Below are 51398 nucleotides of genomic sequence, written 5' to 3'. Positions count from 1 at the left end.
GGGGGTCCAGGGGCATGCTCCCCGGGAGGATATTTTTTTTAAATATGGAAGTTAAAAGCATCAATCTGCACTTCCGGAAGATTGCGACGTGAGTAGCAACACTATCTTCTACCTCTCGCAAGTTGAACAAAATAAACCCTCATAAATGCTCAACTCGATACCTAAAACCAGGAAATGAGGAGAGGGATCAGACGAAGTAGCCGAACAAATAACAGAAAACGAGAAACAGCGAAAGATCAACCAGGAGTGACAGAAAACTCGAAGCAAGAAAACAACGGACACAAGGACGAAGAAGCTAAAATGACGGAGACGGGCCATTCCGAGACACTGCGAGCCGGGCTGGCAACTATCTCCAAAGAAATAAAAGAACTCAAACAGGAGCTGCGACAAGACCTAACACATTTTAAAGACAAACTAAAAAGTGAAATGAAGGAGGAAATCGCTAATCTTCGGGAGGAAATAGAGCGAAAGTTTACAGAGAATAATGGTGAACTACAGACACAGAAAACACACATGACCGAGGCGCGCATAGCAGAGCTAGAGGAGTGGCAGTCAGAGGCGAAAGAAACAATGATTGAAATGTCGAATCAGACGCACCAGATACAGGAAAAAAGGGTAGACCTTGAAGGAAGATCAAGGAGGAATAATATCCGAATATTCTGGGTGCCAGAGGAAACAGAGGGGGAGTCGGTTACCAAATACGTGGAGCAACTCCTAAGCACTGAGCTGGAGCTACAGGAGGGTAACGTTATTAATCTCAAAATTCAAAGAGCGCACAGAGCCCTCGCTCAAAAGCCACCTCCGACCGCTACCCTCAGGTCAATAGTGGCCAATTTCCTGCAATTCGACACGAAATAAGTCATTCTTAAGAAAGCATGGCAGAAGAAAATTTGTGTATGGGGCAAACGCATATTCTTTGACCACGACTATGCAACCGCAGTGGTCCAGAAAAGAAAGTCATATCTGGGCATCAAGAAGGTATTGAAGGACAAAGGAATACGTTTCCAGATACCACTCGCTAAAATACGCATTTATTGGGAAGGCGAAGTGACGACGCCATATATATATGACGAAGCCATAGACGCCGCCAGGGACATGAGGGAGAGGAGACTCAAGATGGAAGTACCAGGCGGAGCCACCGCACCTGTGGAGGGCGCAACCGGTCTGGCAACGAGTCAGGGGAAAGGAAGGAAGACACGACTCAGCGTGCCGAGCGAGAGAAATGCTGCAAAAATGGAAAGTGTAGGACTGTTTTGCTTGAATAACTTTCAATGAGGATTGAAGAAATATACAGGCTTTTTTTTGTATTGTATTGGATACCAACGGAGAGAGGTAGGCCAGTGTTAATGTTGGACATGCAGCACGTAACCCCACGAATTGGGTATAGTCTCAAGTCTAGAGATTGGCCCTCTTACAAGAGGATTTCCCCTGCACCCACCAATGGGGAATTGGGGATGTTAGAACTCCATGGAAGCCTTTTTTGTTTTATGTTTATGTATGTTTTGTTAACGACTGTTTAGCCCAGAGCTTCGAGGGAGCATACCAGAAGAATAACCTACCAATACACATAAATGGTTAAGGTTAACACTAAGATACTGTCGCTAAATGTGAATGGTCTTAACATACCAAAGAAGAGAGAAAAGGTTATGACAAAGTTGAAAAAGGAAAATGTGCAAATTATATTCCTCCAAGAGACTCATTTAACATGTTTGGAACATGTGAAATTAAAGAGATATGGTTATAGACACTCATATTACAGCTCCTATAAAGAAGGTCACAGAAGGGGAGTTGCAACGTTAATATCAAACAAAATCCAATTTGATTATGATAAGGAAATCAGGGACAAGGAAGGAAGGAAGAAAGGTACATTATAGTGAAGGGCAGAATAGAAAATGAGCCTATAACATTGATAAATGTTTATGCCCCTCCTGAAAGCGATAAATATTTTTTTAAATCTTTGTTTGATATTATAGCTGCTGAGTCGGAGGGAATCTTAATCTCTGGGTGAGATTTTAATGTGGTCTTGAACCATAATATAGACACGGCTAGTCTCAAAAGAACCAAATCACAGTTATCTAGATGTGTAAACTTGTTATTAGGTGAGATGGGGATGATTGACATATGGAGAGAGTTACACCTACAGGAAAGGGATTACACTCATTACTCAGAAGCACATAAAGTCCATATAAGGATAGATTACTTTCTTATGAATAAGACTGATATATACAGAGTGAAGGAATGTAGGATAGGAGGGGCAGACCTGTCAGACCATAATCCATTATATTTAGAAATGTGTCTTAATAGTAGGAGACTAAATACAGCCTGGAGACTTAATGTAGGACTATTAAACTGTGAACAGAGAAAGATTAGGATTAAGGCAGAAATTCAGAGATATGTAGAAGAGAACGACAAAGGATCAGTCGACCCAACAATATTTTGGGATGCCATGAAGGTGGTCATTAGGGGGAGGTTGATAGCGGAAACAGCATATGTGAGAAAGGTTAAATCAGATACATTTGGAAAGTGTACGGAAAAACTAAGAGAATTGGAGAGGGAACATCAGACTACGGAGGATGCAATGGTATTGGATCAAATAGAGTTGGTGAAGGCAGAGATAAATGATCTATTACTGGATGAAGTCGAGAAAAGGAACAGATATATGAAACAAAGCTATTATGAAACAGGCCTGAGGTCCACTAAATTATTGGCAAAACGAATATGCAAACAGCAAGCAATTCGTCATATACATAAAATTAGAGACCCTTATACAAACGATTTATCATGCATACCAGAAAATATAGAGAACATATTTCTGGGATACTACAAAGATTTATATTCACAGCCTCCATCTGCAAAAGAAGAAGAAATTAGAACCTTTCTAAATTCAATGGATTTACCATCAAGTGGCAGTTTACAAAATGATACATTAACAGCTGATATTACATCAATAGATGCAATAAATATGTTAAAAAATAACAAGTCTCCAGGTAGCGATGGATACCCTCCAGAATGGTATAAGCTGTTTAGAGATGAAATGGCACCGTTACTCCTGGCATCCTTCAATTGGACTCTCCAAAATAATAGGATGCCGCCATCATGGACTGAAGCAATCATATCAGTCATTCCAAAACCGGGAAGGGATAAGGAATTCTGTGGGAACTATAGGCCTATTTCGATATTAAATGTAGACTACAAAATCTATACAACCATTATTTCTAAACAATTGAGTACCTTCATAGACGATTTAATAGAAGAAGACCAAACAGGATTTATGAGGGAAAGCCAGAACCAGGACAATATCAGGAGGACACTGCATAGTAGAACAAGCAAAAAGGACAAAACAAGATTTTACTTTATTGGTAAGCATACAGTAGACGCAGAAAAAGCATTCGATCGGGTGAATTGGTCTTTTTTGTATACAGTGTTAGAACGACTAGGATTCAATAATAAATCAATACAATGCATAAAAACACTGTATCAATGACCTACTGCTAGAATTAAAATAAATAGAAACTTATCTGATAGATTTGGCTTACAGATATCGACTAGACAAGGTTGCTGCCTGTCACCAGCTCTGTTTGCCCCATTCATTGAGCCTCTAGCTCAAGCAATCCACCAAAAAGAGGGAATTACAGGAGTGATGGTGAATGGTAGTGAACACAAGGTGGGGCTATTTGCTGATGACGTAGTGGCATTCCTCGAGCAACCAAATACATCACTCCCAGTACTGATGAGGCTACTTGAATCATATGGTCATCTCTCAGGGTATAAGATTAATGTCTCAAAAACACAGGAACTTGCTATTAACTATACTCCATCAACAGAGATCAAAGAATTGTTTAATTTTAATTGGAATCTAAAGAAAATCAAATATTTGGGGATTTACATCATTAAAGGTACATCTAAATTATTCAAAGCAAATTATGGCAAGATCAATGAGGAGATTCAAAAAGATATAGACAGATGGTCTACTCTACCACTGGATTTTAGTTCAAGAACTGAGACAGTCAGGATGAATATATTACCCAAGCTTCTATACCTATTCCAGTCCCTACCAATAAATGTTGCTCAAAATCAATTCACAAATTGGGATAGGATAATATCTAGGTTCATTTTGGGAGGTAAAAAACCCAAAGTCAGATATTAAACCCTCCAACTCCCAAAGGATAAAGGGGGTATGGGCCTCCCGAATCTGAAAGAATGCTTCTATGCTGCCCAGTAGAGATACATAGTTTGCTGGTGTAAACCAGATTATACAGCTAAGTGGAAAGAAATGGAAAGAGCATTTGGAGAATACCCTATTCAGAGTATTATAGGAAATAAGGACACGTACAAAAAATAAAAAATCATATGGATTCAATTACATTATTCACACTGGAGTTATGGTTTAAAATAGTAAAAAATTCACAAAATACAAGAAGACATAAATATATTGAAATGGGTAGCATTTGACAGTAACTTTGTACCAGCAAGACAAGACGAATGTTTCAAACGGTGGGTGACCAAGGGAATAACAGCATGGTGCACTTTGGAGAAGAAAGGGGAACTAGAGAGTTTTCAGGATATGAAAGATAAATACGATGTAGGGAAACATGACTTCTTTAGATATCTACAACTAAGGGATTATTATAGAAGACACATCAGGGGAACACCCTCCAAGGACGTGAATGAATTGATTCAGACTTTAATCAATTTGTATGGAGGAAAACAAATTAGGAATATATCTGTACTATACCAAGCACTAACAATGAACAATTATTCAACCACATATATAAAAGAAAAATGGGAATCAGAATTCAACACGAAAATTGAAAATAATGAATGGCAAAACATGTGGAGAATACACCAATCATTCACTAGTTCGCGGATATAGAGGGAGTTCTCTTGGAAAAATCTGATCCGTTTTTTTATAACACCCAGGGTTAAAAACAGATACTCAAATGTAAAGTTACCATGCTGGAGGGAATGTGGAACAGCAGAAGCAGATCATTCACATGTATTTTGGAAATGTCACAAAATAACAACGTTTTGGGGAATGGTTCATAAAGTAGTACAAAATATAATCGGATATGATTTCCCCAAGAGTTTTATGATTCTTTATTTGGGTAATTTTACGGAAAATGATATACAACCAAGAGATAGATGCTTAGTTAAAGTGTTGTTGATAGCCGGCAAGAAAGCCATCACAAGGAAATGGGGGCAAGAGGATATCCCTACCCAAGGACAATGGATGGAGATAGTAGAGGAAATCTACATAATGGAAAAACTGACACATCGGTTGAGACTAAGTCTACCAAAAATGGAAGACCAGTGGAAAGGATGGACATTATATAGAGAAGAAGACAAACACATGGGACAAGATAATCCAGGAAACCATTGAGATTTAAACTCCCGACAAGGGCTCGTTTTTTTTTTTCATTTTTATTTCATTTTTGAAAATAAACAACATGTGGATGCAAATTGAAATTGTATTTTTAAATGTCAAAGTTAAATGACAGTACATAGGTTTGGAATTCAGTGCAATTATTTTCAATAAAAACAAACTATAAAAAAAAAGCATCAATCTGGTGCACTTTGAGAGCAACATGAAGAGATCTATGGATACATCTCTCAACTACCATATGAAACAGAACCGGAAACAGATTTTTCTTTATGGATATTTTACAAATCACTCCCCTTTTAAACTGTATTCTTGTTTTGTCATAGGCCTATATAATTTCATAACTGTTTTTTATTTATTCTCTCGGCTGTCCATCTCATAATGTTTTGCGGCACTTGCGGTACCGAGGTGGACCTGTCGGATAAGTCACTAGCACCCCCCGTTGACAATTTACTAGCGGTATTTACTAGCGGTATTTACTAGCGGTACCGAGGTGGGCCGGCGGTACCTAAGTGGGCCGGTCGAGAGTCCCGGGCTGATTTTTAGTCCCAGTCCGTCCCTGACTGTAAGCTTAGCTTCATGTCGAACAGTAAGTCAACATTTCCCAGAGATCTTTCGTTGAAATTACCAGGTAACGCTAAAAAACATTACATTTAGATTGTAGGACAAAGTGTTTATTTAATATATCTGGCTAGCTACTTGCTAATGGTTTAGCTTACGCCCGCGATTCAAAGTAAGGTCAACGTAGCTGTAATTTATGCTTTGCTTACATGTTCGCATAACTTGGAAGTTTACTGACATTTACACAACTTGTTCACCTGGCTCAAGTGGTGGCTCTGGGGTTGTTGTGTATGGGATTAGTTTTGTATCATAAAGATAAAGCAACACTTTTTCAGAATAAAGCAAAACTATGAGTTTAAAAGAAAAAAAAACTGAGTCAAGCAAAATAAAATAAAATTCAAAAATAAAACTATAAGTTGCAAACAAATCATTTGTGTAATCATGTAAACTGTAAAATCATGTAAGTCTTTTTTCTTTGTTTGAACATGGGTTTTTGTTTGCAGTTCTTTTTTCTTCTTTCTCAATGATCAGATTTTTGCTCTCGCTGCAGCTTTCTCTTTTGCGCTCCTTCATTTTTTGTTTGAGATTTTGACACAAACCTCCCAGGTGGGCGGGACTTTCAGGGGTGCGTCCCCATTGGCTACTCAGTTTTTTAATGGATGCGGAAGCTTTAACGTTCTTCTTGTAATACATCCATGAGCTTTTCGCGATCGGGAAGGAGCTTGCTGGAACCGTCTTTCTTTGTAGCGCTTTGAAAGTGAACACATGTGTAAGTGTTGCTCCTTTATGTGTGGTTTGTTCTGTACTATACATTGTGTTCCATGGTTGTGTTAAGTTAGAACTCAAGCAAAGCTTAGCCATGCAAGTTGCTTTCGCTAAGTAGCCTAATTGTTAGCATACTGTGTGTGAGTGTGTGTGTGTGTGTGTGTGTGTGTGTGTGTGTGTGTGTGTGTGTGTGTGTGTGTGTGTGTGTGTGTGTGTGTGTGTGTGTGTGTGTGTGTGTGTGTGTGTGTGTGTGTGTGTGTGTGTGTGTGTGTGTGTGTGTGTGTGTGTGTGTGTGTGTGTGTGTGTGTGTGTGTGTGTGTGTGTGTGTGTGTGTGTGTGTGTGTGTGTGTGACATAACTTTGTGTGTGTGATATAACTATTTGCATGGTTCATATAGGCAAGAATACGCCATAATTGCTGTTGTTTAATAGTGTGCTCACTTGATATGATAATCAGTAGCTAGGATGAGTGAGGCTATACCTTAAGGGGCTGTCCCATTGTATTTCAATTCATCTTCTCCCCTTTGTAACAGTGTGGAAAACCTACCATGCAGTCCCAGGTAAGCCAGTTTATGATTTTTTTCCTCAAAAAAACAGCCAACGGCTCACAATCTCTCTAACTTTGTATAATGTCAGTTAAGAAATTAACTAAAGGTAGTAAAATAAAGGTATGATTTGCATTATTGGGTGGTTTGTGTAATTTGTTTGTCCAAGCTACCACATTTAGTATTATTTCAAACATAATTGGTGTCTTTGCTTATACAACATTCAGAAATATATTACAGTAAATAATAATAAACTACAAAATGTTTTGGTTGTTATTGATCTGATAATACATAATGCTTTATAAGGTTAATAGATAATGTGTCTTATTCAAAAGCTGTGGATGTAATCTCTCTATAAAGGTTGACACCTACGATGCAATTTTAGCAGTGCTAAACTGGTTCATCTTCACTCTCCAGCCAGGTACTACCCCTGCTGCTGTGTCTGCCAAAGCAGCTGTGCAGAATATTCTCTCCATAATTAATGAATCTCTGGCCACGTCCACCAGCTCAGAACAAGGTCAGGGACAGAGTTTGGGGCGACGCCCAGGGATACAGCAAGAGATGGCCAGGTCTAACATTTGAAATCATGATGAACAAACACTACATATTTATCACCAAAGACTCCAAAGTACAATATTGTAGTAGTTCTCCAAAGAAATCCAATATTCTTTTTTTAAATAATACTTCTCATTACTGGTTTATACTGTAAAGTTTTATTTATTTACTAAAAGTATTTTATTGCAGGTCTTTCCCTAGATTTTTTAGGCGCGGGAACAGAGGCAAAGCTGGCTTTAATAGGCCAGCAAAGGTTGCAAAACAGTGGTCCACCTTTAGTTTCACGATCTTCCTTGTGCATAAACATGTGGAAAGAACACCCACTCCTGTTGAGGACCTCCAACATATGCAGGCTGGACTTGGAAAGAGAATGCTGTCCATGCCTTCAGACATGAACCATGCAGAGGTGATCTATCTTTCTTTCTCTAACACTGCCTCCAATCAATCAACTTTTTTCTATCAAATTAAATTAAAGAAACGGTAAAATTCACAATATAAACTTGTTTTTTAGGTCTGCAGCTTGTTTGAAAGGGCTTACCCAAAGCTCATCCCTATAACAGGAGGATGGCTTCTTTACAAGGCTTCCGGTATATATGAAAAAAACTCAGACACATTGCGGAATTATAGTTTGAACCAGCTGCAACATCAAAAAAATAAAAACTATTTCTTCCAACAAGTGGAAATGGAAGACGCAACCTATCAGTTGTACCCCCAGATGCAGAAGGGTACACTGGTAGTCCCATCAGATGTGCCTCTGGAGGGGGGAAAACGATGATCTACATTCTCCCTCTCCAGGAAGAATTTGATCTGACACCCCTTCCCCACGAAGCTGAAGAGTTTATGCAAATGCCAAAGGCAGAATGCAAAACGTGCCACAAGGTCATGCCCTTGCAGCTCTTGGCACTCCATGTGTAAGATTGTGAGGCCCTGTCGAGTTCGGATCCAGAGGTAAAAATAAGTTTGCTTGTTCGTAACTGCATTCTGGAAACATGGATGACGAGCAACTAATTTAAAATGTATCTTCCCTGTCTATGTTTAGATAACTGAGGTACTCTCTTACAAGGAGAAAGTAAGTTGTTTCCACATCTGGGGTAAAAAAAAAAAACTCCACACTGAACATCGTGGAACGTGGAAAGATGCTGTGGCAGCGTCAAAAGCACAGCTCCCCACTCAACCCCTTGAAGTTGACATTCTTGGAAGAGGCTGGGGTTGACACTGGTGCTTTGCGGAAAGAATTCCTGACAGGTCAGTAACATTACATTTTTACATAACCCGCAGACAGTATTGAATGTAATTCATAAGTTTTCTTTAGTGTATTCCAATTTGAAGTGGCTTTGCAGATGGTGCAGCAATTTTGCCTAAAAAGGTATTACTTCATCAGAGATGATCGCTGGCATAGAGATTTGGCTGTTTGAGGGAGAGGATGGCAAGGGAAAAATGCCAAAATACTCTCTAAATGACCTTGACAATGGCCTCTTCAGGTGCGTTTTTAAAATCAAATGAATTTCTCAGTTGCATGAATGACATACTTGCTCTGTAGTTGTACTGTAATAAATATGCATTGTCAGTTTTTGCTCATTCCTTTATTCCCTGTCATTTCAGAGTTGCTGGGGAAATATTTGCTGTAAGCCTCGCGCAGGGTGGCCCAGCACCCACATTTCTCCAAGAATGGTGCTACAACTTCCTCTTGACTGGAAACCTTGAAAACATTACCAGAGATGATGTTCATGACCAGGAGTTTTCCTCATTGATTAAGATGGTATGTTGGTTGAACAACCTAGTATTATATCCTCAAAGCAATGGTCACGGATATTAAGGATTTACTCAATTTAGCACTGCAGAACATGGCTATAAAAATGTTTGCTGTGCAATTTAATAAATGAGAGAAATAATTCTGTTGACTTTGATGAACTCATGACCATTATATCCAGATGATAATATTTCATTTGTGTTATGCTTTTTGCAAAGATCTGTAACATTAATGAGATGTTCCATAGTGAAACAATAATTACATAAAATCAACCAAAAATGGCTAAAACTGAAAAAAACAGTTGTAAATTAAATGGGGAAAGGTTCAAAGTTGATGTTAATCATTCACAAGACATTTTGATATTCAAGATGTCATTTCAATGTGGTGGAACCAATTCTCAACTGTGGCTACACAGGACCTATCAACGAGGACAACAAAGATGAAATAACAAGGTTTCTATTGTATTGGTATACTCTTTACCATAATTTAGTGAGCAAGTGTAAATTAAATATTGGTTTTTGATTTATCCTTGTGAAGAGCAATTCTGCTACACTCAGCTGCAAGACGAACTGTCATGCTAAGGCAAATTCGCGAAGGACTACAACTTTACGGCCTAATAGCTGTCATGGAAAAGAACAGAGCACTGTGCCGTGACCTCTTTGTGGCTCGAGGTGTGGATAAGGTAAGCTCAGTTACTCTCCTGGATCTGAGGCATGTTGTGTGTGTGTATATATGTATATATATATATATATATATATATATATATATATATATATATTAGAAACGCACTTGAAATATATAATTGAATGTTCTACAGGAATAATGAGGGTGAAACGTGGAGTATTTGATAAATGTAATGTTGGACTTATATCTTCCCCTTTCCTTGATGGATTTTTCAGGTGGACTCCTACTACATTGTGTCACACTTGGCTCCATCAATGAGCGAAATCGGCACTCAGAAGCGTGCAAAAGAGGCACAAATCCTAGATAACTTCCAGGATTTCCTGCTCGAGCTTGAGGGTAGGTTTTATTTGCACCATAAGGTAAACTGGGAGATAAATATGTTAAGACTCATACAATAATCTTTATGAAGTACATTATAAGATTGAAAACGTTGGTGTTTTGAGAAAGTGTGCACTATAATTGTCTTACAGTATCTACTGCTGCTACTTCTCCATAAACAAATTGCTTTAGCTTCAAATTATGAAGAATGAAAACAAGTATTGCCTTTCTAATAAAGTCCTATTTTTACAAGCATGCCCACACAGTACTAAAATGTAAGCTTTTCAAGTTTATAATAGTAACCGAGCAGGATGTTGCAATTTTGCAGATCCAAAATATCACAGAGCAGAGTAATATCAATATGTCTTTGGTCCAATTGTATGAAGTTATTTTGAAATTGTCTCATTTTCATTCCCGCAGATGGAACTACTCAGGATGAGGTTGCCCTTTCTGTCCCAGAAGTTCTGCAATGGCTGACTGGACAGTCACACAGGCACCTTCTTCTTTCGGAGAGGGAAGCCTTCAGAATCACTGTTTACTTCGAACATACATGTGTGGAACGAATGCCAAACCACACATTGTGTTATCCGGTTGTAAGTGCATGCACTCAAACTATAACATTTCCCACAGCATATTGTGTGAACTACAATGAATTCAGGGAAAATGTTGCAACAGCGATAAAATGTGGGGCAGGCTTTTATAGGGTGTAAAGAACTAAATGGACCAATGGAAGCTTGTAATGTGTGAAGTTAAAGATAATTAATACGTTTGATTAGTTGTGATGTAACTTGAGAATGTGACCTCTGCGTGTTCTAGAGTAGTGGTTCACAAAGTGGGGGTCGCGAGATGATTACAAAATAAAAATGGAAAATAAAAAAAAATTGATCAATTTTTTTTCAATTAAAAAAAAAAAAAATTATTATTAATAATAACGTTTGCATAGACATTTCCAGGGGCGGACTAGCCATCTGTATAATTTCCCCGCAACGAGGCTCCCCCTTTGACAATCCACTAGCCCAGTTTTTCCTCAAACTTTTTCATACCAAGGACCACTTAACCAATAAAAAACACCAAAAAATAGGGAAATATCCAAAAACAATAGGCCTGCTTACCCATTCCAACAGTACATAACAAATTACAGCCTAATAATGACAGCTTAACCTTCTCTATATCGCCTCGTTCACACATTAAATCAACAATACAAATACAGATTGTATAAGCATTTAGTTCAAATGCGATTTAAAATCCTCACAGGTTTTACACCTCTTATGAAATGTAGACTACATTTATTATGTAGAATTATTTTAAACACGAGTTTATGTCCGAGCCAACAGACTCACAGATTGTTGGCTACTGAGAGATATGCAAAATACACCGCATGTAGTACGACACAAACCTCCGCTGTGGATTTTCAAAACAAAATACAATAAAACTATGGTCGCAGGCCCAAGTTTAACTCTCTGAGGCCTGCATGGTCTGTCTACAAAACAAAAATAAAAAAACGTTTATGCAGCCCCAACAACAGCCTCTGATCATCAACAGACTTCATGCAATGCTTCATCAGATGCAAATATTAGATAATAATCTCTATCTCACTCCTAACACATCTAAATCTACTTTCAGCATGGATAAATGTTCATAAAATACATCCATTGTTTTTGCTATATGCTTCTTGAAATCCTAAAAAACACATCGTTTTTCTAGAACAGATTACAAATCGCCTGAAAATGGTACAAACAATCCGGCGGCAGAAATACGTCTCTGGGCGGGCATTTGATTTTCCAGGGCGGGCCCACCCCGAAACTTACATTTCCCGGGAAATCTGAATTGTCAACGGGGGGGGGAGGGGCTGTTAGACGCTCGAGATTTGTCAACGGGGTGAGGGAGGCGCTCGTGAATTGTTTTTACGGAAACAGAGGGGTTTCAACTTTTAGGTTGCCATAAGGCTGTTGACGGTCTTATTATAGGCTGCATCCATTGGTTGGTTTTGTGGCACATCATTTGTAACGCTGTGTCAACTTGGGCAAGCATGCAGGCAAACTTGAGGAGCAGGGTGGAGGGTTATGGCTAGAAAGGATCCGTCTTGTGTACAAATCTAGCGAGAGTTTGGCTGAATGTCACGTGGCTGAATGTTTACGTTTGGCAGGCAGCCTTTCAGTTACGATCGTTAACATCAGTGGGCCACAGCAAATGATGGTGAGAAGCTAAACTATCTATTAATTATGTCAATTACAGGGAGTGTGATTGTTGAAATAGGGTGTTAGCGGTCTTGTTCAAAGAAGAATGACAACACTGTAGATCACCAACATTATGGTTTATTTTTTATTCACAGGCAAGTCAACGTTGTCGCAGTAAAAGTCCCAAGATAGCTCCTGGTGCAATAAAATGTTCCCTTGCAGTGTTTTACTATTAAGTCTGATGTTTCTCTATTAATATTGCTGCTGCATTAATGTGTATGTTGCATCATGTTACTGCTGTAGATGTGTTTCCGAGCCGCTCCGATTACAACGAGAGTTACAACGAGAACGTGACGTCATATTTACACTAGACGGATCCTTTCTAGCCATAACCAAGAAGAACGGTAAAGCTTCCGCACCCATTAAAAAACTGAGTAGCCAATGGGGACGCACCTGAAAATCCCACCCACCCACCTGGGAGGTTTGTGTCAAAATCTCAAACAAAAAATGAAGGAGCGCAAAAGAGAAAGCTGCAGCGAGAGCAAAAATCTGATCATTGAGAAAGAAGAAAAAAGAACTGCAATCAAAAACCTATGTTCAAACAAAGAAAAAAGACTTACATGATTTTACAGTTTACATGATTACACAAATGATTTGTTTGCAACTTATAGTTTTATTTTTGAAATTTATTTTATTTTGCTTGACTCAGTTTTTTTTTCTTTTAAACTCATAGTTTTGCTTTATTCTGAAAAAGTGTTGCTTTATCTTTATGATACAAAACTAATCCCATACACAACAACCCCAGAGCCACCACTTGAGAATTGTTGTCTTTTTTAAGAAAATATTTTCTTATGTCCATCTTCAAAAACTCTGAGTCCGACTAACAGTTGATTTTAAAAATTGTCAAAACTCACAGGATAGGTACCTGTCAGCCAATAAGAAAGATGTTTATTTCCATTCAACTCTCTGGTTTGTCTGGTGCCTTGCCTCTGTTGCATTCACTGTACACGGGAAATTACAATTATGCTGTCCTCTCTAGTGTCATGATGAGGTTCAGGTAAAGCACGGTTAATGTATTATATGATTGACTCAATGATATAATACATGACTTTGAGAGTAGGCAATCTAGGCATATTAACAACATTAATTTTGTTAATTTGTTTATTGTTATTTATTTTTATTTTTATTTATTTTTTGCTAGGGGGCCCTTAGTGGCTGCGGGGCCCTAAGCGGCCGCTTATTTCGCTTAATGGGTCGGGCCGGCTCTTGTGCTAAGTGTGTTATCAAAAAAGAACTGAATTAATAAAGTAGCAATAGTAGTAGCGTAATAGTATATTGAAGAAGTGTTTTAATTGAACTAATTAGCCTTTATATGATTTATACAAGACAATCAAATTTCAGCACATACCAAAAAATAAAAAATATATCTGATGATTTTTAGTAGTGTAATTAATACTGCTAAAACAACTTTATCATTCAGTTGTCATCTTATTTAATGTATACATAGAAAATATATTTGTATACATGTGACTGCTGCAGCTTAACAATGGGCAGTTATATAATTGTATATAACCTTCAATTACTTTAAAAGTCTGTCATACTTTCTCACTTGTTACTAACTGCTACTGATACATCTGTTTATATCAAAATCTGTAAGTCGTATCCTCCTGGGACCCAGCCCATTGAAAATGTCCACTGTAGTGGACATTTTGTTAACATGCATCTCCTTTTACTCTTTTAAGCTACTCTATCAATCCCTGATGTACTGTACAGAGGACATCCTGGTCTTTCCAGTGATATGTCATTGGTTAAAATTGCATGCTGGGAAGTAAATCTTTCTTTTCATCCAAAATGGCTGCCATACCAAAAACAAGATTTTATAGAAGCAGGAGGAGAAGTCAAATATTGTTGAATAATTGTGATTTTTACCATGAAAATCATTATATTCTTGATTATTAATATGTGAGGAACTATATAATTAGTTCTGAAAGCAATTAAATGATTGAAGTTTTCAAATAACACCATCTTCCTGGACTTAATGACTCAATATTGTTGCAGGAGACAGAACTGAAGCAGACATTTTCTGTACCAGATAGTTAATGGAGATTCAGATTTTGAGCTCTCTGATGATGAGAGAGATGAGGCGTTCACACCTGGGATAGAAGAGGCTCAAGAAGAAGGGGGGGAAAGATGCATGAGGCTCCATGGGCGCACAGATACAGACAGAGAGACAGATAGGGACGAGCTGGAAAGACTTGGCCCTCTGTGGGCCAAGAGTAGCCCGTATGTCTTATTGTTGTTTTTATTTTAATTGGAGACATGAACAATGAGAATTGCCTCAGGAATGCAAGCTTTGTTTCTATGAGCATGGTCAAATGGAGACCACATCCATACAACTAGTCAAGATGACCCTGTAGCCCGTGCAGACTGGAGTCAATTAGGTACTTTTCCCAGTCCATTGACAACAAAGTCTTTGAAGATCTGGAAAGATTCACAAAAACCAAACTAGTTTTTTAGTCACCAAATAAACAGCAATGTTCAGATCAATTACTTATTTATGTTTTAAATAAAGGTGAATGTATTATTGTATTAATATCACTCTATAACCATAATATGTTACATAGTCTATCTGTTAATTTTGGCTGTCTTTCAAGCTAATATGGTCCGGACGTAAAATAAAATTAAAAAGTCTAAATTGCAAGATGTTTTTTCAACCCTAAATAGGTAGGAAATCACAAAAAAAAAGAAATTAGAAGACTGTTTTTCCTCGGGTCCCAGGAATATAAATCATTCATAAGGGATCAGCCTGTCTTCCAGATTTTGACCAATAATTCTTTAAAAAGTATGTGGAACTAAAGAGAGGGCATTGTTTCTCAACCATTAGACCACATTTTTTCTAAAAGAACTGTTTTAAATGCTGAATAAGAGATAAATGACCTATAATATAAAATGGTGCCTTCACACTGGGTCAGCAGCTCAATGACTTCACTGTACTGATCTGTGCATATATACAGTAGTACAGTGTGGCCACAGGGGGGCATCCCATGTCTAGAAATACTAGAACATAGTGACTGGCAACTCCGTTTCAACTCACTTTCACAAATCTGAAAAGCAAAGTACATTTATTTTTACAAAAGTTACAATAATAACATAATCCCAAACTTTTATATATAGCAAACAGTGTCAGGACATTTCACTCTACATTTATATTTAACACCCACAGTGCACTCCCATGACACCCCTCACTAACAAAGATTCTGTTGTGAAAGTTGTGAAAGTACACATTTGTGTTTATATATAGGAAATGTTTGTGGTTATAATATGAAAAATATAATCATGTATTTGCATCAATGCTTATGACTTACAGAAACAATGAAAGTACCCTATGTATCTCTCTGGAAATAAAAATATCAAAACACACTTTACACTGCTATTGCTGAACATCGTTAACACGAGCAGCAGACAGACAGTTAGCATTTAGCAGGTGAATATAAAGCAGCCAGATGTTTTTCCACGGAGTTGGTGGAGAACAAACCAGAGCTAAACATACATTAGAGGTCACTACAGTGGACAGACATTCAAAAAGATGTTTTCTTGTATATGCATGGGTTTTGATGGCATAGGGTCCTTCTCAGGTCGATTAAATGGAATCCTTGCGTCCCTCACTTGCGTCGTTTCCCTGAGTTTAGTCCCTCCCACCAGGGAAGCATGGAGAGACACTAGGGCCCTTTCTCATTTCTTTGACTCCCCTCCTCGACTCCTATCCTCTAGACTTAGTCCCGCCCACAGGAGATGCGAGCGGAGGAGCCGAGGAGGGGAGCCGAGGAGAGAGGAGGGGAAGCAGCAGGCGGTTAGAGAAATGAGAATTCCTCTCCTCTGAGCGGTCATTTTAAAGAGACGTCCATTAATGATGACAGGAGGCACAGCAGCCCCCTGTCTGATGGACAGATGTGTTCGTGATGACTTTTATATTTACTTTTAATTCATTCACAATGTGGTATAATGCGACAATAGCAGGCTACAGATGCCGACACACACACACACACACACACACACACACACACACACACACACACACACACACACACACACACACACACACACACACACACATATACATATAAATATAAATATATATAAATATATACAATTTCAGAATCAAACAGAGCACTCTCATAATAACGTCACACTATCAGAGACTGGATATATCGCCCCCCCTCTCTGGTCGCTACAATGAGGGAAATAAATTATGGGCCAAAAGTTTTATTTACAAGTATTACAAGTAAGCAGAGGACACCAAACCAACTGAGACCTGTCTGTCTGCTGCATCTACGCACACACTGTACCACACACACCTACACACTGTAGCCTACCACACGCACCTACAGCTCCTAACACAGGCTACAGCCGTAGTGTATTTTATTATGTGAAGCACTAAATGGTTTTAGAAAAATATCGACTCTTTGTTTGTAGATATCTACTAAACTAAAGCAAATAAAGAGAGTAGGCCTGTTATACTGAGTGATATATATTTTACACACTGCTCTGCTTTCTGCACGGACCTCACAGCTGTTCTCACTGTAAACATCGCGACACGATGAAAGCAGTTAATAAAATAATATCCAGGGGATGCATGCAGAGCTGTCATTGGCTGAGATAAGGACGGCCGTACGTCACGACTCTTTGAAACATCTCTGTTCCCGGAAATGCATCCGCGAAGGAGCCGTGGAGGACCGTGGAGGACCCATCAGTGTATCCTCGGTTATAGCTCCTCCAGAGAGCCTCCTCGACGCTCGATCCTCGGTCCTCGAAGTGCATTTAGAGAAATTAGATGTCCTTCAACATGGCGCGCTGAAATTCATATACGGGTCACTACCGGAGGACCGAGGAGTCGAGGAGGGGGATTTGATGAAATGAGAAAGGGCCAAGGACACCACGAGAAGCAGTGAAATGAGTTTTGATAGCAATGGGACGTCCTTTCCTCCGGAGCGTCACGTGAAGCGACGTCCGTTTGTGATGACGCCGCACAGCTGTTCGTCTGACAGCAGCAAGCTCTGTCCCCGTTATTTTCACAAACACCTCCGCCTCTGTTAGTACACATTTGCTGACACAAACATTTGTGTCATCAGTTGTAGACCCAAATACATTAAATAAAATAAGAGCTCATTCTTAAAATGTATAAACGAAAAAAGCGATCATGAAAATGTTTCCAATAAATGAATAAAATAATGTTTGACCACTTTGTTGTTCAGACATATCACATATTTGTAACTAAATTATACATGAATTGAAACAAAACACAGTATAAACTGAGGATTGACTCTCGTGAGTGTCATGTATTTTCTTCACTCCGCTGGGGTACTGCTCTCATGTCAAGAAGCATCAGATCAGTGCATGCCCTGCATCGTCCAATCAGTGAGCGATACACAGTAAGGGGGCGGGGCGAGTTTCTGTGGATTTCATCGGAGGATGGTCTGGTGATTCCTTGGTTATCGCTCCTCCATTATCGCTCCTCCATTATCGCTCCTCGATTGTCGGTCCTCCGGCAGAAATAAGCGCCATGGGACGATACTCAAGATGGCACAGACAAATCAACTTCCGGTGATACCGAGGATCGAGGAGCGAGGAAATGAAAATAATCAACCTGAGAAGGACCCATAGTTGCACATTAGCCATTACATAGGACCCTATTGCATCATCCCATACACTGCCAAAGTCAGTGTAAGTGAATGATACATTTCTCTAAACCAAGATGGACGAAGCCACATGGACCAAGTCACTCGTCGCCATACTTGCCAACCTTGAGACCTCAGAAATCGGGAGCATTTATAAATGCAAAATAGGGGAGGGGGGGGGGGGGGTGCTAGTGGATCGCCGGAGCTGTTAGATTAACATTAAAATGCTTATTGTAGTTGTAAGTGCAATGCCTTGCGGCCTTTAGTACCATCCTCGATGGAGCATATTTGTGGGCTGGAACTGTATTTTACAGGAAAGGAGTGAGCAGAGAGTAGAGTAGTTGTCGATTCTTGTTCTGTTTTCTGTGACTATCTGCCTCACCCTCTCAGATGCGCGTGCTACTAAAGAGACGTGTTACCATGGAAACCAAACAATGGTGTAGCTGTATTAAAGTCCGAGTGGAAACAGTCCTGAGTAAATCTGATTTTGTCAGAAATCGGGAGAAATGCGGGACAAATATGACCCCGGGAGGAAACCGGGAGAGGGCAATGAAATCGGGAGTCTCCCGCGAAAATCGGGAGGGTTGACAAGTATGCTCGTCGCTATCTTGCCAATCCTTTTATGGAAAACGCTCCCTGCAAGTATAACAATGTTGGTGACATCAAGTAACAACTAAGGAATCATATGATTCATAAATTAGCGAAGTATTGATTTTATGTTTGCAGGAAATTATGATTAATCACCTGTCCACTAAAGTGGACGTCATGCATCACTGTATTTCAACTACAATTCATACTATTACTGCTAATGTTGTTCTTGAAAATACTTCATCTGCAATATCTTTTTGGGCCGTAAATCAATATACTTATGTTATTATAATGTAATTTTAGGTTTGCACATCTTTATTTATAATTTTTTCAAAATGTGCATCTCTTCAGTTCAAAATGTAAACGCAAATGAAAAAACTAAATTTCAAATATTGTTTTTCATGCCCCATGAGCAATACAAACACTTGACAAAAAAGTCTTGACTGAGGTTTTCATAATTCATGCATGAAAGGGTTAACATACAAACATCTCTTCATGGTGGTAATGTTGCTTTGTGCCGCTGGATGGGCAATTGATGGAAAACATATTCATCGTATCAACTTTGTGAAGCTGCATTCACATGGTACGAGATTTGCTCTTTGCGAACTCCGAGGTTTGGCGCAAGGCCTTGCCATAAAAACAATCAGTTAAGTTTTGTATCTATGGTTACCTTGCCTGCTGACTTGCAGTGAGTCATCTGATTGGTTGCTTGAACGAAGGTCACTGGTAAAGGAGGTCTAAGTTGAAATAATGTGAACTTTGAACGCAGTGCTTTGCGACCATTTTGAGCGATGCGACGCCGAGGGTAGTGGTTCTTCGTAGTCGGGCAGCAATGCTTTCTCCATAGAAACACAACTTTTTACCGCGAATCATGTGAATGCAGCTTAATAAGATGAAAATATGTGAACTTTGCGATTTACTACCTGTTCACAGAAGTCAATTATTGTAGATTCAAAGAAATACAAATGAAAAATCTGATTTCTCTACGAATAATTGTTTTTGAATTGACAAACATTTTGATCATCTCTTTTTATATGATTTTTTTTTAAATAACTTTGACCAAGATATTTGTCTGTTGCAAATGATCAGGAACATATCTTTGACCTTTCTCACTGACATGTGCTGCCAGATATCCTTTGACCCAGGTTAGTGGCATGGCTGGTAATGTGGGCCATGCCTGTGTAAGGACCAGGCACTGGTTGTTATAAACAGACCTACACGACACAATATGACAAGCCCCCTCATGCAGCTACACCTCCTCAGTGGTGGAGGTGCTGGGCATCCGCTGAGACTCGGAGGGAGCAGAATCCTCGAAGACGTCGTCCTCCATGCCTTCTTCTATGGGCTTCATCTTTTTGGAAGCCTTGGTGCCAGGAGATTTTTCTAAAAAGAAAAAAAAATATATCAATTTGAACTCAATCAATGATAAATATGCAACAACCTTTTTTAAATATTGTGAACAAATCCATTTGAAATCAGACGACATTTTTATTCAACAGCTGAAAGATATTTCTTTTGGATAAGCTTTTAATTAACGACATCTCCCTTTAATCTTTCTTTTATTATTTATTATTATATATACTTTTTAATATATTTATTTATTTAATATTTGTTAATATTGTATTGTAATTCTTCATTGTGTCATATAATAATAATAAACAAGCTGTATTTATATAGCACTTTTCATACAGCACGTGCAGCTCAAAGTGCTTTACAAAATGATACATCACAAGTTAGAAATAGACAACAAGAACTCCCCCTCAGATCAGATGTTAAGACTTTTGCAGATAAATGCAGCACAATATAACATTTTAACAGTTTAAGAGACAAAAGGAGGTAAAAGGTATGATAATACAAATACAATAAAATAAATAATGATTTCTCTCGGAAAGATTAGACAGAAGACAACCAAATAGATGCAAAAATATAAAACCCTATAAAATAAAGTGAACATATAGGTTCAACAGAAATAAAAAATAAAAAGATAATAGTAATAAAAACGTCACAATTCTAATAAAGGTTAAACGATTAACATATTTCAAAACAAACGCAAAAAGAAATGTTGCTATTAAAACTGTTCAATAAATAATATAAGATACAACCCTTTAAGACCTATAAAATAAATAAAACAATATAAAAGTAGGTAAATAATAAAGACAAAAATACCATTTAAAGTGGGGGTTTGCTAATATAAAGCTAATCTAAAAAGATTTGTCTTTAGCTGGCGTTTAAAAATGTCCAGTGATCTGGCCTCTCTGATATTTCTTGATAGTGTGTTCCATGAGTGGGTTATATGTTGTACATTTTTAGATTTTTCTCTTACTTATTCTACCTGCATTTCCTCAAAACGTATATATCCTCAGCATATGCTGAATGTGTGCAAAATAGTTTTAACGATTGACCTGAATTACATTTCTTGTTTTCTCTCTACAGTATATTATGGTGTATGCCATATTGCTCGGCACTTTGAGCTTAGTTTAAATAATGTTGTTATCTATTTAAAAAAAAGAAACACTAAACGGAAGCTATATTAGTATTGTAGCCACATTTTTTATAAAACATTAGTATGATTCTTTGCTACATACAAGTGGTTGCTCACTGTCTATAAGAGCTTTTTGCTCATATGCACTCAGAAATGGAAAATCCTGACTCAATGACCAACAGAAGTGGTCACACACACACACACACACACACACACACACACACACACACACACACACACACACACACACACACACACACACACACACACACACACACACACACACACACACACACACACACACACACACACACACACACACACACACACACACACACACACACACACACACACACACACACACACACACACACACACACACACACACACACAATGTGTTTCCATTACCACTGACAGCATTAGAACTAAGAGCCCTGCGGAAAAGAGAAGCTGCTCTTCAGTTCAGGACTAAAAGCATTTTGAAGAGTAACACTACTGCATGTGGTTTGAATCTGTTTCCAGGCTACTATATATACAAATATTCTTGGGGGAATATTAATGATTGATGTCACTTGGGTTTAACAAAAACTGTTTGTAGAATGAGGAAACGGACACCTTGAGATAAAAGCTGTCAAGAGCTCGTGCCAAGATGAAGTAGCTTGCAATTCAGTAAATATCTCATGTACATTCACGTCTATTCCCACTGGCAGCACATAGACTGGTTTCATTTAAGCGGGCTACTTCAGCACTGCAGCATTGCTCTTCCATTAAGGTTTGGGTAATCGAAAGGGACAGCATGAAAAATAAAGCAGCAGGAGTGAGGATATGCTGAGCTCTATACATCTTCCTGATACATTTCCATGTTTCCATATGCACCACTACTGATTGTGCTTCATCCTTTCTGTGATAAATATGTAATCTTCAACCCAATATGAAGTTATCAGGTGTAGTTCATCAGACTTGCCAGAGCCCAGGTCCCCTTTGAAATATATGCTTGATAACATATTGTTCCCTTAATATCAGAGGCAGACTATATGTGTGATATGCCATCTTATGCTACACTCCCAGGTGTACATCTGCCCCTTAAACACAATGATCCACTCTTTACTGACTGAACCGATAAGCATAATATACATTCATATTTGCATATGGGTATCTGGTTCTTGGCATTTTGGATTTGCTTCTAACATGTAACTTTTTTTGTCAGACAGTTTATTGATTTTTTATCTTCACGTTCATCTGTATATTTTTCTTACTCTCTAATGCTGGTTTATTTTTATTTCTATTTTGAGATGTTTCTATTTTAGAATTGTTTATTTCAACTCTTTTAATTTGTTATTATGTGCAATGCCTTGTTTTGTTTTATGCTGCTGATACGAAAACATTTTCCCAAATTGGGATGAATAAATTATATCTTATTTTAACTGAGATTTGGTTCCCAATGCTAAAGCAGAGTTTGCTACAGGGTGTGGCTACTTTGTACGATACGATATGATCAGACAAATATTAATTGTGATTGACAGATCAATACCACATCTTTGGTTGTACTAAAAGATATTAACATTGGTGGGTTTTTTTATCCATTAAGAGCATTTTGTTTAAATTATGTGTTTTGATGGCCAGAATTATCAGCCCAATTAATATCATAGCTAGCTAGCATGATATATTTGAAAGCACCTAGCTAACCAAGGTACAACACACGTTAGACGTACACACGTTGTGCCTCTCTACCTCTGTTTCTGACTTCTTCCTTCATTCTAAGGGAGCGCATTGACGTACACACGTTGTGCCTCTCCACCTCTGTCCTCTATCCCGAGGGTCAACAATTCATAATGGCCCAGGACTCCTTCGACCGATTTGCGCCGGCCCGTGACTTGGACTTCTAAACAACTGCTCGGGTCTTGATAGATTGAGTGAGGAAGTTCAGGAGATTTTCCCTAAAACACACCTCACCCCAATTCTGGCCTCATTGCACTGGCTTCCAGTTCGATTCAGAATAGATTTTAAAATCCTTTTATTTGTTTTCAAAGCCCTAAATGGGCTGGCTCCGGCCTATGTAGCCGAACTCCTCCATCACTACACCCCAGCCAGAGCCTTAAGGTCTGCTGACCAGCTGCTGCTGATAGTGCCTAAGACCAGGCTCAAAACCCAAGGGTACCGAGCATTCGCAGCAGCGGGCCCCAGGCTCTGGAACATTTTGCCCCTCCATGTGAGGTCGGCCCAGACCCTGGGGTTTTTTAAATCAACACTTAAAACTCACTTTTTCTCTCTGGCCTTCTAGGCCTCTCTTATCAAGAATAACTTTTATCCAAGAACTTTTCCCTCTCTAACCTCTCGAGGTTTTATTAGAGGGAAACGGTTTGCAGAGTGGCTTAGACAGGCCGGGGAGTGTTACGATTCGTAGACACAGCGTACCTCCCTATCTCTCATCAATTTCCAACTAAGGCTCCAGTGGGGACCTTGTTCCCTGAGTGTGCCTCTCCACCTATGTTTCTTATTCTCTTACTTGCTACCCTTTGCCCTCAACCTATTCTAAGGGAGTGCTTGTTCTTCTGTCTGTCTGTCTGTGTCTGTGTATTCTCTTGTTCCGATTAACCCAGCCACATTTGTTCTTGTTTTGTGTCTATATCTACGCAGGGATCCAGAGTCGAGGCTGATCTACTTGCTGTGGTCCTGTGTCCTGGATCCTCTATCCTGAGTTCTGGATTAAGTCGTGGACTTCGGGTCGTTGCTAAACCAGCCTCTGCGGTCCTGCCTGGGTCTCGTCATGCTGCTTCCCTGAAGGCTCCCACAGGATTGTAGTTGACATCTTTGTAGATTAATCTTCTTATTACAGACACATGCATTTCCTAACATTTGGTCTCCCTACGCTGTAAAATGTATTATCTCTTCGATTTACACACGGCATCTATTGCACGTCTGTCCATCCTGGGAGAGGGATCCCTCCTCTGTTGCTCTCCCTGAGGTTTCTCCCATTTCCCCCTTTAAACTGTGGGTTTTCTCTGGAAGTTTTTCCTTGTACGATGTGAGGGTCTAAGGACAGAGGGTGTCGTTTTTCTCCTACTGATATTCTGAACAATCTGTGCTATTGTATTTGCTGTAAAGTGTCTCTACTGTAGGCTATTTGTATTATATGTACAGCACTTTGGCTTGACCAAAAATTGTTTATAAATGTGCTATATAAATAAAACTTGATTTGATTTGATTAGCTGGTAAATTCTCCAGCTCCCCCTCTCGTCCAAGTACGGTCACCTCTGGTTCCAAAAGCTAGATGGCTGGGCCAAAATGCTGAAATCTAGGCTTCAGAATGGCCCAAAAACCAATGGTTGATGTCACTGTGACAACATACACCTCTTTTATACAGTCTATGGTTAACAGGAAGTCCGCCAAACGTTGAAGACATTTTCTTTTTTCAGGCCAAACTGTTGTACAACTACCTTGCCCATCTGTAACGTCAGTTGGGCCCAAAAATACTTTCCCCATTGACTTACGTACATTAGGAATGAGACATCTGTAAATCATCATACTATTTTTATGAAGGCGAGTCAACTACAGAGTACAATCAATTGAAAAGCCACAATATATATCATTGAGGCATAAAAGTTATTTTCCCTATCCATTCATTTGATTTGGACGGAGAATGGAGGCAGGCAGGACCCAGTTCTCTTTATACATCCATGTTTTCAAAAGGGAAATCAATCAATGGAATTATTTACTGTAAACTGGTGTGCTGCAACAGAGTATTGGGTAACGGTCACATGGAAAGACAAAAAAACATGCTGTATGATAATGTGACTTACGTGATGATCCTGCAGATCCTCTTTGAAGAATCTGGTTCAGAACATCTTCAGTGTCGCTGGTGCTCGCCATACTGTTCCTCATCTGCATCATAGACAGCTGAGAGCATAGGCTGGGCTGACGGTCCATCTTCTTCAACGCCTGGGACCCACCATCATCATCATCATCATCACCATCATCATCATCAACACCACCGTCATCACAATCATCATCATTATCGATACATAGTGTGTAAAAAAGTGGAAGTGGACCCACCTTGTCACTGAGTGTGGGGTCGTTCAGAGAGTACAGTTTGTTGGTGATATCTTTGCCAATGAGGTACCTGAACACCTCATTGAGGAAGGTGTCTGACTCCAGAAAGAAGGTGAGCCTCTCTCGAGACCAACACAGGTACTTACAGTTCTCCTCTGCCACGATGGTCACCTGTTCATCAGACACAGAAACATCTGAAACTAGAATTGGATGAGCTCTCCAATCAGTAGAGAAACTTCTGATCTATTATTCTTTTTACCACTGCAATCATTAACCTGTTGAGCCCTGAGCCTGTTTTTAATGTCTCAGGCTCGAAAAATGACATTCCCAGAACAATATCTTCCCTTCTAAAAGGGGGAAATTAATAATCTTTTTTCTAAAAGCAATGATAAACCTGTGAGTTGGATGTAGAAAAGTCAGAATCAATATAGATTTTTTTTATTTTAAAGGAAATTCAGATTGAACATAGTAAAATTTTTTAAATTATAGTGTCCGTCCAAAAAGAAAACATCCCTTGAATGATAGGATAGTAGACTAAAAGCTTTAGGAATCCAAACTATAACATATAATAAGTACCCTGTATCAAGATTGATGCAAAACAAGTGACATTTGACCTTTTTAGAGAGGTTTAGAAAAAGAAACCCACATCTGGGGTCATTTGGGTGGATTTTCCATATCTCTGGAACCCATCGGTCGATTTTGATGATTGACATCTCTTTTGAACCGTTAGAGCCAATAGAATAGAGGGGAAGTTCCTAAATCCATCTAAACATTAAGCATTAGTGAATATAATGATGCGCAGCCAGAATGCCCAAAACCGGAAGCTGTCATACACTCTCGTAGCTATCTAGTAGCTATATATGAAAACTCAGTTTTTTCCATAAATATGAGGATGGATTATCAGTAATCATTTCAAAGTGACACAGACACATTGGATTAACCTTCAGCAGCGTTTTTATCGTTGTAATGCCATTGAACACAACTTTTGATCAGAACAACAGCAAAGGTAAGACAATGTCCCGTTTTTGCTCCGTAAAGCTAAGTGGGAATGACACATTAATAGGTGTTTAAATGTTAGGAAGCCCTGAGACACAGTTTCCTGAAAGAAAACTGTGTCTCAGCCCCCGCAGGTTAAGGTGTAGATTGTTTTCCTTTATCCAAATGATGTTATTCATACCTGAAACTTCTCTCCTCTGTGCATCTCAGTGGACCTGAACTCTGGAGAGTCAATGAATGCATTTGTATAGATGTTGTGCAGGAAGTGGCTCCTGTATGTTACCTTCATCCTGTCACGATGAAAAAATATAGTCAAATTTACAAAAAAGATATTCCATGCACATTTTATTCCAGAGAAAACGTTCACTTCAAATCCATTTTGTGGAATTAGGGTTAGGGTTGGGGTTACTGTGAAATCTCGTAGATATAGAGGCAAACAAACTTGACATACTTTCCCTTGAGGAGAACGCTGAGGCGTTCGTCCACAGAGGTCTTGTCCTCTGCAGCGTAGGCCTGGCCCTTCTTCAGAGTCTGGATGGTGCAGAACTGTCCTGTGAGCCTCTGGAACAGAGCCTCCTTCACATGCAGTGGCTCAAACATCCGCTTGTAGACCGACCGAAGCTCCCGGTCGATCTTGATCTGACAGAGCAAAGACACAGCCTTTACGCATCTTTCTTTTGAGAAGTTAACATAAAAAGCAAACTTCAATAAATGTTGAGGAGGTGTCTACCTCAGCGACTGGTGGCAGTATAATGAAGAATCAAGTACAACTACCAATATCTGAGGCTAATATATTTGGGCTATGTTGTATCCAGCAGATATCCAGGCCAACACTTTTTCTTCTGTCACTTGCTAATTGTTTCTGATTAGCACATTGACATGTAAGAATTTACTTGGGGATGAGAGATCACTACATCTACAATTGTTTCACAAGCAGTCGTTGACAAGTTCATTTTAGCAAATAAAAAATCACTGGTCTACCATGCTGTGTGAATCAGGTCCTTCCTACATTCAGGACAGGGTGGTTAAATCATACACTCCAGCTAAGAGTGGGACCCAAGGTACCCCTCAACCGAAACACACATGTTCGTTATCCTGGCTCCAAAATGATTGAATGTCTACACATCTTCTATCACAGAATAAAAACCCTGCTGTTAAAACTGCACCTTCGCCAAAAATAAATGCGCTTTACTGTATGTTAAACTTACTGTTGAAAGGTTTGACTTATTAAACACTTTATGTAGTTGCAGGATTGTTGCCTTTTTAAGTTTGCTTCTTCATGATTGATTGCAACTATTGTAAGACGCTTTGGATAAAAGCAGCAGCTCAATAAAAGGTGTTATAATGTAAAAGGTCCTGTTCTGCTCTCACTGGAGGCTCTTTACTTACTCTAACCCTTCGGTGGCAGGGACACATTTGTTCTGCATGTCATTACCATAAAGCAGGACCAAATACAGGACGATATGCTGCTTCCTGCCTGAGCCAGTATTTTCATTCGGGTGAAACGGCCTGAATGTAAGGCCACGTGAATGATGATGCAGAACTCACCGGCCTGCGCTTGTACAGCAGGAAGAACAGATGCATGAAGTTGACCGAGCAGAAACACCACGTTCCACACCATCACATCCAGGTTGCAGCGGTACAGGGTGGCCCACACGATGAAGAGAGCGCATCCTGCCGGGTCAGAGACAAAGAGCACACCGGGGTTTAGGGGAGAATACATTTTGACAGTGAATGAACTACTTCTCCAATCAAAGTTCAATATTTCAGTCTTGTTTAGTATCCATTCATTGGTCAAGATTTTTACAATGATCATCAAAACAAATAAAGAACCAATACAGGATTCAGCACAGACATGCAAAGACAAAGAGTAAAAGAAAGAAATATATCGAAGCATTACACAAAAATAATACAAATAAAAAAGGCAACTTATTTCCATAGCAGCCCAAATGCTGTTTTTAGATCACAGAATTGTGAATGATTAGATAGACATCCACAAGTCTGGAGTTAAGTTTTGAAGCTCACGCTATAGACCTTTATGTTAGAAACAGTAAGAGAAACATGTCAATATGAGTGTGACTGTTGTGCACCGACAGAAATGCCAGAGAGGTTCAGGTTCATGTTGTTTTATGTTTGTTCTCTCACTCACCATTTATCTCTCATTCCAGGCTTCCTGATTGTTTTCACCTGGCATCCTTTCTGTGTCTCCTGTGCTCATCAGCGTCAGTCCCCGCCCCTGATTGTTCCCACCTGTTTCTCATTATCATGTGTTTAAATTCCCCTGCCTCCCTGTGTTCCTCGTCAGTTCGTATTGTCTCTTGCTATGGTCAGGTCTATGCTCCTTGTGCTTTTTGAAAAGTTTGATTCCCCAACGTCCTTGGTCACACATTTCAATGGATTTTGTGACAGGATTTCCTTCGTCCAGAGGCAAGACTACGGTTCTAACAGTGGTGGATCGATTTTCAAAGATGGCTCACTTCATCCCATTGACCATCTTCCCTCTGCCAAAGTCACCGCAGAGGTCATGATGAATCACGTATTCAGGATCCATGGATTTCCTGATGACATTGTTTCCGACAGGGGTCCACAATTAATTTCCGTTTTCTGGAAGGAGTTTTGTCGACTCATAGGCGCCACCGTCAGCTTGTCATCAGGATATCACACTCAGTCGGAGCGTCTGAACCAAGAACTAGAGACTACGCTACGTTTGTCTCGTCTCCCGGAACCAGACCACCTGGAGTGACCACCTCACATGGCTCGAGTTTGCCCACAATACTCTTCCTACGGCAGCCATAGGTCTCTCTCCATTCCATTGTGTCAATGGTTTCCAGCCTCCGCTTTTCCCTAACAACAAGGAAGAGGTGATGGTTCCATCGGCTCATGCCATGATCAGACATTGTTGCCGAGTATGGGCTGGTGCTCGCCAGTCTCTTCTTCGAAGTTCAGCTCGGATGAAGGCTGTTGCAGACGTCCATCGCAGGGTCGCTCCCATACAGACCAGGCCAAAAGGTTTGCTTTCCACTAAGGACTTACCACTCCATGTCGCCTCAAAGAAACTGGCTCCGAGATTTGTGGGTCCTTTTCCGGTGTCCAGAGTCATCAACCCTGGTGTCTGTACGCTTGCAACTCCCCAGGAACATGAGAGTTAATGTTAATCTAACAGCTCCGGCTATCCTCTAGCACCCCCCCCCCCCCCCCCCCCCAATTTTGCATTTTGAAATGCTCCCGATGTCTGAGGTCTCAAGGGTTGGCAAGTATGGAGTGCATCCGACGTTTCACGTCAGTAAAATCAAGCCGGTGTGTGAGAGCACACTTGTTCCCGCCTCAAAGCCCCCTACACCGCCCCCAGTTCTTTGAAGGGGGTGAGGTTTACAAGGTCCGTAAACTACTGAAGGTCCGTAATAGGGGGAGGGGGGAAGCAATTCCATGGTAGACTGGAGGGGTTACGGTCCTCAGGCTAGGAACTGGGGTAGCTGCTTCATTTATCGTAGACAAGACTCTTATCCACGACTTTTACAATCAGCCTGGCCATCAGGAGTCGGCCCTAGATGGGGGGGTATTGTTGTGCACCGACAGAAATGCTAGAGAGGTTCAGGTTCACGTTGTTTTATGTTTGTTTTCTCACTCACCATTTATCTCTCATTCCAAGCTTCCTGATTGTTTTCACCTGGCATCCTTTCTGTGTCTCCTGTGCTCATCAGCGGCAGTCTGATTGTTCCCACCTGTTTCTCATTATCAGTGGCGGCGCCAGGGTATGGCTGGGGTAGGCTATAGCCATACCAAGAAATGGCTTAGCCCTACCTTAGCCCGACCATGAAAAATGATGCTAAAGTAAGCATGTTGAGAACACGGATTGCGAAAATCTAACGGTCGTGTCCACAACACAGAAACTGATCCTGAAGTGTACGTTACTGACGCAATATGGTTGAGACCATTCAGGCTTATGCTAGAGGGGTGTAAGGAATAGTCTAAGTAGAGGGGGAGTTTTATACACTAAAGGTGTGGAAATTCTCTCGCGTTATAATAGCACGGCCGCCGTCAAATCAAAATGCCTCCGAATGCAATTTGAATAGACCTACATCTAATCAGAGCAACAAAACGTTGGGTCTGCTGCGTCATGCATTACCGATACGTCACGTTCACAGTGAAAAGTCCCCAAACTCGCGCCGAGTAAATTGCAGACAGACAGCAGAACTTCTAGGATTAATTGTATATTTCGGATGGATAGATTTGTTCTTAAACGCCCTCGCATTGAGGTACAACAAGTCGAACAGGCGCTTTAATGCGACCCTACAAGGATGCCTTTACGGATTTACACAGACTCATATGCATTTCCCTGACTCTGCCTGTGACCTCTGCTGGCTGGGAACGCAGCTTCTCCTGTCTCCGTCGCATCAAGAATTATCTAAGAAACAGCAGTGGTGATGCACGGAACAGCAACCTGGGCCTGCTGGCTATCAATAAGCAGAGGAGTAAGGCACTGGATGTCCAGCGTGTCATTGACATTTTCGCTTCCAACCACAACAACCGGCGGATCGCGCTGCTTTGAGAACGTCAATAGTGAGTTTAGAATATATTTTCTAATAATTGGTCATTTGAAAAAGTTTTTTGTATGACAATAGAGACACAGGCCACCTGTTGTGTGCTGTACCTGTCTCTCTCTGTTTACCTGTGTGTCTCTCTCTCTCTCCCTCTCTCTGTCTGTCTCTCTCTCTCTCTCTCTCTCTCTCTCTCCCTCCTCCCTCTCCGTGTCAATTCTATATGCAAACTTTTCTTGTTTCTGCCGCTGCGTAGCATGTTGTAACAATGTGGAATTAGCAGAATAGGCTATTGTATTGTTTAACTCACACCTGTTGCTCTCGATGTAATTTAGCTGATAAAAGGAGGCTAATAAAAGCCTCACGCATGGCGTTTCATTGTCAAGGGGTGCAATATAGCGTGTATGTAATTACACTGCTCAATTCCCCTGCCTCCCAGTGTTCCTCATCAATTCGTATTGTCTCTTGCTATGGTCAGGTCTATGCTGCTTGTGCTTTTGAAAAGTTTGATTCCTCACTATGAGCGCTTTAATTTTTTGTTCTCTATTTTTGTCATCTCGGCTTGAGATTTGACCGTTACTGTACCTTTTTTCGTTTGTCAATGCTGTATTTGGAAAATAAAGTATCTTACAAATACTTTACCTCTGTCTGCCGGGTCGTGCAAATGGGTCCTACATCCTAGTGTCTGAGTTCGTAACAGTGACTTGAAGAGTTTCATAGGTTTCATATCAGTATTTAGTGTCTCCACTGTGACGTGTCTCCATGCTCAATGTTCAGAAAGTTCTTTATTTTTCTCATACTGCCTGTGCTGCAGAACCTCTTTTCACCCTCTGTCTGAAACCAGAGCCCAGTCTGCTCTGATTGGTTAGCTGCCCTTAACCGCTTTGAGATGTTTCGCCCCTTAGCTTACAATGTGTTGGAGCGCTAGCCAATAGAAATGCAAGTGTTACATACTGTAATGATGTCACTGTTACGGAAGTAAACAAATGTACACACTATAGAAAAGGGGAAAACCACAATCATAATGGGGCCCCTTTAAGCAAAACGTTTGTAAATTGATTAGAAAGGTTAAGAATATGTGTAAATGAACACAATAAATAGTATATTTGAAAGGTCAATATATACAAATATTATATTACTGTATGATTTTGTTGGCTCAGAGTACAAATCAAACACTAAAAATAGATCATTTGACTCAAACTGTTCCCATTTATTTCCCCTTACATGACGAACTACTGTTGCTCTGTAAGTTCACTTTTCCTCTTTCTGTTTCTCTGTGAAAGCCTCTGAGACTAGCTTGTGCCAAAAGGCAGTATAAATAAATTAACTGTAAAAAAGTCCCATATGTACAGCTGCTTCCTGTCTCCTCTCTCCTTCCAAGCAGAAGATAAACATGTTGGAAGTGCTTTTTCCATCCGCCACTCTCTCCATCTGTCGCTGCACAGAGCCTGCCTCAGCTCTGCTCAACAGATCCCTCTCTGAGCAGGACAACTTTAGAACAATCCTCCAAAGGTTAGCTCAACTGATCTATCAAGATTCAAAGGCTTTATTGTCACAGTAGCTACACTGTTGTTATGGCATTGGAAATCTTAAGTCCCAGGTTCAATACAAATAGTGAAAGACTATCTTGCAAGAACAATGTGCAAGTAATGCAGATTAATTCAACTTTATACATCCAAGTTTTGCATCTTGTACACAAAGCTATCTGCATGGCTTTACACCTGTCCTACCAATACTGCACATATTGTACTTTATATATAAAGGTATATCTATATTTAATCTGTATTTCGTGTAAATATTGCTATATTTTCCTGTTATAATATTTTTTCCCCGGTTATTTTCTTACAATTTACCTTCTTTAACTCTGTTTATGTATGCACCATATACACCAAGGCAAATTCCTCGTATGTGTAAACCTGCTTGGCAATAAACCTGTTTCTGATTCTGATTTTGACATGACAAAAGAAATACAATAAGCTAAAAGTTGCAGTGTGATTGTAAATGGCTTGTTGTGGTCATGATTTACCAATATGTGGGTCACTTTTAACTAGAATAAATGTATTGTTAGCCAATGTTCCCTGCTTCAGTGTTATCAGCACAGGAATGGCCTGAGCGGGGGGGGGGGGGGGGGGGCGGGGGACGGGGGACAGACCTGTCATGAGCAGGAGGCGCAGCAGGATCATGTGCAGGCTCATGGTGCTGGGGAGGGCCAGAGCCAGCAGCAGGGCCAAGCTCCCCAGGTGGAAGAGGAGGTGGTGCGCCTGGTCCCATTCTGTGCAGGAGGTGCTATTCAGCTCCGCAGCCGGGATCCCTGGAGAGGCGGAGGGGAAGGAGGGCAGCGTGGTGAAGAGCGGGGGCAGCGCCGGGGTGGAAGACATCCTGCGGCGGGGTCACCTTGAAAAGTAGGGTGAGGTTGGAGAGAATGTGGGTAGAGGAGTGTGAATACAGGTCTGAAAAAACCTGCTTCTACTTGGTACAGTATGCTCCACATGTAACGCTCATTACAGATATTATCACCTTATAAAGTTATGTTAAACATGTTAGCAAACTGTTTCCTTTGGTATGCCTCCAGTAGCTTTCAGTAACTCCACCTGAAGAATGTGTAGTTTTAAACATCCTTTCAGTCGTAGTTCAATCGTCACAAAAACATAATTTTCTTACTTTTGCAACATTCATGCAGCAGAAAGGAACATCGGATCATACCAATGTGGGGGGGGCGACTCACTAATTATTCCTCCTTGTTGACCCACTAGCCTTAAAGTCACACCATAATAATTGCCTTTTTGGATCTTTTGATACAAACCAGATAAAAACAAACAGTGTAGGCTTACGGCTTAACAGAGTTAATTGTATATGTTGTATATTTTTTACAACTGTCTGAAGATATCGCATCGAATCATATCGAAGCTTTTTACTTAACATAAACATTACATATTTTCTTTAACTATCATATACTTGGTAAAAATAGTTCATGTACCCAGAAGTGTACACTTACTTAACATAATTGACTTTACTTTACTTGAGTACTTCCATGTTCATGTACTTCTACTTGACTACATTTCAGATTGAAGTGTACTTTACTGCATTGCATTTATTTCATACTTGTTACCTTTTACATAAATACATGTGTTTATGATATGTAGTACCAGCAATGTGCTCATCATTTGCTCCATATTGACAAATTACAACATTCTACAACTCTTATATTTCTAATGATAAAAACAGAATAATATAATATTCCATAATAATACAACACATTTATAAGATACATTCTGCACCATGAGTACTTTCACTTTTGATACTTGACTTTCACATTGTAATGGAGTATTTTAAGACTGTGTTAGTACTTTTACTTAAGTAGATAATCTGAGTACTTTTTCCATCACTGCATGTCCCAGTGTTCCTTCAGATACTACAATAAGCTGCATTTAATGATGAATTGAAGGAGATCACATATTTCCATTGTGTTTGTTATTTCTCTACGTGGACGACATACCATTCTCCACTGTGCATGTAAGAGTATCAGCTGCTGTGTTCCTGTCTGATGTGACGGGGCTCTCATGTTATAAATAGCAGTGGGATAAACTCCCAGCTTCTCAAAAGAATATCTTACAGCTTCTACTTTCTGACGGTTCTTCAAAGTACAGAGAGGAAAGTGCTACTCACCGATCAGCAGCAGAGCAGGAGGAAGATCTCTGGGAGACTGAAGCAGTGAGGGGTCTGTAGGCTGGACCCTCTGGGGGGGGGGGGGGCAGACAGTGGGAGGGTGGGTGTCAACATTCCACGCAGCTGAAAGGGAGAGACTAAAATGGGCAGGAAGGCGACAGCAGAGCACGTTCAGGGGCTGAGAGCTCCAGCAGGGGGGGACAGAGCACACTGACCCCAAATCTGTCACTGGGATGTCAAAATGCTTTTATTTAAAGGTCCCCAATCTTACTCTTTTTCAACAATGTATTATATGTCTCATATATATTCAAAACATGTCTCTGAAGTGTTAGGCTGAAGCAGATAATTTTAGCATCCCATAATCCCCTCTGTTTCAGCCCTGTTTCAAAAGTGCTGATTCTGTCACTATAGCTTTAAATGCTAACGAGCTGCTGCTGGCCACGCCCCTCTGAGAGATTTTGGTTTTTGTTTTAAACAATGGTGCTCTAGGAGGAGATTCAGGTGGGGAGGGGGGGGGGGTAGCTTGGTTGGTGATTGGCTAAGGGTTACACAACCCCAAAAAAAATTGTGACATCATAAAGTCGCCAAAATCTGTTCAGCTCATTTTCTGACAGGTTTTTATATAAATGGATCAGGACAAAAAGAGAGGAAATCTGTTCCTGAAACTTTACAATCTCTTTAGGGATACATATTTATGTATAAAAGACATGAAAAAGTGGATTTTGCATAATAGGTGACCTTTAATGATCTGCCAATACAAAGGTATTTTGTATGGAACTCAACATTCCAAAATTGTATTTTTATTGTTATGCTTAATATATAATAATTAATAGATGCTCATCCTTAAGATTTGTTTTATTATTAAAGTCCTTCTTGAACAGACTTTGGGGGATTAATAAAATAAGATTTAATTAATATTAACGTGGTCAACTAAATATTTTCTTTCTGCCAGTATTATCTTGTTCACATTGTTGTTGGACGGGCGAAGGTTACACAACACACAAAACAGATACACACTACATGTGCTTTATTTACTTACTCTCCACATAAAATCAAACTTTATTTATTTCGCACTTTTCATACAGCCGAAATAAAAACAGTACACAACTCACCCCCCTTTCTAGGTAACACATGCCTTTGTGATTGATAAAATACCTAAATAAAGAAAAACACAGCCACTAAACAAAACCAGAAAAAAAATAATAGATATAAAATATAAAAATGGAAATAAAAATAAAAAAAGGATGCAATTATAATACATATAATCAATTAAAACCCAAATGAATAAAGGTGGGTCTTGAGTTAAATTATAAAAAATGCCTCGTGTTTGAATAACAACATTCCATACATTAAAACAAAGTATCATTTATTTTTCAGTACAAGACACAAATAATTATTTACATGGCACAATATTACATTAACAAAAGCCAATCGCCAAGCATACTTTTCCTAATTAATCTGAGCCCTGTGTCATGAGCCTGAACACAAATACTTTACTCAGTCATATCCACTACTTTTTCTCTGGAAAATCATAAAACATTGATGTGTGACTACGAGACACAGAAACATTGTGGTGATTGTTTTTTCTCTTGATCAATATGTCTAGAAAGTGCTCAGAGCTTACTTCTACATCCAGTCCGGGAAACCCTTTCACTTTCTTTAATGAAAGACAATTCTATTCTACGATTCAGCTTTCATCAGTAATATCATTAAATATATTTATACCTCAAAATGACAATGATGACATGATTGCACAGGGTTAGAAAGCAACAGCTAGGCAGGATATAAACATTGGCAGAAGAGCAGCTATAGGTAAAGCCATAAAAATGAGACACCAAATTATTTACCAATCATTATTTTTATTGGAGTCATATTAATGGTCTTTTAATGGATTTAACGGTCAAGTACTTATAGGTGTTCCTTTTATATCGATACAAATGTTGAGTCAGCATGCACCACACACCAAAATGTCCTCACTGACTGCATCAATAAACTGTCGTTTGTCAATTAATTAGCTTTAGCAATAACTTTAACAAATTGTCATTATGTATTTACTAAATATTAAACAAATGACAAAAAGACACAAGCGTCCCAAAAATGTTGAAATCTCTCCTTAAAGGTCCCATGTCATGGCCATTTCTACTGATCATAATTCCATTGTTGAGGTATACTAGAATAGATTTATACTGTGCAATTTTCCAAACTCACATTGGTTTCTCAAACAGCATCTCTGTAAAGTATGTGTATTCACTCTCTTTCCTAAACGGCTTGTTGGAGCTCCTGCCGCCCCCCCCCCCCCCCCCCCCCCCTCCCCTCCCCTCCCTGTGAGCCCAGTGTGCTCTGATTGGTCGGGAAGTTGCGAGGCTCGTTGCTGCGATCTGCTGCGAGGAGCGGACAGGCTTCCGGGTCGGCGAAACAGCGAGAACAAGCGAAACTCATCCTGAGCACACACAAACACTCACAGCCGAAGTAAAAACAATAAGTGTGGCTTGATATTGAGTAAGAAAAAGGTTTATAACGCTGTGAGAATGGGTCTGCGGAGAGCATTTCTCCGCAATCCCAATTTAGCAGCCCGAAAAACGTTTACCAATTTAAACAGTTGTGGTAAATACCTTGTTTGTTTTAAACATCATAAATACACAAACAACAATGAATACCTACAGGTTGTGTACCCAAATCTCCCGCTGGTCCAAACAAAGTAGGAACAGCATCGTTCTTCAGTGCCCTACACTGTACATATCCGGCATGAATCGCTGAAAGGTTTGTGAAGCTTTGTTTTGAAAGGCTGGGAGACGGTGCGGACATAGCTCTAGGCGTGGCTACTGGGTATCCCTACGTAGCGATACCCAGGAAGAAAATTAGAAATCTCCAACGAGGCGTTTTAGAGAGGTCTTTTCTGTGTTAGAGTTTTACTCGCTACAGGGTGTACTTAAGAGGGGTTTTGACTCTGCAGACCGTTTACATGCATACAAACCTTCATAACACACAAGGGGACAGGCAATAACCGGAAAAGCATGACATGGGACCTTTAAAGTTGACAGGATCAACAGATCAGTTCTATAGAGCTGTTAACGTTATCTCAAACTGTCTGGAAAGAAACTAACTACTGATATCCTTTTCCCGCCAAATAGACTGTGTATATGGAGGAAATACCTTCTGCAGGTTTAGCAAACAAGAAGAAAGTGGTGGATACTTTATAATTAGGCCTCTTGCTTATTTCATCTCTCTTCAAAACTCTAGATTGGTGATTCATCATTTCAACGTACGTCACATAGCATCTGAAATTGGCGGGTCCTCCCTGATGTCACGTTCCTGTCAGGTCTTTTTCCAGCGCATCAATACTGATTGTAGCCTCTCCCGCTGAAATCACGTGACCCCAGTTTACACGTAGTAGCAGCCCCCTCGAGAGTATCCTCTGACACATGGTGTGTTGAAGTCTGCCAGCTCCACCTACATACTTTACATGTTGAGGTCTAACAATGTGGGCAGATTAAACAACGCTGGAAACACACTAATCCAACACAGTGCAGATAACACCTATTCCTACATGCAAGGAGTAACTTTAGTGTGTATGGTTTACAGCAGTGTGTGTGTGTGTGTGTGTGTGTGTGTGTGTGTGTGTGTGTGTGTGTGTGTGTGTGTGTGTGTGTGTGTGTGTGTGTGTGTGTGTGTGTGTGTGTGTGTGTGTGTGTGTGTGTGTGTGTGTGTGTGTGTGTGTGTGTGTGTGTGTGTGTGTGTGTGTGTTTAGGCAGTCTTTGGTCTCTGCACCGGCACTTGCAGGAAGACATCTGCCTTTTCTAATTCTGTCCCTGGCATGTGACAGTAACTGGGCAAGCGCAGATCGTAGCGGTGGCCGGAGCAGTCGAAAGCCTTGTCGTTGAGAGAGTACAGCTTATCTGTGATATCGTTGCGCACAACCAGGGCAAAAATCTTAGCAATGTAGCGATGTTTGGCAAAGAGCAGATAGAGTTTCTTCCTCCTCCACACCACATATCTGCAGGGGTTATCGGCACGCAGCGTCACCTGTGGAGAGGCAAACACACAGTACATGATAACAAAGAGGTGAGGCTGACAGGAAACATGCTGCCAATCATGTGTCAGTCAAAGGAGAACTCCATTTTATTACAATGTGGGTCTTATCTTGTAGTTTTGCCCATAGTTTAAGCAATGGCTGGGATCGAGAACAGATGGTTGTAATAGACTGGACATATCCTTTAATGGGAAAAGATAGGTAGGACAAAGAGAGTAGTGCAGTGTGGGCCGGTTTGGAAGTTATCCTCACAAAAGGTTCCCGTCAAAAAGCAATGTAATATTTCATTGGATTGGGCTTCTTAAATATAATCACAGGAAGTAAATAGCTAAGAAAACTACATAAAGGTAACATGACTTCACATCACCACCGCTAAGCTAACACAGCTAATGTTTTTGACATTATGACGTTACTGGTTATCAACCAACATTTTTAAGAAGCTTTAGACATTAACCAGTGGGGTTTTTACTGACTTGTTTTATGTCCTCGAACAAAACGAGGAAATTGTGTGAACCACAGACCCTACTTCAGAAATCTAACCAAAGAAACCTTGAAAAACCACTGACTCCAAGACGAGCGACCAAGAAATGCTATAATGGAAACTCATATCAGGGTTTAGGACTCATTCATTCTATAATCCATAACAATGTTAATTATCAAAGTCTGATCATTCGTGGAAGGGACAGTTGTGTTGGTATGCATGGGCAAACATTAGAAAAAATAATTGATATTGGCCGCCAAATGCCCCAAAAGATAAAAATAAACGTTCTAAGATAAACTAGTGTGTTCACCACTTTGGCCCATTGGTGACTTTCTAATAAGATGAGCAAGTGTTGAAGTATCCAGTGACCATTCACAAGACCAGGACCCAGGCGTGGCTCTCTAAAAATAGAACGCTGTTATCGTAAATGCTTTTCATTTAACCTTACGTGTTTCACAACATGACATGTCAAATTTGCTGTTGTGACGAAGAAAATAATTGTAACAATATATCAGAATTTGCACACACACACACACACACACACACACAAAATAATGTTTATAGGAACCATTTCATTTACTAAGATTGATTGGGTAAATACAGAATTTGGTGTGTAAGCCTTATCCTTAAATCAGTGTAGTATGCTTTATTGGCATGAATGTAACAAATTAGTCATTTAGGTTAAGCTGATGGTGTCATAAAGGTGTATGAATCTAAAATGTGGGTTACAGGCATAACAGTGTATGGTCGCAATGACATTCCTGAGTTATTAATAACTGAGATGTGTTTTAAAGGTTTGTGTGTTCAATTGACCTGGAAAACCCCCTCCTCCGATGGTCGGAGAGAGTCCCACTCAGGTGAATCCAGAAACTGGAAGGGGTAGATGTAATGCAGGAACTCTCCGTTAACCGTCACACAGACTCTGTAGGAGAACGGAGGGACATGTGGCATTACTCATCCCCCTTCCAATAGGAAACAATATTAGAAGAAAACAGTCAGGGTGCAGCAGGAGTGAAAGTCAACGCAACAACTGTACACACAACAACACTGTGTTCGTGCCCAGCTTATCAGTGGGATGTCCATGCAATAGCTTGAATTACTTTTTGGTTTTCATTTAGGTTACTTTCATTCTTCCTAATTAAAAAAAACATTTCATTAACAATTATTTATTCTCTCTAGTATGTTTTTGCACTTCATTTAATATTGACGTAATCCAAAAGTAATCAGGTTAAATGACTTTAGTATGTGCAAGTGTGCACACATACCTGTGTGTATTTGTAGTGTGTGCGTGTATTACAATATGTACAAACAGAGTGGAAAACTCAATCTCCCCCTGGGGTCCAATAAAGGTTCATCTTTATGTTAATATTTTGATACTCACATAAGCTTACTGATGACATTATACTAAGTTACAGTAATTGTAACAGAACCAACCAGCTAATGCTCCTGATGGCAAACTAAAGTGTGTGAATGTTAATGCAAAGATTGACAGAATCTGCCAAATAATAATACCTTGTGATGTTTAAAATATACATCCCTTTAAAAAAAGTTTCTGCTGTTGTAAGAGGACACAAGTCAGCTTAAAAGAACCATACAATTACAAATGTATATTATTCACCACATTTTCTGAGTTAAATGTTTAAACAGACTTCATCTTAACCAACACATGTTAATTCATTTTAAAGATGTTTTACGATGAAATAAAAACACTATTTCCTCCCAGAATTGGATATGTCAAATATTATAAACAGCATTGCTAATCACCAATGAAGCCAGTGGAAAATCAGAAGGACTAGTGCATATAGCAAAGTAAGAAAAATTACTCTAGATGGAAAATAGTGAAAAATATAATTTTGAATTCCAATGTAAAGTATTTAATTTGACTTTGAGTTCATTATTTCATTTAACAGGTACATATTTCACCTATTCCTGCATTTAACTTGCACCATTGATTCATTAGCATTTATGTTGTTTCTCTTTATGTCTTAAAAGTATGTTGCTTGGAGGAGCCAGACTTCAGACTCTGCAAACATCTATGAAGTAGCTATTGGGCACATGACAGTAACACTTTGTAATATTTTAATATTAGAATGCATTCTATGCTTTATTGTCTTTAATGGGGACATGTTTACACCTACATTTCTAGGGGAGGGCTGAGCTTGGGCCCCCTACAAATGAAGAGTTTATGATAGCATAATTTGTGATAGATATCCATTTGTGATAGATACTAATTATTAGGGGTGCACCGAATATTCGGCCACCGAAAATTATCGGCCGAAAATGGTTAAAAAGCCCTTTCGGTTAGCACCGAAAAAATATCACTGAATGTCAGAGAACAGGGTTACGTTGATCATACTCCGCATATTTGTCCGGGTGTTTTGATTTGAAGTGGTGGAGTAATCCCGAAGTGGTGAAAGTCTTTGCAGTTACACCCCCTCGAGAAATGTTAGCTGAACACGTTTTACAAATCGCAATCCGCGCCTCTTTCTCTGATATTCTGAAATATCTCCAAGCGGCAGACATGTTGGCTGTAAGCCAGCAGCGAGCATGGTCGCGCGCCGTGCTTGTCGCCGCGTTTTGATTACGTCATCACAACAACACGTTAGGTTACCAAACTTATAGGTGCATTTGTTGTTGTTGAAGGCGTGGCTGTTACAGTCTTTATTTACACTATTTTGATGTAGGCCTACTGGCCTAGATGTTTATGCAGTTTTAAAGCACCTTGGCTTTGTTCTGAATGCACTTTGTTGTAGTTATCCTACAGAGAAAAGAAAATGCACTTGACTTGGAATTAATGTACTGTATGCATTCAAAAGTTCTGAATAAATGTTTTATGGACCCATAATAGTGATTATTATTTAAGTTAAGTGTTGCCATAATCATGTCTTTTTCCATAATCAGGTAGCTGAACAACATTGGTAAAAAAAAATGTATACATTATATACAGTGGCGGCTGGTGGAAAATATTTTTGGTGGGGCTGTTGATATAGTGAGTAAAAAAATTATTTTGGGAGAAATTAGCCCTTAAATTGGGACTTCTGGTGATGTAATGGCCCCATAAAATCGTGGTTCTAGGGCCAGGAACAACCAGGCTGAGTCGGGCTGAGTATGCTAAACTAACTGCGGTCAAGCCAGCATCGGGAAAACCTAGTCAAGTCAGCCCTCACGTGATATTGCGCTGCGCGAATATCCTATGCATTACGGTAGAGTAAAGAAAAATCATCCCTCTGTGCTTAGATGAGAATAAAACAAAAACTGTCCAGTATCAAAGACTCATTTCACTTCAGGGTGATGGCAGGACATCCCATCTAGTCACTCAGAAAAAATCAGGACATTCTGATGTAGAGTTTCAAAATAGAAGACCTTTGAAATCTCTATTGTATGAGCTATCATCCCTGTTTTTAGATGAGAATAAAACAAAAACTGTCCAGTATCATAGATCCATCTCACTCCAGGGTGATGGCAGGACACCCCATCTAGTCACTCAGAAAAAATCAGGACATTCTGATGTACAGTTTCAAAATAAAATACCTTTGAAGTCTCATATATGAGCTATCATCCCTGTTTTTGGATGAGAATAAAACAAAGACTGTCCTGTATCATAGATCCATCTCACTCCAGGGTGATAGCAGGACACCCCATGTCGTCACTCAAAAAAAATCAGGACATTCTGATGTACAGTTTCAAAATAAAATACCTTTGAAGTCTCATATATGAGCTATCATCCCTGTCCCCAAAGGTCTTTTATTTTGAAACTGTACATTTTTTCTGAGTGACTAGATGGGATGTCCTGCTATCACCCTGAAGTGAAATGAGTCTTTGATACTGGACAGTTTTGTTTTATTCTCATCTAAACACAGAGGGAGGATTTGTTTTTTACTCCACCGTAATGCATAGGATATTCGCGCACCAGAATATCACGTGAGGCTGGCTGGCTTGACCGCAGTCTAAACTAGAGAGAGAATCGCTGTCAAGGGGGCTACAACTACAACAAGATGAACATATTTGACCGTGATTTAATTGTAATACAAGTTTCAAAAATGATGCCGAAGTAACAACATACTGATACCGGATTGTAAAAACCATGAATTAAGGCTTTGACAAGTCTGCAGACAGACGGCAGGCGAAAAACCTTTTAAAATGCGTGTTTTCTAATGGAGATTTGGCTAAGCTAACGTTGTAAATGCTCCGACCGTCCACACTCACAACAACGGCCTTTACAGACATAAATAAACCAGCGACTGTATTCGCCATGACACAGACAGTATGTGGTTTGTACTTGTTTAACTTTTGTCAAGTTTCTGAACAGATATGAAGAGCTGTGAGCGCTGAGTGCTAAGAGCTAACGGCTGTGTTGTTTTTCTGGGGAACTCACTGAAGATGACGTCACGGCTCCGCCTACACTGCGTTACTATACTACCCCAGTTCCTCACGAGTCTAAAAAACAACTCACGTCAACGCACGTAAGCAACGTGGGTGCCAACGTGAGCGCTCTCGTGACCAAAATATTTGACGGCGCTGATTGGCTGAAATTATGTTTCGGCGGCACAGTTTACTATTGAGACTTTTGCAACGTGCTGGTTGCTGCTGTTTGGCTCGGGGGCAGTGCCCCGTAATGATAAACTAATGCCAAGGGCAAGGCCAGGCAGGAAACATGTGACTTATCAGTAACTTTAGACATTGTAACACAATTTTAAACAAGATTTTATTGTAGATTATACATTTTACTGATACCAATTGTATGATATTTACCTTGTTCATTAAAAATAAAAAATATGAAATATATATATTTTTGAAATATATATATATAGGCTATATATATTTTTTTCTAATTTTTTTTTTATGTGGGAAGAGGTGGGGCGGCGCCCCTAGCGCCCCTATGGGCCGGCCGCCACTGATTATATATATATATATATATATATATTTCTATTAATCATTTTCGGCCTTTTGGCTTTCGGTTTTCGGCCAACTGTTTCCTATTTTCGGTATCGGTTTTGGCCAAGAATTTCCCATTCGGTGTACCCCTACTAATTATGTTTTTTAAGTTAGTTTGTGCACTAAAAAAAACTTTAAAAAATGTTGAACTGTGTCATATGCATCCCCACAGAAATGTTTTTAAATGTTTCTTATGATGCACAATTTATTTTGTTTGTTGTTATCCTCGGTGATGTAAACTAAGTAGATTTACAGTACTATTAAGTACAATTTTGAGGTACTTTTATTTTAGTATCTCCATTTTCTGCTACTTTTTACTTCTACCCTAACACAATTCAGAGGTATATAGTGTGCTTTTACTCCACTAAATGTATTGAATACTTTAAGATTACAGATCTGGATGAATGATGTGAAATATATTCAAGTGTTAAATCAGACTTTAGTTGCACCTGGAGTAAATCCACAAGCTACCCTGCAGTATACAAAGTCATTCAAACTAGATGCACCTTTACCAGCTTTGAGAACACTTTAATGATCAATAATTGTAAAACATATCATATATTAATCTGAAATGGACCAATCTTCACAATGAATACTTTTACTTTTGGTACTTTAACTATATTTTGATTGAAATACTTTTCTACTTTCACTTGAGTGATATTTTGAATGCAGGACTTACATGAGAATTCCTACACTCTGGTACGTTTAGTTTATTCAAATACAGTACTTATTCCACCTCTGGTTAGTCTTAAACAAAACGTGCAAATAATCTCCTGCAGATCAAAACGTCATTAAAACTTTAAATAGGCCTACAGAAAGTGTGAGACTATATTCATGTTGAAGGTAAACACAGGTCACCTGCCAGACAGCAGCACCGACAGCTTGTCTATGGCAGTCTTCCCCTCCACGGCGAAGCACTGGTCCCTCTCTAGGGTGTGGATGTCTCCCTCACAGCAGGTCACTATCTTCCCGAAGTGAGTGAGCGACACCCCCAGCTTCTTAAACATGCAATTGTAGAGCTCCTGGAAGTCCTCACTGAGGGACACGCTCCTCAGGCGGTAGGACACATGCAGCACCTGTCCCAGACAAACCCCGAACAGGGCGAAGCTCCACAGGAAGGAGTCCGTGGTGCAGGGGTCCCCCCAGGCCCACAGGGTGGAGCAGAAGAAGCCCAGGGTGAGGAAGGTGAAGAGGTAGAGGAGCCCGTAGAAGCCGCTGCCGCCCATGAAGCCGAGGAACAGGAGGATGTTGGCGAGGTGGAACACGGAGCCCTCCGCGGACTCCCGCCACGCCTCACACAGGGGCTGCCCCGTCGCAGCCTCCACCGTGAAGTTCAGGGCCTCCAAGTCCAGAGGCTCCAGGTCCATGTCAAGTGAAGAAAACTACCAGAGCATTGGAGCCATGGGAGTCACAGAGCGGAGGAACACGCGCAACATGTCCCGAGTGTTCACCTGACTGTGTGAAAACGAAAGCACCGAGATAACACCGGAAATAGCCTCAGTAGAAGGACACAACTGACCGATAATTTTTTTCTAAATTCGTGTTCCCATAAACAATTTGGCTGTTATATTTCATATTCTAGGTTTTGGGCAACAAAACTAATTGTATTAAACTAGAACCAAACAGTATGTTTAATAATAACAATAATAAATGGGATTTATATAGCGCTTTTCTAGACCCAAAGACGCTTTACATTATGAGTCAGGTCGACAAACAAAACAAGAACAAAAACACAAACAAAAACAAAAACAAAAACAAAAACAAAACAAAAACAGAAAAGCAGTCAGGAGGATGTTGGTTCAGAGGGGGGAGGGGCGGGTTTAAGGATAAGCAGAGTTGAAGAGGTGGGTTTTGAGACGGGACTGGAACAGGGTGAGGTTTATTGCATGTATCCAACTTTTTGTAAGTAAGTTGGTAAATTAGTTGGCTTTGGCTACCAGAATATATATTATGTTTCATTCTGGTTCCATGGCGTAAGGACACAGGTCACGCAAGAAATAAAAAATGTTCAGCGGGCTCTTTAAACCTCAGTCAAACATATTACACTTTTATTTTGAAAGTCAAAACATCATATTTCCGGTTTGTATGTTTCACTGCGTAGCTTGACCATGGCTGGCCTCAGTAATAAAATATGATGTGAATATGATAGCAGGGGTCCCCTTGGTCCTGCTGTCCTCCTGATTCTAAATGTGAACTGTGATGTGTTGGGGAAATGAAACCAAAAAACAATTACAAATATGATTAATTATGAATAATAAGTGTTAAAGCTGCTGCGCGAGTGAACATATATATATATATTCTCATAAATCAGAAAAATGAAGGGTTATGAATGTGAGCCTGCTAAAGGTGACTATTACTGTTTATTACTGTTTACTGGTTGGGATAAAGTGAGTGTGGGTGATATCTGGGGCAGCAGAGAATCCCAAGCGTATTTCACTTCAGACATAAGGGGTCTGGCCCCGTTTTCGGATGAGGGGTAATGACAAAGGAAAGCAGAGGAAGGGCATCAGCTGCCAGCTTTTGAGCTATTTTTATGAGGATGAGAGAATATAACAGAACTGTTGCATGTGTCTCTGTAAATGTTTAACAAGCGAATGGATTTATCTCCCTGCATAGGACATCATACTTTTTAGAGTATTTCCACTCACGGGCTGTTTGAGTGTGTCTGCATACCTGATATTAAATTGAGAGAAATCAGATAGCCACCAGGTTTTGGGAGTAATGGATTACATGTAACTGGATCACGTAATCAGGATACATAAAAGTAACTTTTTCCTTACAGCGACATAAAAAAAGGTGTGATCAGATTACCCAAAAGTTAGCCTATAAAATAAAGCGCATTAGCTTTTGAGTATTTGCTCATTTGTTTCATTGTTGGTCTACTTCCTGAATTTGCTTAATGAAATACAGGTTTTTCTTTTTTTAAAAAACAATTTCTAAGGTTACATTGTTCTGTTGTCTCACATAATACATTTACAGTAAGATTTGATATTTATTTTGTCTTGTATTTTGCATTGCATTTGGTATTGACGTAATCCAAAAGCAACGGAAGTTAATCAGGTTACATTACTTTTATATTTTATATAAAGGAATACACTTTTAAATAACCCTCCCAACCCTAATAGCCACATATGACAAAGGACCAAGCAGCACTAATGTTGGTGCGCATATAAGGAATGATGTTTATATTATCACTGTTAGGAGCAGATGTGTCCAATCACACTCCACGTTCTCCCAAACCAACTCCTGAGAGACACACAGCAATAATTAATCCGAGCCATGGCTGCCAGTCCTCTCTTATTTTTAGCTCTCCCTGGATAGATCACTTTGGGTGTTGGGGGGGGGGGGGGGGGGGGGGGGCAGTTGCAGGATTTCATGCTGCAGCCAGAAGGTCTCAGGTTTCATCTCACACATGACAGCTATCAGTGTGTGTGGGAGGGTGACTTTAAAAGTGTATACAGGAACAGTTTGCCTGTAAACATTTGAAATGTAACCTAATCAGAGTATTTAGATAAAAAAAGGTTATGTAACCTGATCACTTTCAGGTCATTTTGGATTACTTCAATATCAAATGCAATGCAAATTGATAAAGAAAACAAATATATATCAGATGTTTTTAAATTGTTAAAGTATATTATATAAGAAAACAGGAAAATGTAACCTTAACAGCCTATACGCCAACAAGGAAACACATGAGTACAAAAAAGCAGAAATAAAATCTGAGCTGACAGGAAATGCTCAGTTTTAGTTTAATACACACAGTTAAGCTCACACACACTATTTTATGAACATATAGGTTCACCTACTGAATTAAAAACAGAACAAATGAACAAAGAAAGTGAAAACCATAAAGCAGATTCAGGCAGGCGTATAGATTCACACTTAAAGTATTAGCCTACAGAACAAAACAGTTTACAAAGAAGAGAGAACATCTGATCCTTTACAACAAACTCTATATGCTCTTTTTAGGTTTTTAACAACAATGTAATCCTGCTAGTAATCCCCATTTTTAGAAATCTAACAATAATCTGATTCTGTCTATTACTAATGTAACTGTAAACCGGGAATATAGTTACCTTTTTTTGTAACCTGATAATGTAATTGGTTACTCCCCTCGCCTGCATGTTGTTGAACCTTCCTAACTCTGAACTCTAACCAAACTGACTCCTTTCCAATACTCCATTACTGCCAGCACTGTAACCCTTAATCAACAGTTCATTCTCTTGTGTCAAAGGAGCAACATTGAAGGGATCCTTTGGCAGAAATGGAATGTAATATTCATTATTATTTTTTCAAATGAGAATAATCCCCTGGCTGGGACTAACAGTCGTTTATTTTATTTTATTTTAGAATGAGCCAATCTACATTTAGTGTGGAAGAAGGCCTATTCTCCTAATTTCTAGTGAGTTAAACCAGGTGTATTCATATTCAATTACAATTCTAGATCCAAAGTCTCCTCCCAGCAATAGTTTGAACCTCATGTGTAGCTAAAGTAGCCGACATGGGTTAACACATTTCAATGAGGAAAAAAACGTTGCAGTTTCAGATTTTCTTTTTAAATGCATACGCAGTGACCTTCCAAACCTGCCTGTTGTACCTTGTTATAATAATAGTAATATTATTAATAATTATAATAATACACTTTATTTATAAGCACCTTTCATGCAAGATGCAGCCCATGTGCTTTACAGATAGAAAATAAGTCACAGTAACTGATAGGGAGCAACAGAGAAAGTGTGAAATAACTGGCGGCCGACGAGGACTTAAGGTGGGCTTCAGGCGTGGGAAGACGAGAGGAAAAGGTTAAATTAGAGAGTAGGGAGCAGGTGACAATATCCTGTCTTGAAAGAGAAGGCAAACGGCTCAAAAGAGGCTGCTTTTTAACTGAGGTTGGGGTAATTTCTTTGATTCTTCTAAGCCATTCTTCATTTGACCAACCCCATCAAACATCCATGAAGAATAATAAAATCTGCACCTTGGAGAGAAACAGAAGCCCATCTGATTTTCATTTCTCGCAACCAAGATTCCCCCTGTTTCCTCTCCTCATACAGTGCAAATGGAGGAAGAAAATCTTCACAATTACTGGATCTCTGCACATCAGCGATGCAGATCAGTGCAAATGATGTGCGTTCAAGCCTTTGTAACAGGAAATGAAAGAAGAACACAGACGATTTGTAAAAACCCCCAACAAAAGAGAATTTGAAAAGCAGATTGGCTGCCTTTATCCTCCCAGCATAATGAGAGAAGAGGAGACAGAAGATTTCTATTTGACCTTTTTCCTGCATTACCCAAGAGGTTTCTACAGTATCATTTCAAGGAACACAGACTTTCTCTATAAAGTCCAGGGGGAAACCGGAGGGTACAGGTGACAGTGTTACATGGACCTCTTCACATGTACTCTTAAACCATAAAGGTGACACAACACTACATGTACTGTGAGAGCTACTGTACAGTATATCCACACATACAGCATGAACAAAAAAGGTAACTGTATTCCCTTAAATACAAAAATCTGATTACTATTACATTTCTAAACATTGGGGATTAGGATTACATGTTAATACAAAAACTAGAAAGAGCATATAGTGGTCGTTGTAAAATCTCAAAAGGTGGACTGTACTTCAGTCAAAAAGCGAAGCTGCAATCACTTGTGCCTGCAATTTAGTTTTTGGAAACTTGACCCAGATTTGAAAGAAATGTCAGCCTGCAAAACCAAGCCATGATAAAAACAAATTGATGGAGTCTAAACAATTGAGGGATCCAAAGAAATCGCAAAAAGTGCCTGGTACCAAAAGTATTTCCAGTCGTAGCCTACTATCTAGGGAAACTCCCTCTGGAGGGAACACAGGGATTTTAGACTTTGCAGACCATTAACATGCACACAAAACTATAGAACACACTACACTACAGGAAAGGGAAAACCCCAAAAAGCATAATAGGACCTTTCTAAAATGCTCTGGTTGCTCAGAAGCTTCATAGAAATGTAGCTGCTGATTAAAGTCCTTCTACATCAATCTAATATCAATGTATTTCTTTATCTCAATTTGTCCAATACTTTGTTCTGGATCAAAAACATTCTCATACTAGTTTTTAGAAATTATTAACTAAATGAAGTCCTCTAACTTGTTGTTGATTGATGTGTCAGCTCGTCTTATAAAGTGTAAGCGCGCTCATGCTGTGTGGAGTGCTGAGTCATGGCAGCGGGGGTGCAGCGAAACCTCTCAGACCTGAGGACCTTTCAGGGAGATGTAGAGTGCTCCTTCACTGCCATAAGACGGCGTGTAACCACGACAACCCCAATGTTATCTTCATAACATCCCACACTCTGTCATCTTGTTGATTACTCTATTCTGCATCATGATACATAATGCGCCGGTGAAGATGGCCGCATTGTCGTTTGGCTCCTCTCCAACTTTTCCCTTTTTTGTATTTTGTGCGTGTATATTTACTTTTTGCCGTTTGCTTTTATCATGGTTCGCAACATGCAAGCCAACCGCACCAATGTTGCTATACAATATAGCAGAGAGGAACTTCTTCACATCCGAAACTTCGTTTATAAATAACCCACCGACAGAGATTCGCCATGGCTACCTGTTGCTGTCCTACCTGAGGAACGCAGGAGGAAGACAAAGCGGGGGTCCCGTGCCGGGCTGCTGATCAGCCCAAGGAAACGAGAAAACCGACCCCCTCTTCCGAGTATTCTTCTGGCTAATGTTCAATCCATTGAAAATAAGCTAGATGAACTCAGAAGTCGGATTGCTTTTTTCAACGGGACATTAAGAACTGTAACGTGTTCATTCTCACTGAGACTTGGCTCAAGCCTGCTATCCCGGACTCCGCCATTGTTCCTGACGGATTCACTATTTTTCGTCAGGACCGAACTGTTAACTTGGGGAAAAGTAAAGGTGGCGGTGTGTGTGTAATGACTAATAACAATTGGTGCACAGATGTGAAGGTTATTTCTTCCGACTGTTCCGCTCATTTAGAGCACCTCATGATCTCATGCCAGGCTTTTCACCTGCCGAGAGAATTCACATCTGTTGTGATAACAGCAGTGTATATTCCGCCGCTAGCCGACAACAACACGGCACTCGATCAGCTGTTTGGGATTATCGACAAGAATGAGACTTCATGGCCAGAGGCGGCGTTCGTTGTGGCCGGGGATTTTAACACCGCTAACAGGGTATATAAGGTCCTGCCGAAGTACTACCAACACATCCGCT

The 51398-nt window shown here is 39.8% G+C and overlaps 3 protein-coding genes across 13 annotated transcripts; 1 reads left to right on the top strand and 2 right to left on the bottom strand.

Annotated features, from left to right (window-relative positions):
- The first annotated feature begins 3150 nt into the window (after positions 1–3150).
- LOC307013642 (G2/M phase-specific E3 ubiquitin-protein ligase-like) lies at positions 3151–15859 on the top strand. Of its 11 annotated transcripts, none has more exons than XR_013801003.1 (10): positions 3159–6710; positions 7239–7265; positions 7668–8211; positions 8317–8392; positions 8483–8753; positions 8845–9286; positions 9408–9564; positions 10093–10237; positions 10455–10575; positions 10978–15859. XR_013801003.1 is itself a non-coding variant. In XM_079641105.1 (9 exons), exons 4-7 carry the CDS (start codon positions 8942–8944, stop codon positions 10207–10209), a joined length of 483 nt encoding a protein of 160 aa, XP_079497231.1. In that variant the 5' UTR covers positions 3164–8211; positions 8317–8392; positions 8483–8753; positions 8845–8941; the 3' UTR covers positions 10210–10237; positions 10455–10575; positions 10978–15859. The 11 variants fall into 11 exon arrangements, 1 of the variants encoding a protein (XP_079497231.1); XR_013801005.1 differs by having other exon boundaries at positions 3161–6710; positions 8121–8211; XR_013801006.1 differs by having other exon boundaries at positions 3161–6710; positions 7995–8211.
- popdc1 (popeye domain cAMP effector 1) lies at positions 15840–34853 on the bottom strand. The gene is given in 9 exon segments (XM_079641104.1): positions 15840–20380; positions 25280–25418; positions 25533–25700; positions 26707–26815; positions 26977–27164; positions 28074–28121; positions 28123–28199; positions 33216–33457; positions 34730–34853. Coding segments are annotated over 8 exon segments (1089 nt in total). The 5' UTR covers positions 33442–33457; positions 34730–34853; the 3' UTR covers positions 15840–20246.
- Positions 34854–38201: 3348 nt separating this feature from the next.
- Positions 38202–46961, bottom strand: popdc3 (popeye domain cAMP effector 3). Its single transcript, XM_079692495.1, has 3 exons — positions 45034–46961; positions 40054–40162; positions 38202–38752 (listed from the first exon to the last, which is right to left on the bottom strand). The coding sequence occupies exons 1-3, from the start codon at positions 45540–45542 to the stop codon at positions 38474–38476; spliced, it is 897 nt and encodes a 298-aa protein (XP_079548621.1). The 5' UTR covers positions 45543–46961; the 3' UTR covers positions 38202–38473.
- Between the last annotated feature and the right edge of the window lie 4437 nt (positions 46962–51398).

This window comes from Notothenia rossii, assembly GCF_949606895.1.
Source record: "Notothenia rossii genome assembly, chromosome: 7".
NCBI lineage: Eukaryota > Metazoa > Chordata > Actinopteri > Perciformes > Nototheniidae > Notothenia > Notothenia rossii.
The sequence above is the reverse complement of the archived record's forward strand: the minus strand, read 5'-3'. Positions and strand labels throughout refer to the sequence as shown.

Coding starts and splice junctions, on each gene's coding strand:
- LOC307013642 (XM_079641105.1), top strand. CDS start 8,942: ATGCTGTGGCAGCGTCAAAAGCACAGCTCCCCACTCAACCCCTTGAAG. Junction 9,051..9,186: donor GCGGAAAGAATTCCTGACAG/GTCAGTAACATT, acceptor TTACTTCATCAG/AGATGATCGCTGGCATAGAG. Junction 9,287..9,407: donor CTTGACAATGGCCTCTTCAG/GTGCGTTTTTAA, acceptor CTGTCATTTCAG/AGTTGCTGGGGAAATATTTG.
- popdc3 (XM_079692495.1), bottom strand. CDS start 45,542: ATGGACCTGGAGCCTCTGGACTTGGAGGCCCTGAACTTCACGGTGGAG. Junction 40,163..45,033: donor TCGGTGCTGCTGTCTGGCAG/GTGACCTGTGTT, acceptor GTTCTCCTACAG/AGTCTGTGTGACGGTTAACG. Junction 38,753..40,053: donor CGGAGGAGGGGGTTTTCCAG/GTCAATTGAACA, acceptor GCCTCTCCACAG/GTGACGCTGCGTGCCGATAA.